Source organism: Cupressus sempervirens, chromosome 7 (genome assembly GCF_028749045.1).
Source record: "Cupressus sempervirens isolate cs-2001-9-10 chromosome 7, ASM2874904v1, whole genome shotgun sequence".
In the NCBI taxonomy this organism is placed as follows: domain Eukaryota; kingdom Viridiplantae; phylum Streptophyta; class Pinopsida; order Cupressales; family Cupressaceae; genus Cupressus; species Cupressus sempervirens.
In genome coordinates, this window is record NC_143124.1 from 610,483,002 (window position 1) to 610,555,090 (window position 72,089).

A 72,089-nucleotide genomic window follows, 5' to 3' on the forward strand; every position below is an offset into this window, starting at 1 on the left:
AGGTGACTATTTTTAGGTGATTAAAATATGTTTGTACCTCTTGATACCTTGAGTTGGATGTAGCAATCCTTAGAAGAGGGAAAATTTGTTGGAGAATCTTCATCTTTTTAAATTCGTTAGTAAGTTAGTTAGATTCTAGTTGGCTTTGTGAATTCATCATATGGGAATGGTAGTGCTTTACAGCATTTTGGGAAGATATTTTTGTTAATATATTCAAGGTCCAAGGTTACTAAGAGAGAGTGTGCATGTGTGGGTAACTTCAAACTTTAATCACCAGTTCACAAAATTGATAAACCAATACCAAATCTAACATATAATCATTCTTTCATTCATTCCATGTTAACTTGTGAAACTAACCATTAAAAAACTTAGAAAAGCATCCAAAAAAGTAACACAATAACACCAAGATTTTTAGCATAGAAATCCTTATTTAGAGGGAAAAATACATCAAGAACCAATATTAAAAAGTATTTTTCACTCTTCTAAAATGTTAAAGGCTTGGCCCTATTAGAAGTTTACAATGATGCCCAATTATGAGAAGAAATAGGGGTCACCCAATTAAGGGATTTTCCTTAGACAAGTTAAGACCTTTACTCTATTAGGAGTAGCCTTGCTAACAAATTTTCTAACTCAAATTAATGAGCCCCTTTTAAAGGAATTAACTTTAAATCTTGCTAAAGATCCCCACACACCCTATTAGAAGTAACCTTGTTAGAGGCTTTTATCTTGACAATATGTTAGGATTAACCACAAGGAGTTATCTAAGAAATAGAACTTCATTATTTCTTGGAGAAACATTTTTCAATTCACCATCTTCATCTCTTCACATACATTCATCTACCATCTTGATCACACAATCCTTGTCAATCACATATCCTCTCACTGATACTTACAAAATAACGATATGCTATAGAAATAGACTTCTCAATATTAGGTCAAATAAAAAACTTAACCAAAGGTGTTACACTTGAAATCAACCATAGCTTGACCAAAATAATTTCACCCTAATTCCTCTTCATCTAGTATGACACAATCAACCACTTGAATCATACATCAATCTAATTGAAAACATCTAACCTTTTCCCTTTTTCTAATGAGCATACACACTTCCAAGAAATTTCATCACAACTACCAATGTATAACCAATTTATAAAAACTTATTGATTCCACATCATTGCCACATCATCAACCAACTCACCATTGCAAAAGATCTATAAAAAAAATGGCCTACATGCTACATATTCAAGATCAAACATAAACATTCAACCTATTCTTAATTTTCCATACTAAATTATCTTTAATCAATCCCAAACATGTCTTCCTATAAATCAAATAAAAAATAACTTTTACCATGATCCAAAAAAATTATAAACATTGTAAATCCTAGATTTTATCACTTGAAACAACACAAATTTGATAAACCTACAATCATATTATTCATTTTTTTCCATAAACTGACCAACCCGATTTAAAATGTCTTTCTTGAATTAACCATAACTAAATATTGATGTGTAGTACATGAAATTATATATACAAAAAATACAAAAATATGAGTCTTGCATACCAATCATGCACTCTATCTCATCATACACATCAATTGCACACTTGATTTGACATTAGAAAAAGTAAGTAACTTAGCTTTTCGGTAAATAACTTATAGCCAACAATCAAATTTACATCAATGGAAATACAATAGTTGATTCAATCACCATAAAACATGTTATTCAAAACATCCACATCAATTATGTCAACAATCTCCCCCTTTGGAATTGATGGTAATGCCAAATAACAATATCAACACCAAGATAATGATAAAACAATATCAAGATCACCAACCATCACCAATACCAAAAGCATTGAACAACCAAAAAATGGTACAACAAATCACTCCCCCTAAGCTAATCCAATCTTTGAATTACACTTCTCACACTTCTCCCCTTGGGAATGTGATTTGATTTTATTTTCCCTTTTAAAAAAAATATAGTACTTCTCTCTAATGATATTTCTTGTTTTCCTCCCACTTTGACAACAATATTTTGAATCTCCAATAAACTTTATGATTAAAAAACTAGCTAACAAATCAACCAATTGCTTACTCCCTCTGAGTAGTCCTCATTACATCAACCCATTTAAACATAAACATTATGTCTAATAGATTGAGTAATTACATCTCAATTTTGGTGTGAGCTTAACTCTCAAATACTCAAAAGTATCCTTAGGTAGCAACTCAATGAATATGTATGCAACTTGTTCCTTTTATGTCACATAGCCCATCCTTACTTCCTTCTCTTGTATTCTTTCCCTTGGAACATTATTCTTAATTTCTACATGCTTTGTCTTGGGACATTGTTATGGATTCTTTGATATGTTAATAGCACTTGTATTATCACAATACATAGTAACAAATATAGTTACCTTCTCATTTATACATTCCAAGACTTGCTTGATCCAAATTGCATATAAATAATTACTTGAGGCAACTACATACTCAGCTTCATCTATTGACTAATATATATATATAATATTTTGTCTTACCAATCCAAGAAATAAGTATTCCTCCTAGAAAGGAAGCTCAACCACTTGTGCTCTTCTTATCTTCAAGAAAAAATCACCATAGTCAGAATACCAAAGACTATACTTAATTATTCCTTTGAGGTATCTGAATATCCTCTTCACTACCACCATATGTGCTTTCGTTGGATTTGACTAAAATCTTGCAACTATCCCAAATTCATGAGCAATATCACATGTACTATCAACAATGAAATTTTCAAATCACGGAACTATAAAAAGTCTCATTGGCTGAACTTGAAGTATCATCCTTAGAAAAATTGAAACTTACTACTAGTTTTAAATCGTCTATGCCAAAAGTCTTCAACACTTCCTTCACATATTTGGAGTGACAAATAAAAATTACATATTTCATTTGCATTACATATAACGTAATAAATAATTTAATTTCACCAGTCATTGACATTTCAAATTCTTTTTTCATCTATTTAGAAAAATCTATATTCATTTTATCATCACCTCCAAAGGTAATACCATTCACAAATACTTTGACAATCAACAATCTATCATCTTCCAATTTCAAATACATTGATATCTTCATTTACCCTTTTGAAAAAAATCTTTACTAAGTATGAGTGTAAATTTTCATACCATGCTTTCAAAGCTTACTTCAAGCCATACAAAGCTTTCTTTAATTTGTAAACCATGTCTTCATTTTCTAATAAAGAAAACTCATCTAGTTGCTCAATGTATACCTCTTCTTCCAACACACCATTAAAAAGGAAGATTTGGCATCCATCTAGATAACTTTAAACTTCTTATAACTAGCATATGCAAGCAACATTCTAACACCTTCAACTCTATCCACTAGTGCAAAAAGTCTCCCCAAAATTCATATCTTCCTCTTGAGCACATCCTTTGCACACCAATCTTTCTTTGTTTCTGACAACTTTACCATCCTCATTGAATTTTTTCCTAAAGACCCACTTTGTACCAATCAATTTTTTTTCTCTAGTTTGGGAACCAACCAAAGTCCAAGTATTAGTCTTGTCAATTTGATCAAGTTCCTCTTCCATTGTATTGACTCAACCATCACTTTTTAAAACTTCATTCATAGTGCTAGGCTCAACATAAAAAATCAAATAGATACTTTCTCTATGATTTGTAGTCCATTAAAATACATATACAACAACTGCAAACATCTATGAGTCTCACATAATGATTGCACACTCTAAATCATCTGACAAATCAACTAGATGCTTGATTTGTCACCAACACAATAAATAGCTTAACTTTCCAATAAATAGTTCATAACCAACAATCAAGTTGACATCAATGACAACACAGTAAATGATTCAATCACCATCAAACATGTGCTTCAAGGCATCTACATTAGTCATACTGACACTTTCTACCATATTTTTGAGATTTGACTAGGAAGTTCTTAGTGATTTGATCTTGCAGAGATCTTAGTGACTACTATTTTACAATTAGACACCTCATGATGAGGTAGAGTGTCTTGTGCTATGCCTCTTTTGGAATTAATTATGGCTAGATGTATTTTTTATAGCATGTACTATGTTCCTTGTTGGAGGACTTGGTGAGAGATTATTAAGTCTCTTGTTGTATGTAGTATTCTTTTAGTAGGAGTGACGTTGGGTACTAAGGAATTAGGTATAATTTGACCTAACTTGTAGCAATGTTGGATCAATAATTTTTTATTTGGATTTATTTTTTATCTCCCATTTGGTGCCCTTCTTTGGTTGGATTTGTGGGCTTCCAAAAGTGAGCCTAGTGTTTGGGGGGATGATGTAGTGCCTCTCTTATTTCTTTATGAATGACATCCTAGTAGACATGCCTTTGAATTTCATGCTTGTATTATGTGATTATATTGGACCCAAGTGAGATTTGTACCTTTGGAGTGACCTAATTTATGTCATTGCATCAACAAGTTGTTTATGCTTTATACCTAACTATGAGAACTATTGTTTTGTGACTAGTGGTATGCTTGGTTTATGATGCCTTGACTCTTGATGTGTATTTATTCCTATGCAATTAGTTGAGCTAATATTGTGATGTGGTGACTATTCTCATGTTATATATTTATTTTAGCATTGTGACATGCACACAACTTAGTTACTCTTGTAATTCACTCCAAGACTAATGATGTGATTGCTCTTGGTTTCTAGCTTGTTTGGACATGTGATTTGATGCTTTCAATGAGGTATGTGTCACTGGTTGCCTAAAACTTGATTGTATCATGATGTTGTTTCATGAGTACCCATGTGATTTGATATGGTGTTTACACTATGATGCATTTGATTACTGCACTTTATTCTAATTCTTGCAATACTTTTGGTTTATATGTTATTTTATGTTGTTATTAGTATTTTGACGAGATTTGCATTATGATGTTGTATGGTGTTATTTGTTTAATTATGTTTGAGACAGTGGTTGTTAAATTAGGATGATTTTATGATGTATTTTGACATATATGTTGGGTATTTTAGTTGCTTACTTTCATGGGTATATGCTCAAAATAGTTGCAAAATAATTTATTTATATGGTTTTGTTTTAAATGGAATATTAATGTAATTTTTGTGTACTTCTTTACCACACCACTACTACAAATTTTTCCCTTGGTGTTGGTACGAAGTGAGCCAAAGTCATAGTCGCTTGCTAGATCCATATGATATCTCATTCCCCTTCAATAAGATTGTCTTTTTTTGTATGAGATTTGACTATTTATATATATTGAGCATCTTCACTTGATGCTTGTATGTTTTAATGAACAAATATAAAGTACATTTATCTGGTTGTAAGAATTGAGTGTGTACTTATGTCCTCGATAGTGGCACTAGAAAATAGCGTGTAACGCCCCACCAAGGGATCCAAAAGAATTAACCTAAAGTTTTACTAAGTTTGCCAAGCATTTTTTTTTTTAAAACAAGAAACTATAACATGCACTTCAAACACATAGTAGCGGAAGCAATAACATACAATCAACTAAGACATACATAACAGGTTACATTCCTTAAGGATCCCAAGATGATGAGTCACATTTAAATTAATCTAATAATAAGTCTAACAATTACCACATCCACATGAAAGAATAATTATAAAGTCTAAAGTCCATAATATACATTTGTTTTGAATGCCTCTTGGCAAATTAGTTCAAAATGCTCAATCATCCACTATACATGTTACAGGGTATGAAAGGCTTAAAAGAATTTACATATGAAGAAATATAAATACAACATCCTCTTCGGATCCATGATACAAAGTGCACTAAAATAAATGAAACCATATACCATACATGATACATCCATCCATCATAAAAGATATAAACATCCAACATGAAATACAACTATCCATCATGAAACATAACTAACTAAGTGTGTGGTTCCTCCCAACCATCAATAGCATCATTAAACCATTGTGGGCCCTAGCCGTCCCCCACACATAACATCCCAAGTCATCGATAAGATCGTTGGTACTATAGTAATAGGGACATCACTACTAAACATACTACAACATAATCATAAGGAAATCTAACATGCTAATCATCAATATAAGTAAATGCATCAGTAAATGACATCATCTAAATATGATAAATAAACATACCAAGAAGCTCTAGCCACAGTGACTACGGACATATCTCAATGGTAAAAGTGAAAAGCACTACCACCCGACTGCGTGGAACCTAAATGGCCCACTTCCACCATACTGAGGAGATAGTCTCAAGTCCCTAACAGGATATTAAACCACATAACACAAGTACTCTCTAAATCTAGGAAATCCTAAAAGTAATCTAACTCAAGGGTTCTAAGACAGATCAACATCTAAATCCTAGAGGTACACAAGACACATAGGAAACCTACTATGTAAGTGGGAAAGTGTAATCGCAAAAGTCACATAGAAGTTACCCTGGCAGTTAGCTTAGGACTCCAGGGTCCCTAGTGATCCCTGGGGCCACTAGTATCCTCTCGTACTAATGAGGTATACTATGAAATGCAAGGTCATAACCAAGCATTCTCTCTACTCCCATCCTAGTCTGTACTAGCACTTGAGGCATGGGTGAGAACATACAATTATCTTATTAGGTTCATTTTACTCTCATTTAGTGTAAATGTTATCACTTATTAAAAAAAACCAACTTATAATGAGTCATCCCCAAAGCCTCTTAGGGCCTTGTTTCCCATTGCAAGCCACTTCTTGACACTACACATAGATAACCTACCCTAGGCTCATGAAATCACAAATCAAAAAATCACCTCATCCCTATACAAGTGGCTAGAAAGCATCAAAAGATTAGCCATAATAATCACATCCATTCTCCATGAGCAATTGAAAAGCATCAAATGATAATCATAATAATCACAACAATTCTCTATCAGCAATTGAAGGCATCAATGATAAATCACAATATCCAATGGTTCTCCAATGAGCAACTGAAAAATATCCCAAAATAAATCACAATACTCATCGAAGACTCCAAAATGGTCAAGTCAAAACATGTCACAACATGACATCATGAAGAACAAATCACTCAAAACACCTCAGTCCTCTCAAAGCGACTGGAAAGAAAATCAAATATAACTGATCGAGACTCATAAATGGTTAAGTCAGGTATCTCATATACATACACCTCAGCTTCACACAAGGAAACTGGAAAGCAGTAACAATAAGTAAATACATCCATCATAGAGCATACTATCACATTACCATGGTTGGGTTAAAAGAATCGAGACCAAAACATCATAACATCACAATCACATAACCCTGAGCCTCTGGTAACAACCTAAGACTGGTCAAGCTAGGACAACCCGGAAACCCCAAAACATAGATATAGAAAACATAATAATCTCACATATTGGTTGTTTTGAAAGCACATAGCTTTGAGTTAAACAATAAGGTTTTAGTTTCCATTTGATGTATAGTTTAAGCAGATGAAATTCATAGTTTACCATTTTGAATTAACCCATTCTTAGTTAGAATTCACCCTTATTGATTTCAAGTCAATTTCCTAACAATAACCCAAGGGTAATCATTTATTTAAGTTATTAAAACAATACCTATTGATTTCCAAATATAATGATCTATAATTTCATTAAAGTTGACTTTATAATAATTAAATAAATTTTTAGAGCTTAATCGATCGCCTTTCATTATTGATTACTCTTAATTAAATCACATTTAATTAAATTAATTAATAATTATATAAAATATTCATATTGCTGCACAATTTACGGTTCTAAATTTATTTTAATAATAATTTAATTAAGTATTCTAATTAAATATTATCAAAATTACAATAATCAGTTTTGCTCCCCCAAAGTATTTTAATAACAAATAATTAAAACTTTAACGTAATTATCAATAACTTCTTTAATAACTTATTCTTAATTTATTTAATAAAATAAGTATTATTTTATTAATAAGAATATCGACATTAATAACCATTTAATTAACCTTCTTTTAGATTTATTTATCCTATATATAAAATATATTTAAACTCATTAATATGTATTAATAAAATTTATTACTTCCTCGATCGTCATATTAATTATTAAACATTAATAATTAATAATGATACTAATAACTTCATTCACAAATTAATTTAATGATTAAAACTGCTTAATTAACATTATTATATACCAATAAAAAATAATATTAAAATATTAAATAAATATAATTTAATAAACTACATATTATAAATTATAATAAATTAATTATAAAATTTACATATTAAAAAAATGTTATAAAAAAAAGAAAGGCGTATTGTTTAAAGGCTTGTCGGCCTTATTAAAATGACAGTTGTCATGGCAACTTAGCTGTCGTAGCAGCCCTGTTGTCGCATATAGCATACTGCTGTTGCGTACAGCAGTGCTGCTACGCGCCGCTGCTATCATGTGTAGCATGGTGGGTAGGGGGGTTGGTGGCCCCGCCCACCAAAACTTATAATATTTTTTCTTTATATAAGTTAAATCGAACTTCTGCCCCCTCGCCTTTTATTATTAATAATATATATTTTTTAATTATATATATATATATAATATCTGCAATATTAGTCTGATAGGATAATTATGTTTAACCATTCAAATTTCGAATTCAAAATTTCCATTTTCAAAATCAAACCCTTCCCAGATTAAAATTCTAATTTCTTTCTACATATGGGCGAGGTTTTCAAATTGATCTATTCTTTTCTTACAATCATATTATACAGATGAAATACACTAAAATATCATAGATTCAAAACGAGAGAGCGATAGGTTCATGCAAGGAAATCTAGAGATCGATTAAAACAATCACGAAGAAGACAAAATTATCTAAATAATCTTAATTTTAACTAGGTGCATAAAATTCAAGAACCTACCTGGTTCTGATGCTAAGATTGCAACCACCCAAAAGATTTGTGAGAGAATTCACTCCTTTCCAAGATCTTCTCTCCAAAAAATTTCCCAAAATTTCCCTTCCAGAATTTTCTCTCCAAATTTTTGTCCATATTCCTCTCTCTCCAAATATGAACCCTCTAATTGTGATAAAGAGTTCTCTCCTTGAATCAGGGCACCAATTGTGCATTCACCTGGGAGAACTCCATGCTCACAAGACTTGAACTCAATATTAACTTTTATTAATCTTACTTTTAGCTTGCATTAATCTTTTTCACTTTTAATTTTATTTTCGAAACTTAATTGATAAAATATTTATTAACTTAAATAATAATAATATTTAGCATTTATTTAAAAATGAACTCTAAATATATTATTATCAAATTGAATAAATATTATCATGTTTTAAAATTATTCTTATAAATTTTATCTTCAAATTTAATTCTTTTTATTTAATTAATTTCTCAATTAATTAAATATTAAAATATCATAATAATTTTCCATTAAATTAAATCATTAATTTAATCTTTTAATTAGACTTAATTAATAGTAAATCCAAAGACTCAGAAAACAACATATGAAAACCCATCATAGAAGAACACATACAAAATCAAACTAAAGGGTTACAATCATGAATTAACATCATTCGACACATTTAGAGGGTACTCGACTCATATACTTGTCCTAATTATCAATTAGGACAAATGGCTTAAGGGGTTTGGATTTGGACTTAAGAATTTATCTCCCCTCTCTTACCATTGAGATAATGTGATAAGGTACGCTCATCCTAGCGATTCAGGGAAGTCAATACCAGGTACCTGCAACCTACATAAAATTCATGCATGTACAAACACAATATTCTAAGCTAAATAGGCAATGGTAGGAAGTGGTGGATTGTGTAGATCCCAACTAGCAGGTGACTACGACTCCCTTCCTTAACCATATTAGAAACACCATCCATAAAAAAAAAAACACACGCACACACACACACACACACCATACACATGTAGTATGGGGTAAGTATCCATAAGAAAACACATGTGAGAATAAACCATCTAACTAATCATCATTAATAACTGAAGACACTGAATAATCATCATATATACATGAAATATAGAGTACCAAGTAATCTCATCATATAATAAATTGAATGTAAAACAATATCTCATAATCTCAAAAAAATACTACTAATCATCAAACATAAAATTGGCCTAAAAGAGTATGACAATAATAACAGAAATGTGAACTAGGGGCAAGCACTACATAGTGACTTTGGTCTTGCATACCAAGCTAATGTCATCCTTGTATGGAAGACCTATCTATGTTATATTATTAATCCTCTGGTTCATGTTGCTAAATTCATACTTCATGATGCATTTGTGATTTGACCCATGAGCGTGTCTATGCATTTAGAGCTCTACAGTTGTCATGGAACATTTTTAATTAAATGTTGATTTTAACATAATTAGGAGATTTTTCATACTTTTTTATTGACTAACTAAATTATTGTAATTGGACTCCAATTAATTGGAACCAATTTGTTTTATTGGAAAAAGATTAAAATAAATTATTTAAAATATTTATAAATTATATTTTGAAAGTCACTTGAAAACTGCTTTACATTTTCTAACATATATGGACTTCTCACTTTTTCTTTGTGAGAATTTGAATTTTGTCCCAAAAACCTCTTGGACAAAATCCAAGATTTTCTTATTGTGTATGATCTACTTGTCGGATTTTAATGTTGGGCACCACAATGGAATTGTGTTGCATTTTCTCCCCTTCACCAAAGATATTTGATTCGATGATGTCCTTGTTATTTTCTTCCCTTTCATGGATTTTACCATTTGTAACGGGTAGGGCAATTTAGATCTCTTAATTTACTTCATCTTTTCAATTGGAGTAAATTGAAATAAGATCATGGGCCGAGAATCAATATTCCCCCATGTTTTGTTTGATTCCTCCACCTGGTTGGGTGGTTGTGAGCATTTTTTGGTTTTGACTAGTAGTTTTTGATGTTTTAGTATAGATATGTTGTGGGACTTCTGTGAAATGCTAAGATCCATAATTTTATTTGAAAAATGTGATGTTGGGTAGATTTACACATATGGGTTTTAATTTCATCAAATCATTTGATATGTGATTATTGGGTTTTTTCTTCATCACACCATTTTATGTGTCACCCAAAACCTATCAATCACTATGTTTGACCTAATTCAAAATTTGAAATCAGTATTCTGTTCTACAAAGAGTAGGATCGTAGAGTCAAAATGGTTAGAGAATATTTTGGGTATTTTTATATCTCAATCCAAAAGTGCCCTTTTATCGCTAAATGTTGATTATTCTATCTTCTTGGATTTTGCCAAAAGTTGATATTTCAATGTTTTTAAGCCCCTCACATAATATTTGGGGACGTGAATTGTATCTTGGAATATAGGGATGTTTGTATTTTGTGTATATATATTGGACCACCTTAGGATTCACGCTCTTGGTGATGAGGTCAATAGAGTGTGCTTGTGCATAACCTTCTTATCTTGGGTTTTTGGGCTCGTATGCTTTCTTTGGGTTTTTCCATGCATTTTTTGATGCGTGTGCTTGAGATCTAATCCTCGATCATAGTTGAGTTGTACCTTCTTCATTGGATCTTGAAATACTAGAACTCTCATCATGTGACCAACTGAGTGCTTATCATATTTTTATGGTAGCTTAACTTTGAGCCTTTGGTGCTATCTTGGTTATTTTATTTTCCCTTGTGTGAGTGCACTCCATGCTTGAGGTAGAGCTTGCATGTGATATGTGGATGGAAGGTGTTTAATATTGCATCCAGACATGTAAATGAGTCATCATCCTTTGCTAAGATCTTCGTGACCTATACTCTCAACCTGAGACTAAGTAAGTCCCATGTTTGTTTTTGGTTTATGGATTTTTCCTCATTAAATTATTGTGTGTTTCTTTATGTGCTTTGTGCCTCATTGTAGAATGAGATGAGCCTAATATTTATGTAGTTTTATGGAGCGGCTCCTTTTATGGATCCCAATCCATAAGTGGTTGGTACAAGCCACTCGAAGGATTAATAAAGAAAAAACTTAAGAAATTAATTTGGGATGTAAAAATGTTATAAAAAGAAAAGAGAATTAATATGGCTACCTTGCTCCCTAAGGGTGTTTCTTAGAGATAAATTCTATCTATTTTTCTAAGGGCTTTGACTTGAGATACATACCAATATCAGTCCATTTATAGACGTTGTCGTGAGACTTAATATTACTTGGGCTATTGTGAGCCAAGTAATGACCCCCAATAGAGTCCTTGCACTATAGCCTTGTTAGTACTAAGTAGTACCTTGATCTATACTATGAAGATGTATTTTTATGGTTATACTTGGATATTGGCTTACATGTCAAGTATTCTCCATGTTCCATGTATTGTGCGACAATTATATCATCCTCGAGTCATGCATTTGATTGGTGTGTGTATTATCCACTCCTTGCTTTTGTGTATGCCTTATGTCTTTGGTTGAGTTCCTATCTCCACAAGAACAAAGGGGTGGGCCTATAGGTACCATGTAGTTGGGAGGCATTCGTAGCTATACCATTTTGACAGAATAGTTTACAGAGACAAACTTCTTCCTTGGATATTGAATTCTCACTCCACCTTGTTGCAATAGTATATGCATTTAGATCTATTAGATATTTTTATGGCCCGTTTTATTAGTCGATAGGCTACTTACCAGGGGATCCTTTGCTGGGAAGTGTCCTGTTCATGTCAGAAAACTGAGTTCGCCGTTCAACTTGGGATCTGACACTGAGGTGCTTGCAAAGGCTTCATTATCCGACACGGCCTCCGCGGCAGCAGAGGAGGTTTGAGCAGTTGAGGTTTTTACTACTGCCTTCGTGGTAACAAAAGGCCAATTGACATGAGCTACTTAACATCCAGAATCAACGGCTAGGAGTAGGCAATGACGTATAATTATCTTCACCACCTCTTGAGTTACCAACATGGGGTAAGTCAGAAATCGACTGCCATCAACTAGTATAAACACCCCAAACGTGGTTGTTGCCACCAAGGATTGCTCTTCAACAAAATTCGAACGGTTACGGTCATGCTCATCAGTGTTACTTAATTTCCACCATGAATTGGCTAGACATCGGAGGAAGGAGACAACGGTGGGCTCGGCTCCTACTTTGCATATCAAGTGATTTCCCGCTTCTTGATAGTGCTTGCCTTTCTTGTCTTATATTTTAGCGTTAAAAAGATTTCACATTTTTCCTTCAAAATCTTTTTTCTGCATCATGCCTATTCCTCTGAGAAGCCCTAGGAACAAAATCCAATTGACAAGGGGCCGAACCAGTCAGTGGCAGTTTCATTATGGCTTTAGAAAGCCCGTCCTTTATACTGCTGTCAAACTGCTTGCATACCATCTCCATATTCTCACATATAGTTTGCAAGTTCGTATTTTTTCCCCATTTCTTTAAGGTGCTCCGTCATTAATTGGCATTGTTTTGTTCATTTCTTTAATTTCATATTGTGTTCGTGTATGTGCTCACTCAGGTCAAAACACCGAATGGAATGCATTTAATAAGAAATATTTAATAAGGAGCTTTTGTTGGCCCATCACCTTGCCTAGAGAATGGTCATGGAATATTGTTTTGACTTTCCCTGAGCCAGGTTTCAGCTCTCTAGAGAATGTAGCTTTGGACCGATTTCTTGGAATATTGTCTTTCTAGCAGAAGGCATGCGTTTGGCGGTCATTGGACTGAGTTAATGAATTTTCGGTGGCTTTTATGAAGTCACTATTTGTCAAAAACTTTGAAGGTCATGTTCTCTGCAGCAAGAGATCCAGAGAATCGCTCATTGTTGGGAAAAGTTGCAAGCAAAATTTGTGTTGTGTAGGCTATTTCTGACCTGGACCTTTCTTGTGCTAAATGGTTGGGAGTTTATGGCCTTTGCGGCATTCATTAGAGTGGCTAGAAAATTATGTGGGTCCAATCTTACATTATCGTCATTTTACCATTTTTTGGCACAATTGTCTTGTCATTTGGAGCTTAAGAGCTGGGCACGCTCCCTCTATATTATACTCAAAAAAATATTCATAAAGTGGGGCACGCTCCCTGTATTCAACAGTTAAAATATAACATCTAGCCTGGTGACTATCGGGATATCCATTAGCCTTCTCGATCAATACAACTACCATATTAATGCCAGGGGCAAGGTTACTACACGTTTTCTAATTGGAACTAATGCATACGGGCTTTGTGGTTTTCCTGAAAGATCGATTCCGCATTTTGTTTGGGCATCTACCATCCTAATTGGAACTAATGTATATGGGCTTTGTGGTTTGCCTAAATTGACCAATTCTGCCTTTTGTTTGTGCATCTACCATCCTATGTTTGTGGGAAGTTTGTTTTTGCTTTGTGGTGCCTGAATGACTGATACCACATTTTGTTTGTGCATTTCGCCTCCTATGTTTGTGGGAAGTTTGTTTCTGCTATTTTGCTATTTTTTCCAATATAATTTGCTGCGTAGGATTTTTCAGCTGCAATTTATGTGGATTATTAGAGACTCAAAGAGACCAATGGTGTGAGACAATATTTGCTACTCTTCATGCTTTCGGCATCTGATGATAGCTAACCACCAAGATCTCTGAGGTCCTTTCAAGTGCAATTATATTATTTTTTTTCCTGTGGATTTATAGAACTCATTTTCCACTAAGCATTGCTCTTTGTAAATACTATTATCTTGTTTATATATTTACAATTTTGTTATTTGTATTTTCACTTATGCATGCACCTGTTCGTTAATGTACAGCATTTGGATCACTTGTTTGAATTTCTGTAGACTTCGGTTCAATGGTATTTTCCTCATTGTTGATGGGTTATGTGTCTCCTACCTCCACTTCTCTCCAACAGAGGGTGGTTAATGTACAGCATTTGGATCACTTGTTTGAATTTGTGTAGATTTCGGTTCAATGGTATTTTCCTCATTGTTGATGGGTTATGTGTCTCCTACCTCCACTTCTCTCCAACAGAGGGTGGTCATATTAGCTTAACTAGCTCTACACTTTAAAGCTTTGTTACCTTGGCAACTTGTTTGGAGAGCTTCATGGGCATTTCAGTTGTAAAGACCAAGGCCATGTGAATTTGAATATGATTCATGGGTGTATGGTCTGAGTTGATCGATTCATGGGCAGACGTATGGTCTGAGTTGACCAGTTGTGGAGAATTTGTACTCTTGAAAAGAGGTCACAAGTTTAAATTCCTTGGATATAAGGTAATTTAATTCTGACTGAAAAATAATAGAAATACATACCCACTACATCCTCTTCAACACAAAGAATGGAAGCCAACTCACCTGTTCAAGTTGGCAAGTAGTCCTGTTGGTTCCCAAAACCACAGATTGGAATCCTACGAGCCTTGCCTGCTCGATGCTGGGATATCCAACTAGTTAAGGCCAACTTGACGGAACTGAACAACAAGGTCTGAGTTCCCTGCACTTCCGGCTCTGCAAAACTGAGGCAGGTGTACCTAATCCTGGACAATAGCCTTATATCAAAGACGCTTAAAGCAGATTAATTAGAACACGAATATAATAAACATTTTCCAAATGGCAAGAAATATAAGAAAACTTTAAACTTGCAATTTATAAACTGAGAACAAAAGCTAATGATTGAAATAATATTTTAAATAAAGTATAAATGTAGATTAATGCAACGGACGAATACTTTTATTCATCAAAGGCAAGAAGTAAGACATTTGCCAACATATGGATTATAAATTAAGAGCAAAAGACCAGTGCTTAATTAGATGGACAATAGAGTCAAAATTATTAGTTGAAACATACAATTTTATAAAGTTCAATATATTAAACTATAAGGGCCCGTTTGGTTGCTGGAATAGCACACGAATTGGCATTGAAAATTAGAATACGATTTATATTCCCTGTTTGGTTGGCAGAATTGGAATGCAGAATAGGATTACGAATTCCCAAAATAGCCCAAAACGAGCTTTTGTCAAATCTCAAAAATACTTGTAATTGGATTTGCCCTTCCCATTCTCAATCTCAATTAATCGTATTTGACAATCTGTCGGGTCCGTGTTCGACGAGTGATATTTTTGGGGTTAGGTTGAACTCCCGCTCATTCTGTTGTTTGTTGTTTGTGAAGAATGTTGTGTTTCTGCTCATTCTGCTATGAGGAAAGCTACGTTTCCACTCATTTTGCTGTGAAGAAAGCTCGTTCTGCTGTTTGCGAAGAAAGCCCATTCTTCTGTTTGTGAAGAAAGCTCCGTTTGTTTACTAAGGAAAGCTTTAGGGTTGAAGGTGCTAAGGTGAGCTCTTCTGCTACTTTTTCCCCCTTTCTGCCCTTTTGTCTCTGTCGTGCTATTTTTTTATCAGAAATTGGTGTTCTACACGTCTGTGGTTTAAGCTGAATGATGAACTTTGAGAGATCAAAGACTAGCCCTTCTTATGCAAAGAAAACAAATTGTTTGATTTCAGGTCCCCACCAAGAAAGATAAGACTTTCTGCTAAAAAAATGTATTTGCTAGTAACTCGACGCTGTTGCATGCTTTATTTGTATTTCGCCCACTACACATATTTCCTAGATCGTATTGGGACTTAATGCTTTAATCTTTCCCACTAAAAGTTTGCCTGAACTTTATTTTCCCTCTAAATGCCCTAGCAATAGTGATTACAGAACCACAGATGAAGAGAGCTCAGTCAACGAACTCTGGAACAAACCTTGGAACTTAAACTGGTAGATCTGCCCTACCATTCGCCAGGGGGAATGATGTGATCCTTAATCTCGCATGTGTGTGATTGCTAGTGGTCCATGGAGAATAGAAGCCCAACCGGCAGGCACGTTCGTAGTGGACCGGTGAAGCGAGAGGCAGGGGCACTAACTACTCATTCCTCTGCATGCGCATGCAGGGCGATATGACTCAGCAAGCAGACCTTGAACGAAGATCTGACTTCTTCCCCAACCCACCCTCTGCGGCTGCCCACAATGGCAATAGGGGACCCATCCTTCCATAGATATATTCCCTCTCCGAATGGTAGTCGGTGAGCCGCCCCTCTATGGTTCTATTCGGGCCGAGCCGGAGGGTTGGAAGCGTAAAGCTGGCATAGCCTGACTGATATTGCTGCCCGGGTGAGTTACGCAAGAGAGAGAATTCCCTACTGTATCTTCTATGTAGATGCCGCCAACTTTCTTTCTATAGTTGGGTTGCCTGCTATGTGGGGATGAACTAACTTGCATGGGTCTGAAAAGAATATTGCACAATATGCTCTATATCAATGTACTATGTGAAAATGGCATTTATAAGAAGAGAAACAATGATGTGGGAAAAGCCCAACAGTCTGTAGTAAAAATTGCAAATTGCCCAACATGTAATAGTACTTCAAAGTATGATATCATGTTAAGACTTAGTGAGTCATTCCAAGAACTTACAACTGAATATGAGTCGGATTCAACAAATCTGTGGCAAAGAATTGCAGATTTGGCTGAGTATGCTAAGAAAAACAGAGTATAGGTAAGATATTATAGTTTTTTAAACTGCCAAGTTTTCACTTTAGTTTTTCACCAAGTCCAAGTCAAAAAGAAGCTTCTTGAGTTTTCACTGGGCCTGAGCCTCAACACTTGGAATGAGATGGTCAACAACAACACAATCTGACATTTAATCACATATTATGGTTTGCAAAATCTAGTAAAACATCTCTGGATTAGATCATTAAGTAAATGAACTACAACAAGCTGAACTAGTTGTGGTTATTGACCACTAATGCCTATTGTTCTATGTTGATAACAAATCAACCCATACCTAAATTGAAGATATCAATCATGCAAATTAATCTTGGCTGTGGGGAAATAATAAGAATGTCACCTATTCACAACAATTTGGCTCATTCAAGTAATGGATAAAAGGGGCTGAAATAATAGCTATACCTGGCCACATAGATTGTATCTGCGTATATTACAGTCACATATTATGCATATATATGTTGCTGTGCAGTCAATTTGGTTACTCAAAAACCATGCAAGTACATATACAAATAGCGTGTATATACATTAGGCCAGCCTTATCCCGAGTTTAGAGATGCTATAGATTTTCTATATCTTGCATGTAATATTTATGTTTACCCATATAGCATGATATATTCGCTTTCTAAAACCGCCCACACAACCCAACCCAACAGGTCACATAGAGAAACTTTCTGTGAGCATACCACTCCAACCTTTGTGTTTGCTTAGCTTTGAATGCCAATTTGCGTTCAGTCAATTATTACTACACCAACCATTTCCACAGCACCATTTATGCTGATTGCATGAAAAGTAAAAATTTATTACGTACAAAATCAATGACAAACTAGAAGAGTAGATCCATACCTACAATCTAGATTATTTTGTCCTTTTTCCTGGTTCCATTCATCATTTCTCTACATATTTTTTGTGATTTATGCTCTACATTTTGTTAAGAAGTGTCCTCTCTTAAATGGGTATTTTGGGATGATAACGTGTAGAACAATAAATATATGATCAAGTTTTGGTGAGCCCATTTTTGTTTGACTTGTTTTTGCTTTTTTGAAACTGACATGTGCTGAATTTTTTATTTCTGCAGTTGTATATCTATGTTTATGTTCAGGAATTTCTACTTTGTCAAGTTAGAGATATATCTGAGATAGTACTAATTAGAAATATTCATATCATGTGAAACATATTTCATCTTAACTTCAGTTTTTAAATCATTCTGAGGGTTGTTTGACATATTGAGGGTATCTATTGTGTTAAATTAATCATTGTTATTTGTTATTTAAGAAATGAACGTTCAATAGTTGTCATGAAAATGCCACATTTACACATCAATTAGAAATATATAATGATGATTTTTAAAGGCTTTCGAGTTGGATATGTTAGAATTTATCTCTACCTAATAAATTCTCTTCTTTGAGTCTCTAATAGTTATTTAAAAAATGGTATGACTTCTTGAAGTTGTAAACAAGTTATATTGATGCTCCCACATGTATAGTACTTTGCATTAATACCATTGATAGGGACATTGATAGTAGAAATGGCTATTAACATTCTTCAACATTGACTTCCGTTTGAAGATTGTCTCTTCCAAGTACTCATAATGATGGGATTGAGATTGACCCATCCTTATTGATGGGTGTCCTTGAGTTTCTTGTTTGCATCATCATCTTAATAGGTTAATAACAATGGAGCTCTAAGTAGTGTTAATTGGACCTAGATGCAAATATTAAACACTCTTATCTGTGCACTGAAATAGTTCCTTGGCTTGAGGTTAATGACTATGCTTTTTGGATTTGCTAAGAATCTACTTGGATTAAATCAAGAGTTTTTTGGGCTCTTAGTTGGGATTTGACACATAATTCATCATCACGTCAGGATGTCTGCATTGTTGTATGTTGTTCATACCTAATGTGTAATCTTCATCCCTTTAGGTTTTGATTAATGCTGTAGTCCTAACTCTAACAAACGTAGCTGTGCTTTTATTTCTTTTGTACAGATCTTAGCCTCTTATGCTATTATTAAATTGTTCCACCCAAGTCTTGCTTATCTCAATTAGACCTCTTTTTGCAATCTTGTGTGTTGTGCATAAATGATACCTCTTTGTTCCAATGTGGATAAATGATACCTGCATACATTTCATATAGAACTACATCAGTCAACTTCTTTGCAAAAATTGAACAAAGAATGGTAAATAGGTAAAAGTTTAATCTAATAGTAATTGCACAAATTTTATGTCCAGCAAAGACCTAAGATAAGAAAGAAAAGGAACAAATCAATTTTAACACATCTACCTCAACATTTTTTGCCCAAAATTAGTTGCCACATGAAGAGCTGAAGCAATTATTTTTTGTAATATTTAATGACAGTAAATATGACTCATTTCCATGTTGCTTCCATATGATTTTCCATGTTATGTCCATGTTGTTAGTAATCACTCGTCAATATCAAATACTATTTGTGGAGATTGCAAAAAAAGAATCTAATAGTAACTCCATTATGTGGTTGTAGGTTATTCGATGGATCTTATTGATGATATTGAGGTTCATGGAGCCATAGTTAGGAAGATCAAGATCATGCGAATACTTGCTGTTTTGCTTGCCACATTAGCAGTATACATAGTAGCATCTTCACAAGAGGCTAGAAGACATAGGCGTAAGCGAAGAAGAGCTACATGTCCTTTTTATAAGCATATCATCCATTCCAATAACACAGATTGCCATGACCAAATACGAATGAGTAGAGTAGCCTTCTTTCGGTTGGCCAATATTCTAAGGCAAAAAGGGAGCATTCAAGATACGAAAAACATAACATTGGAAGAACAATTAGTGATGTTCCTCCACACCCTTGGGCACAATCTAAGGAATCGAAAGATTGGCCATAACTTTTCTCACTCGGGAGAGACAGTGAGTCGACACTTCCACAAGGTCCTAAAGGCTATCTTAGGGCTTCATAGAGATTATGTTTTACCACCTGTTGCAACTACACCTCCAGAAATAGCTGGGAAGGACCGTTTTGATCCGTATTTCAAGGTAAATATCCTAGTGGAATGTATTTCATTGCTAGAGAGTTATGATTATTAATTTATATTAGAAATTAATATTGCTTGCTATAGGATTGTATTGGTGCAATTGACGGAACCCATATGCCAGTTACTGTCGATGTGGACATTCAAGCAAAATATCGTGATAGAAAAGGCAATTTGTCACAAAATGTCTTGGGTGTCTGTTCATTCGACCATAAGTTTCAATACATTCTTGCTGGTTGGGAAGGTTCTGCAGCAGATAGTCGAGTGCTTGCTTCAGCTCTGTCTAGAGCAGATCCACTTGTGGTTCCTCCTGGTATATTAATTCATATTTGATATAATTAGCTTGTCATTATATTAATTCAAAATCTTTATGTTGTATTTTGACTATATCTTTATTTCCATTTGTGTAGGCAAATTCTATTTAGTTGATGCTGGGTATCCAAATGTACCAGGATTTCTTGCCCCTTATCGGTGTACACGCTACCACCTAAAAGAGTTTTGTAGAGCAAACCCGATCAGCACTCCCCAAGAGTTATTTAACCACCGACACTCCTCTCTTAGGAATGTGATAGAGCGGACATTTGGTATATTTAAGCAACGTTTTCCTATATTGAAGCATGCAACATCCTATAGCTTATTTACCCAAACAAAGATTGTTTTGGCATGTGGCATACTACACAACTTCATAACCATAGAGGACGGTCTTCCATCCGAAGTGGATATTGAAGAGGATGACGATCGTGTTGGGATAAATGTGCCAATTCTTGAGACTTATGGAATGAATCAACGAGATAGAGATGATTGGGGGAAATTTCGAGATGAAATAGCCCAAAGGATGTGGGAAGACTACGACTCTCGAGCTTAGTTGTATTGCAAAACATTAACATTTATTTGCACTTTTTAGTATTTTGTTCATGGATCATAACCTATTCATGATTGTTTTGTATCATTCAATGCTATTGGAATCTTGAAACTAGTCTGTTATGACATGTTTACTGGAATCTTGAAACTAGTCTATTATAAACTAGTCTGTTATGACACATTTGTTGGAATCTTGAAACTAGTTTGTTATGACTCCTTTTTCTTCTGATGTATGACTCTAGGTTTATTTTCAGATTTCTCAGCTTTGTAATTTATCTGATACTTAATTCTCACTGCTGAAATATTCATTGCCTTATTTCCACGGTATTTTTTTGATACTTAAATCTTTTCATACTTTATTATATGTATTTATTTGTTATGATCATTTACTACTTAATTTGAAAGGCTGCCTGTGTTTTTTCCTATGTCTGATCTATGACTGTTGCAAAAGTATACTACATGTCTGATCTTTAGATTTAACTTGAATGTATTGTTTATCACCTAAGTTTGTCTACTCAACAACCCTTGTACCATTGGCCCCTTTCTCACGGTTCTTTTCTAAGACTGAATTCCTTATATCTGCATATTCTCGACTTGATAAAGCATCTTCATCAAAAACATGCTTTGAAAAATCCATGTTGCTGGCAAGTCTCCTTACTATTCTTTGTTGCTGGAGTTGCTGCTGTAATTAACTTGTTTACTAATTTTTTTGTGTTTAAGCTAACTTGCAAGTGTAGCACGGTGGCTGTATTATTACTAGATAACCCTTTTATACTACTGACATATCATAGCGTAGTATTGTATAATCATTTTGTTATGTCAACCATTATATTCGATGTGATTGTTGGTAAAAGAGTTATGTTAGATATTGATTGGTTTTTGGAAGTTCTACAGCTACCCATTGATAGTTGTAAAATGTCAATCACCAATCTTTTAACAAGAATGGATGAGGAGGTACATGTGACTGCGATCGCTACTTCAGCTAAAAATGCCAAAGTAGTGTGGGCAAGAGAGATGGAACGAAAATTTCTTGATTTTCTTTTTGAGCAGATTCAATTAGGAAGAAAAGGTGATGGGGGCTTTAAGAAAGAAGCTTGGACAGCAATACAAAAGAAATTCAATGAAGATATGCATATGAATCTTGGAAAGGACAACTTTAAAAACAAGTTAAAGACATGGAAACAAGGTTTCAGAATTATGAAAGAGCTACGGAACATGAGTGGTTTCGCTTGGAACGAGACGACTCAATGTGTCGATGCCGAGGATAGTGTGTGGGACGAGTTGCTGAAGGTAATGTTTTGTAGATAATATTTTAATATCAGTAAATTATCTCTCAATCAATTGTAATGAAAGACATCTAATTCTTTAATTTTTCCATCATGTAGAGGAGTTGCTTCAAAAATGCTAGAGTGTACAAGAGGCAACCGTTCTTCTACTTCAATGAGTTAGCAATCATTTTTGGGAACGACATAGCTGAAGGAAATGCAGCAGCAACAGCTATTGAGACCGAAGAAGAGGGGCAACTATTTGAAGAGGCTGTTGATCTTGATGATGATGGGGGCTTCAATACGCCTATGGATGGGGGCTTTAATACTAATGAGTTTGAAGAAGAGAACCTTCAATCAAACAATTCTACTACATCCGTAAGACCAAATCCTTCTACGCCAACAGCAAGGAGGCAAAAGAGGAAGAAGCCAAGCATGGCTAATTGTTTGGATGTCATATGCGAGAGCATCCAAAATATAGATCGAGGCATGACTAAAGGTCATAGTATAAATGTTGATAAAAGAGAAGAGAAGAATGATATGTCAAGTGCATATGCTGCCCTTAAGGCCATGCCCAAAATTACTCAAGAGACCATGATTGTAGCATATGACTTTTTTACATCTGAACCTACAAAAGCCTGGGCATTCGTAGGGATGACTGAAGAGGAGAGGGAAGCTTACATTAGATATAAGTTCGGAGGAGCTCTATAATATATTACAATCTTTATGAACTTAAAAATATTTTTGAGACTATTCGTGAATTTAATATCTTTTTGAAGCCATATGTGTAATCCTGATAGCTTATATTTTATACATTACTTGCAATAGTTGTTTCTATGTTTACGGATATAATGATATTGTTGAGTGGTTCAAACTTGTGAAGATCTATATTCTCAATCTTTTCTCTGTTTGCTTCAGCTTCAGTAGCACTGTTTTACTAATAAGTAATGCTTGAATTATGTTTTATGGATTACTCGTACAAGTTGTTTGTATTCCCCAAGTTGTGATGTATTGCTGTATGCAGTGCTGTTATGTATAAAATAACTTATATTGTTGTTGTATGCATTGTTTTATTCAGCAATCTGCATTGCTGTTATGCACAAAATAACTCATATTGTTGCTGTATGCACTTCTCTATTCAGCTGTATGCACATTTTCTATTTAGCTGTATGCACTTAAATTTGTATTCATGGTGAATACTTGAAGCTGTACTTCCACATTAAACACTCAAAAATATGAAATTTAGGTCCAAATACTACAAGATGCTGCTACGTACTTGTCCAGCTATTACCTGTGATGTAGTGATGATAAAACACTCTTTAGCCACATGGCAAAGCACTCCCACATGCTTGTCAACCAGCAAAAAAGGCAATAGCAAATAAAGTAGTGCAGAAAGAAACTTCTTCTCTTGTTTATGTTGAGTTTAGGGCGTGTTAGTAAGTTGTGGGTTGTATCCAGATACATCCTAGCATATTAGGATGTATCAAATATGTTTCTATGATGAACTGTTGCCTGTACATGACACTTTGGATATGATACATCGTAACATGAGTATGGGATATGATTGCAATGAAGCCAAAGTTGTAATATTACATAATCCTTTATTACATTTGTCATCAAATTGAGCTCAAATAGGTTGGTACAATACTAAAAACTCTAGAGCTGTTGGAATCTCATTTAGGATATTAAAGGTTCAGTTCTATCTTTTATGAATGTAATCAATTTTATTGTTTTGGGATATAGCCTCTCTTATTATGTTGCTTAATTGTGTATGAGTTGGGAAAAGTTACATATCTACTCATTTCAATTGTATAACTTTATATTGATTATTGATAGTCATAGGCAGATTGTGAGTTGTGATTACAAATGTAAATGTGCATGTCTTCACTGTCTATAGATTAGGATTATAAATCTGAGTTCATAGGTTCTTTATACATTCATAAAACTACAAATTTGCTCCTTTTTATTTTAGAACATTGTAAGTTTAAATGAGCATGCCATGGATATTATTTTAGAAAACGAATAATCATGTGTCAAAAGTTGTAAGTCACAAGGTATTTGCAACGCTAGCAAGATTGGACTGAGAAGTCACAACATAATCCATTGAATACAAATTTCAAAATATATTTTACACTTTTGTAGTAATTTCTCATTATGTTTGTTCATTATTTATATAGGTCGATGGATTTGACAGCTTCTTCAATGTGTCGATGTAGTGTTGGACCTGTAGCAATGAAAATGTCACATACAGAGAAAAATCCCGGGCGTAAGTTTTTGTGTTGTCCAAATAAAAGAAATGGCTGCAATTTCTTTGAGTGGGTCAAAGATGACTCATCTACATCAACCACATCAAAATCTACACAAGAAGAAAGGAAAGATTGCAAGTTGTGCATTGTGCGGGAGACATCTGCTAGGGAGATTGGTTCCATGGCGAAAGCCGAAATCACATTTCAACGTAGACTTAATTCTATTCTAATATTTATAAACACACTATTGGTGATGGTGATTGTAATTTTACTAATGAAATGACCATTTTGTTGTAAAGAACTTATGATCATGGAGACTAAATCTTTTACAAACTTATGAAATGAGCAAATATTACTAATTTGACGAGTATATTATTGTGTATAACATTTTTTGTGTTTATATCTATTCATTTAAAAAATGTTAAAAAAAAATAATTTTACCGAACTTATGAAATGAGTAAATTTTACTAATTTGACAAGTATATTATTGTGTATTCATTTAATAAATGTTAACAAAAATAAATTTATCGAACTTAAGAAATGAGCAAATTTTACTAATTTGACAAGTATATTATTGTGTATAACATTTTTATGTTTATATCTATTCATTTAAAAAATGTTAAAAAAATAATTTTACCGAACTTATTAAATGAGTAAATTTTACTAATTTGACAAGTATATTATTGTATATTCATTTAATAAATGTTAACAAAAATAAATTTACCAAACTTAAGAAATGAGCAAATTTTACTAATTTGACGAGTATATTATTATGTATAACATTTTAATGTTTATATCTATTCAATTTAAAAAATATTAAAAATAATGATTTCTTATTAATTTCATTAAATAAAATAGATTTATAAAAAAAATTCTCTTTACAATAAATTGAAATAATTAACCCAATATAATAATATATTAAAACAAATAAAATATATTAAAATAAATAAAATATATTAAAATATAAACTTAAATGTATTCCAATTCCAATATTGTACAAACAAACAAGGGAGTAACATATTCCCAATCAAATACTATGCGAACCAAACAAGAATGGGATTGGTCTTTTCCATTCCCATTCTCCATTTCTATTCCTATTCCAAATTTCCATTCTAATTCTCTATTCTTACGCTTGCAACCAAACGGGCCCTAAACAATTTTAATAATCAGATGTGATGAATCAATTATTAAATGCAATTTTAAATAAGTCTAAAATGCACTTTAACTCCTACTGAGACAAATTAGACATAAATACGGAAACAATAAATTATTTCACAATATTTATGTTTATCAAATTTAAAATGCAATAATGATCCAATCCACTTATCTGAATATTAAAATATTTATAAAAAATAAATGAAAGATATTTATAAAAGACACAACTCAATAATAAGTTAAACTCTAATGCAAATAGAAATGAATGCGCTTACAGATTATGCCCGAAAAAATTATAAGTAGAGACATTCCTTAACAGGATAAGTAGCAAACTTATCCGAACCAAATGAAATTGACTCAAAAATCTACCATCCACATGCTTAGTTCAACAAGTCACCCTTTTGCCGATGAAAAAATATAGTATATCATAAGATAAGCTAAGAAAAAGGCTCAAATCTGAAAATTGAATGTTGTTCGTCTCATTTGATATTACATCTTATATTTATAAGTTTTGAAAGGTGTTTATAAAACATAACACCCGTTCATACCAAATAACCACCAAAAAATTAAATTTCTGACTAAAATAATCGGTAGTTAAATAATTTTTAGGCTTGTATTTTATTGGGTGTATATTTTCTCTCAAACTTCATTGAAGACTATAGTCGGAGAAAATCAAAATTTCCTTGCATCTCTCCGTTAATTACCGGCCTTTAATCCTTCTATGATTCGATTTGGTTTGCTTGGTTCGAACTCTGTTCCTCCACGATGATTCTTCATCCTTCAATCTGAAACGACTCCTTCCAACGTGTATCTCCAAAGGCTTAAAACTTTTGCATATCTGATTTTTGTTTTAAATCTGTCTGAATTTTCTCTGTCAGGCCTATACGACCCGAGCCTTTATCTTCATGGAGTTGGGTGCAATCCTTTCAATTCCGGCGTGCATTTGAAGACCTGCAACAAAAATATAATAAAGTTAGATATATATTTGTTATATACGACACAAAGCTCCCACACTTTGGCATATCTCGTGGTGAACGCTAGGGCACGGCTCAGGATCATTTGCTTTAGGATTCCTCTTAACCCCCAGGTTACACTTGCTGCACTACTAACGCAGGCGCCTGCGGTGAATAGATACGTGAGCAATTCTGCTGATACAGAAAAAATTGTGAATCGTCCAGCCCTAATCTACGCCTTCAGTATTCCTTGCTGGCATTATTGTTGTATCTTACCATTTCAAATATTAAATAAGTATATAATCGCAGCATTACAACAGTAATTCTTCTTCAAAGAGTCTACGAGCATATTTTAGATAATCATCTAGAGCATATTCCTCCATTTCTACCATTCCAGTAGCAGTCTCACATAACTTCTCTTTTTCACTGTATAACTGAACAGCCTTTAAAGCACAGAGAAAACCCAGATTCTGAAGACAATATTCAACATTTGCTCTGATGCTTTTTGCTTTGCTTTCCTCAAAAAGATGATGCACAGAAACCAATTTGTTTTGTAGGGCTTGATGTTCAATTGACAAGGAATAAAATTTAGTTATTTGCTTTGGAGGGTCTGGAGTCGACTCAAGTTCACGCTTATCTTCCACTGTAATGGTTTGAGCATCCAAGATTTCTTCAATTTGTGTTATTTGTTTCTCACAATCACTGCTGGAAGAAAACCTCTTTTTTGTGACCAACGATGCGCTCATTCCAAATATTTTTGGTTTTTGTTGAGACGTTTTCCTCATAATTTTAGCATATGGATGATGTTTGCTTGCATGATGGCACTCATCGAAGATCATGAGGTTGACTTTCTCTAGGGTTATTGAATTATTATCCAAGCCATCAAGTAAAATCCGAGGAGTCATCACAAGCACCTCATTCAATGTTGCTTCTTTCCAGTCTTTTACTGCTTTCCCTCCAATATAACATGCCGCTTGCAAGTTTGTATGTCTTGTTATATATTCAAATTGCTATTTGACTAATGCAACTGCAGGTGCTAAGAATATTACCAGGCATTCCTTGTGCTCCTTTTGCAGGTTTTGAGCAATATATTTCATAAGGAGAACTGCAATATGTGTTTTTCCGCACCCTGTTTCTAGTAGAACAATTGTGTTCCTCTCAATAGCTGTGGCAAGAATCTTCAATTGATAGATTCTGCTGCCGAGTTCTTCCATGTATCGTTAGTGCTGCTGCGCTTGATTTACTAATATCTGAAATTCGTGAATGGATCAGGTTCCTCCTTTCAAGATAGCCTGTCTGCACCTTAACTGTGAGAGGTTTCTCCATGGTTGCAGCAGCAGCTTTTATGACCTTCTCAACAAATCTTCACTAGAATGATGTCTTAATAATGCCCATTCTGAAGCTTGTCCCTGCAAAAGGTTGGAACACATTGCCATTTCGTGCCACAAGTGATGTCTGCTCCTAAAAGCTTGCATAATCTCCTGAGAGGAAGATTTCTAACAATTGTAAGAAGTGCAAGATACAACTTTCCTCTAAAATCTGTGAGCTTCTTCTCCCATATATTCAATTTGGCATCTTTACCAGTTTCAAATGTATCAAAATCAATCTTTTTTTTAGCATTTTCAGATTGGGATTTGCCTCCACCTTCCATACAATCTGTTTTCTGCTGACTATCATTTCCATCATTTATTTGACCAGCTCCGATATCTCCTAAAGCAATATCATCTTCAGATGCATTGCAGAAATGGTTTTTAATCATGGAGGCTGGTACTCATAAAATATGCTCAAATGGACGCCTAAAATTTTGAATTTTTGGGCTCCATCAAGTCCTACACTACCCTTAAGTTCTCTCAATAGACCCTTCTTCCAATCATACTTTAAATGATGTTAAGTTTTTTAATGTTCAGTTCAGGAAGAAATGGAGCTATTGCAAAAGACAGTCAAAATTAAAGACAGTTTTACATTTATGATTCATATATTGGTATATCGAATTGTTTAGGAAGGCATGAACAAGGTGTCTCTAGATTCCACATCAAAATCGTAAACAACTGGATTAGTGAAGTGTATATACTAACCTCCAATTTATGTCACAACCACCATTGTTATTGTCTTTCCTCTCAATCCATCACAATGCCATAGTTGGAGCTTTCTAGCAGATGATAAAGTGTAACCAGCCAGAGGCATGTAAACATCTCTCCCAACCATTCAGGTTTTCTGTGGTCAGCTAAAAGTGTAAGGTCCCGTCCAAGTAAGGACTAGAAGGATCGTTAATTTGTCTACAATATAATTTGATTAGAAGTAAATATTAATTTTGTCATTAGAGAACATTATATGGCTTATGCAATAACATGATTAGGGAGGATCCTTATGTGACTTGCTATGATTAGTATTATTTAAATAAGATTGACTTATCATTTGTAACCATCTGAATATTAGGTGCAAATATGCATGTGATACTTTGTATAGTAGAATCTTGCTTATTTAATTATTGTGCAAAGTTAGACTCAACTTATGACAAACTGTAGATTTTGTTCATACAATTGACACTGATTACAAATAGAAATGGTTGGACCTCTTTACATATGACACGATAGTTTATGAGACTGGTAGCATTAGACCAAATTCACACTATGATGGAATATCTAATTTATGTTAACACCTTGATTAACTAACATGAGTTACCTTATGGGTAAACACCTTATATTGTTCATCTTACCTCGTCATGATAATTAGATAGTTTTTGCTATTGAAATTATGGCCAATTGAATTAAATAGATATTTTGTTGTGATGAATACATTTTACATAAGGTGATTGTGAAAATGGAAATCAAGTTTGGGTTATGTGATTATTGTTTTGAAGTGAATTATGCATCATTTATTTTAAAATAAAGAAGTACAAAAATGATTAGAATGTAGATACACAGTGAATATTAGTGATACTCGTTATGTTATTCTAAGAGATGTTATGAGTTGATTCCTATAATTAGTGAGAGTAAGTACCTATGCTTGATGAATTTTTAAGAAATTTCCAATCAATTTAAATGAAAAGATCGTTGATGTGAATAATAATCTAAATATGGGAGTGATGACATAAAACATTGGTGACTTATAGGAGAAAGTCAATGGACAAAGGGGTAGTATGTAATACCCCATCTCATTATAGATTTAGACTCAATGGTAAGAACTTGACTAATGTATGTGTAAGGTGCTATGATACATACGTTATGAATTATTAATGTGGCTACTATTCTTGAAAATGTTGTAATTAGAGAAGCATTTATAGTAGAATGAATGATACACATTTGTAAATAATTTTTCATAGACATGATTCTTAAGAAAATGATGTTAGAATATGATGTTGGTCTAATGTGTTGATCTATGGTTCAATCAAGGATATGTATTAATGTTTACAATTATATGTTTATAGATTTGGGTTACTGATGTTTAATTTGAATTGTGCAGAGGATGATTACAAAGACCTTTGAAGAATCTATGCCAACTCCTATACAATAATCAAAGTCTATCTCCATGCAAAATTCTTGTAAAATCGGATGTAAACTAAAGTTGGACTTTAGAGGTGTTAAAATGGACCCTAGAGTGCATTTTGGGTTAAAATGACCTAACCCACTTATACTACCTAGGGTTGGGGGTTAATTGAGGGTCAAATCATGGTTAAAACTTACATTATGACACCTCAAAAGGGCCCCACTTCAAATGTGACGACAATGAATAGTGGGAGACAATGGGTTATGACACATTGATAAGAGAGTCATGTGCCTTCATTAAGAGGGAGGAAGAGTTTGGAGGATGGACCATTCACCATTGTTGGAGATGAAAAGGGGAAGTTATATGTAGAATAGGAGAATGGAGAAGGGGAGAGATGATGGTAGAACCAGTATGAGGAGAAGAAGATCAAAAGGGAACTTGAGAGAGAGACGAGTCTTTCTATCCCTTTTCTTTTGTAGTATTTCTCCTTGAGTTGGATTCATGTAAGTCTGAAATGTGTAACAAGTGTAGTTTAAAATATTGTTCTTGTATCAGGAACTCACTCATATGATAACATTTATGATCCTTAGATGCAGTGAGTTCTTGCTTGGGGGTATGGCTAGGGCACGAGAGGCCTCATGATGCCATTAATTGGTAGGGTGGAAAGCAAGCATTGTTTGAGTATTTGTAGTTTTCTTTGTTGCATCTTGCAAAGAAATGTAAATGAAACTTATAAAAGCTAAGACTTGTTATTTGATTCAAGATTGTGTATATGACTCTATGCAAAAGAGAAGTTGTGATCTTACATTTGTGATGTATGAAAGGTTTCCTATTTGAATACAAGAAAACAAAGGAATAAAAAAAGGTAGTTTTGTGTCTTATTAAGATTTATATTTGAAAGACTTTAAAATGGAAATCTAAATCTAATGCTCTTTCGAGTTGAATAAAATTAGTTAATCAAAGTTTCATTTTCTTATAGTGCATATCTGAAATTTGTAGTGGAAAATAGTTATCTAAATCATGCCTTCTTTAAAAGAATCTATGTTTTATTTTGGGTAAGAAAATATGGGCATGACAGAAAGTTATATAACCCCACCTTCAAACCCCAAACTATATATCTGTTGATTTTACAAATGAGACATTCAGGAAAACACAAAATCTGATTCTACAATGTCGAAAACATCAAATAAAAACAGCTATAGTTTGAGTTCCTCTTCACGCTTCAAAGTGTCCCCAACAGATTCCCCTCCCACACATTATGAAAAGCAACAGAGATGAAGCAACACCTAAACTTCCACAATCCTATCTCTGTACTCCTAATATAATCTTCATTTCCACCTCCAGATAAAAAGACCCCCTCCAAAACAATTTTAAAAAACTTTGTGAGCACGGGCACATTTAGAAGGCAAATGAGTACTCCTAGGAATAGCTCACTAGATTTAAAAGAAACTTACCACATTTTTTACTAGAAATCTAATTGTGCTGATAGCCATAGATCATGACTCATGAAAAACTCAAACCGCTCTATTTCACAAAGGATTTGGAGTTCGGCCAACAGTACCAGGTGCCATCAATTGGAGTTTGGCCAACAGCAATTGGAGTTTGGTCACTGACAATATCATAGGCATGATAAAACCCTGATATCAAAACAAAAGAATCATTGGTTTCAATTTTATACATGGGTTTCAATTGTGGGCAAAAATAGACTCAAGTATAATCACTTGCAGCAAAATATATGAATCGATCATTCAAAAACACCCTTATATTTGTGTCCTATTGCAGTTAGTGCTTTCCAAGCGATTTTTCAATGCATTACACATTGACAGCTAACAGAAGTCCAAAACTTGAAATTTTTAAAAAAAGTATCAGTTTTCCACAGTCCGTAAATTAGTAGTTGCTCAAGCTTCTGAAAGAAACAAAAATTAAACAATTTTTTTAAAAATTTATCATAGATCAAAATTTTAATTTCTATGACAGTTAGAGAATGACCACAGGCCTGCCTACACCCCACAGAATAGATTTTATAACTTTTGATATAGTTTATTGAATTTATTTTTAGTCTATAGTGTGTATTGAATTTTAATATTGTTCTAAACATAGAGGAAATTAGTAATATGCTCCATAAATTCAGTAATAAACATGTTTTTGAGAATGTTTGATAAATTTGCCAAGCTTTTCCCCTTGTTTTTGCAGAGCCCTGAGATTTTGAAGCGTTTAGGTCAGCCAAATAATTGCAAGGTCCAAGTTTTTCAACTTTTCCTTGAACCATCTCTCCCCAAAATACCAGTCCATCTGAATGGTGTCTTGCTCATTACAAACTCCTCCTAAACAGTCTTCTCCCACATGTATCTTCCCCTCCATTTCTGTTCATGCACCTCCATTAGCATTGAACTGTGGGCTTTCAAATCGAGAGGGAGAGGGGGTGGTCACCACTACTACCATAGCCATCCGAAAATGGGGTGGTTTATACCACACTGCGTCCCATAAATCCTGCAATAGATTCTAGAATTTTCAAACAATTTCAATCAAAATATTTAGATGCCGACAAACAAGTCCTATCAGATGTCATATTCTCATAATGCCTTTCTCTGGGTTGGTCATCCCTCCCCTTTTGTCCTCTCAAGGGCAGTGCTTAATTAAATGTTCTAACAAGTTCAAAACTTTTGTGTTCATTTCCTGATCTCCCTTCGTGTAAGATAAACATTTTGCATTATCACTACATTACCACTTCAATCAGACAAAAAAATAATCTAGATCTGGTTAATTTCTGGTCAAGGTTTGTGGTTTGGTCCATAATGGATTCACTCTGGGCATGTGATTTTGGATTCATATTCAAACATTTAAATCCATGGCCCAAAATTGCATGCCCTATATGTCCAATGGTGAATCCTGGCCCAAACAGTAGAACCCCAATTTTGTTTTTGACCATATAATTTTTGTTTTTATACTCATGTTTCATGAAAGAATGAAATCAACCCCAGAAGCAAATTTTTTTCCTAAGTAGCTGATCCTGATTCTGGTTCAGGTTTGGATTCAGATTTGAGGGTTTGGCAAAAAAAAATTGGGCCAGATCCCAATTCTGCAGGTATGTATATTGACATTTACGAATATATATATATATATATTCATAGATTCCATACATGTAACATGTCATTGCTCATTCATCATTAGTTCAAAACTTCAAACATATAATGAGAGTAATAAGAAATTAGAAGTGTGATTCTCATCAAATGATAAATACATAATTATCAATATATGATTATATCATATTCATACTTTGCAAAGGTTTCAAAATGTCATTACATGCTGAAATTTAAATCACACACCATATTTCAATGTTTCATATTTAAAAATTAAAACAGTCGACTTAATATCCAATTCCATATTCTTCTTCATCATCTCCATTGGAATAAAGGAGAATGTTTGGCTCCTCTTCGACTTCATTTGAACCAACAGCTGTGGCACCTGCCATGTCACGTGAAACAGTTGCCTCTTGATCATTTATAGAGACATGGACAAGTTGTGCAACTGTGGCCTCTAAATCAAAACACTGAGGGACTGGATCTCAATTCTTTGTCGCCCCCTCATTGTAGCGTATGAAGACCAAATCCTCTTCTTGAGAGATGAATGCATGACCATCAAATGACTTTAGGCAACCTTTCTTGGTCAAATTAGGGTTTAAATGGGTCATTTTAGGGTTGAGTTTCACTTTAATTTTAAAGATATTAAGTATATATAACAAAGTCAACGTGGGCCTCTTTTTCCTTGCCCAGACGTCTGGATTCCGGAGGATCCTTCCAGAGCCCAACAGGATTGCGGAATGGAATCCAGATTCTCTATGGATTACGTAGTGAGGGATCCACAGAGAATCTGGACCCCATTCTGAAATCCTGCCGGGATCCAAGAGATTTTCGAGAGGGATCTGGACGCAGAGAGCATTGGATTTAGAATTGGAAACTTTTCAGAGGGATATAGTATCTCAAATTTTTTCCCATTAATGAACAATGACTTATACAATGTCGTGACAGTTAGGAAGTCAAGAATAATGTGATTGGTGTCATCATTCCATGGCTTCTCCTCCTACTAACCTCTCCAACCAATGATGGTCAATGAGCATGTGCATGAAAAATATGGCTTGTATGCTGCTCTATCACATGTATGGCTTATCGGTTTTCCCTCCTTGACCCCCTAGGCCCCAGTTCAGTTCAACTGGGTATGGCTTTGGGACGAGTTCAGCGCAGGAACAATTAGGGTTCGACATTGTATCTTTGGGGTTAATCCCTGACAATCACAAGAACCAGTGTGAATTTGGAATATACCATATGTTTTGATTAAGTTACAATTTCAGATTTTTTGTATTTCTATATCATGCTCACTAGGGGACAGGTGTACTTGGAGATGCCATAGACTGGTACCAATACCAGTGTGGCTAATTTTCAAAGATAAGAGACAGGTGCTTGGAGACAGTATTTTTTAAATATAATTAAAAATTTCCAGAAAACATCATGACATGGACAATTGAAAACAAGAATAGTGAACAATAAACACAAAATAGAAAAGGCAATATCTCTTTAGGCTATTACAATGATATAAAATCAGTCATACAACTATTTATGACCCTCTGAATAAGTCTACACTGTTAGTAGATCCAATCACTATAACTTTGCATGGATTTTTTCCATTCAAAATATCAACATAAAACATTCTGGAGGCTTCCTTTATTTGTTTAAATTTACCTTCCTTTTGTCTTCTAACGTACTCTCTCCTACATTCTCTGGCTAGAGATGTCAGTATCTGGTTGGGAGACTTTGGAGATGGCAGCCAAAAGAACCCAATGCATCGAGGAATCTTTGGAGATGTCCCTGGTACTGGAGATACATCCTCATCTCCAAGAAGCATTCCAGGTCATGGGAGATGGGTCTCCCAGTGACCATGTTTAAAATATTTTTAATTCACAAATTTATGATATGTAATTTGAGGGTAATGATTTACAAATTTATTTTGATGCTGAACTATAAATATCCATCATGATATTTGAATTCCACAAATTGATGATGAAATGACATACTGTATTTCGTGTGTGAAAAAATTATGGTAGTCTTGTTTCACATATGTATGATATGTGGCATTATAAACTTAGTTCCTGTTTTTAGGCTGCAAAGATGTATATATTAATGATTTTTATATGTTTTTTGTACTGCCATTCCTAAAACATATCCATCCCCCCAAAAGTTTGACATACCAGCATACCAATCCCAGCCTGGTGAATATCACACCCAACCTCAAAAAACTTTGTTGTACCAGCAAATCATACCCATATCCAATTCCAATTCAACAGCTTAGAGCACACCCCCACACAAAAAACATGAATAAATCCATGCACACATTATGCATACACAAGCACACAAACAAAAAGGTTACAAATTTACGTACATGGAAACTAAAAGAGATTTACAAGTTTACCCACAAATTACACACTGTTAGCACTTCTATTAAAACTAAAGTTCAGACATACAAGTTTTAAATGTATCAAATCATTATTTAAAGAAACATATTCATTGATTCAATTTGAGCAGTAGCAAGCAACTAGAGATTTCTGATTTCACTGCTAATGTTTTGATCACAACCAAGGTTTGAAGGTGACAGAATCATAACTCAATTTGTAATGACAACAATGAACATAAATTTCTTACTATGCTTCTCATATGACATGCAATTGATTTCACCTGTTTAAACTGTAAACAATCACAATTTGGCTCATGCCTAACCTTTATGATTTCATTTTATAATTGTCTTCTGTCCTACAGGTGTTGCAGACATAGAATTGTGTGTTGATGGAAAAGGGTAGAAAATGTACGTTTTTGTTCAGCAGGAGTGCATATCATCACATAGTTGTTTGCAGTTATAGAATTGCCCATAAATGAAATGGGTAAAAAGTTAAAAACTATATGTTGCTACTTCGCAGGAGTAAACCTTTATTCCATAGTTGTCTGCAGTCATTCAACAACTTTACAATCTTTCCTAATTGCATGCAGTCACACAATTTTTCATTAAGAGTAGGAAATGTATGTCTTTGCCCTTTCATTCTACTGTTTTACACGGTAACAACAATTGTACAGTTTCATTCTATAGTTGTATGCAGTCATTCAAAAGTTGTACAACTCTGTCCATAATTGTATGTAATCATACACTTGGCTTGATACAATAGCAATTTATTTTTTGCAGACCACGGAGGGGCATCTGGCCATCCGAGAGATGTCCCTGGCTCTAAGTCCCCCTTGGATGTTATGTCATGAATCTCAGATACAACCCTGGTTTTCCCTTGTGACAATAAGCATTCCCTGCCACTCAGCTGTACCTGGGGCAGTGGGGTACAGGGAGAAATGCCCACATAACTCTGAAATAAGGTTTTGTTCATTGTTCAAAGTGAAAAAAAATTTGTTATGGCTACAGTGATCAGAGGACTCTTTCGTGATTTCAATTGAAAGATCGAATTGTAACATATGAATTAAAACATGAAACTGCAATAATCATAACGAACTTGACAAGTACACCCATTAGAGATCTTTATGTTCCTCAACCAAGTGCAAAACACATAATGTTGTTTTTATTATCTTTTAATGTAATCCCCGAAACTTAATCCATCTGGATTCCAAAACAGAATTTCTTGACTGCTATTTTTGGCTTTTAGTGCCCCTCACTCACCAATAAGATGCAAAGAAACTGTCAGTAGCGCCTTTATTTTGCAACAGTATCATTAGATCGTGGGAATTACAATAACCCTGAACAACTTATATAATTCTGCAAAACCCATTTGCGGTTGGCTAAGCAGGCGCCAGAAAGTCGTTTACACCATCAAATGGGCTCCTTTGATAAATCATGATTATTGATACGGCTGCTGTATCCCATTCACCAAGAATCTCAGCCTGATTACTGAGACTTGGCAGAACAGTTTAAATAAAAGAGATGCAAAAATAGGGTATTGGAAAAAAGCCAACGTTTTTGAACAATTGGCAATTACAGCAATAACAGATTTTCTCTAATAAACAATTTGTTTATTCATTGATCGATGCCGAAGTAAGAAACCGGAATATCTCTGATTGTATGCCAATTTGGTGAACCAGAAAAGCCGTCTAAGAGCTAAAAAACTATTGAATTGAAAAGGGCATCAAGATTGCAGTTGCTCTGGAGAAGACGAATGGGCGGCTTCAATGGCAGCACGGTTGTTCTCAATGGCAGCAGCGACCTCTTTGGGCATGTATTTCTCGTCGTGCTTTGTAAAGACTTCGATGGCAGTGAAGTAAAGCCCCAATGCCCTAGCTTTTTCCGTGACGGGCCGTGCAGAGGAAGAGGAAGAGCATGGGCGTATGAAGCCCTCGACGACTACAGAGTGGCCCTCTCTGAAGAGATCGGGCAGGGCGCCCTTGTGGCGCACCAGCATGTCCGTGACCAAATCAGTCACCACAAATTCTGTCTCCGTGGATGATGCGGGCTGCATCACGCTGCCCTCCAGCACCAACCCTCCCAACCGCTACTTGTTCTTCGTTGGATCCCTGCTGAACTTTTCCAGGGCGTCCGTTGGGGTCACATAGAACACCAACTGGTCCTGAAAGCTGCCCAAAACAACGATGATGAAGCCCGCTACAGCACTCATAGAGAGTGCATACATCCACAGCCTCCGCTTCTGATTGCTCCTCGCTCTCGCACCAATGTCCACCTTGGGGATCCCTCTGCCCCTTCCGACAACCAATGTCGCCATGCCTCTCAGGCAATCTCCTCCTCCTCTCATGATCTGCCTCCCAATTACGTTCTCTTCTTCTCTCGTTGCAGCCGCGCCTACGCTCTTCTTCAGCTGCTCTGCTAAATTTTGAGAACACGAGGAGAAAGAAATGTGTTGGCGGGGCTCAAGGAAACAGAGGGAGATAGATCTGTGGAGTTGTTCGCAAGCAGAAGAGCGACCAAGGATATTCATTTTTGGGGATTGTCAGCTGCCCAATCAAACAAATTTCGTTTCACAAAGGAGAGCAGCTTCTTCAGCTGCTCTGCTAAAGTTTGAGAACACGAGGAGAAAGAAATGTGTTGGCGGGGCTCAAGGAAACAGAGGGAGATAGATCTGTGGAAGAAATGTGTTGGCGGGGCTCAAGGAAACAGAGGGAGATAGATCTGTGGAGTTGTTTGCAAGCAGAAGAGCGACGAAGGATATTCATTTTTGGGGATTGTCAGCTGTCCAATCAAACAAATTTCGTTTTGCTCTGCTAAATTTTGAGAACACGAGGAGAAAGAAATGTGTTGGCAGGGCTCAAGGAAACAGTGGGAGATAGATCTGTGGAGTTGTTTCCAAGAAGAAGGGTGACGAAGGATATTCATCTTTGGGGATTCTCAGCTGCTCAATCAAACAAATTTCATTTCACAAAGTGAAGGGAAGGGGTTGTTTTCTAGTGCACTACAACACTATGTCATAGTTTTTGGATTTAGGCGTCCCTACCTCCCAATGAGATTTGAACTTGTGACCTCTCTTTCAAGAGTACAAGTTCTCCACCACTAAGCCAACTAAAACTGTGATGACATGTTAAGCTGCCCTCTCGAAAAGGGCAAACATCTGAAGAGCAAAGTGAAACACGTATATTACAAATGGTTTTGTCTTCCAAACTCTTCTACGGGTGTCACGAGGGGCACCCAAATTGACTTCAGAATCATGGAAGATGCAAAACATGTTGTGTCATGGGCGCGTTATGCTATAATTAGTTACATTCAGGTCAATGTAATAAGCCAATCAAATCCACAAAGCCTTCGAATCCCTGCATGCAAAAACCTGTCACAGAAGAAAAAGACGAGAAGAGGCAAGGGTTTTGCTAAAAAAATGAAGATAGAAGAAAAGTTGCTCTCAAATAAAAAATGTATAAGAGATAATGAAGAAAGTACAATGCTCATCCTTATAAAGGTGAGATAGAAACCCTAAACTAAAAAGCTAGGTTGCACAATATAATTAATAAAATATTAAGTATATGCACCTACAAGATAGCTTAAGAAAACTAGAATAATAGGCAAATTAATTAATTAAATCAAAGTGATTTAATTAATAAGTGCAAACAAATAATTACTCTAACATATATAGCTATGGATTTTTATTACTTATTTTTATTGATGAACATCTCCATATTAAATTTTATAGTGATGAAAAACAAATAGTATAGTATATTTTCAATAACAAATTAATAGATTGTGCATTTATAAGGTTAACGCTGGGCTCCTATGGAAGGGGGCTTCCTACAAAATAGAGTAGAAGTCACTTGCTACTTTTTAGGGAATATTTTAAAGCTAGCGATCCCATGGTTTATGATACTCAATATTTTGGCTCCGAAATTTCAGGAAGATGTGTATTAAAAATAAGCTGAAATTTAAATTCCCTCTAAAACTATATTTTAATTAAAAAACTAAAATTTAGATTATTGACAAGTGGAAAAAAATATTCCTAAGCTGGTGGGGCTATTTCCAGCCCCACCCCTTTTTCACCTACTTCCTAAAAATGAGGGGCTTCTACTTTTTAGGAGAAGATTCTGAATAATCCCATAGCACAACTATATTTTGCTCATGAGACCACCTGCTTCTTAAAAAAGGGAGCTTAAGCCCCCCTCATGGGACCAAACCCTAAGTTTATAGAAATGTAATTTAGGGTTTAGGTGTTTAGTTTATTTTGAATAGTATCTATTGTTCAATTTTTCAAGGAGCAATTTGAAAGTCATTCATTTCATGACTATTTAATTTTAGTACTTATTTTATTTTTAATTGTGTTTTTTTAGTAAAATTAGTATTTTTTTTCATGTATAATTTGGAGGAAAGAAAGGCAAAATAAAAATAATAAAACGAGGAGAGAGAAATAAACGAGCTATCAAGAATTTTTTCAATAAGTTGTTTTTTCTTTCAAAACTTAATTTCATTTCCTAGATTTTGGCTACTTCATTAAAATAGAGGAAGATCTTGAGTTGTCATTTTTTCATAATTGAATATTTGCATGGGAGCAATCTAACTGCTCAAATGTGAGAAGGAAATGCACTAAAGAAATCACATGGGGACATGGCTATGTTAGATGGAGGATCCTAATTACCAAGATTCTATTAGTCATTGGTGGGGGCGGTGCCTTATTTTGGCCTTTTATTTGGTGAGGGTGGCATCATCTTCTTCATTATCCTTTGGAGATAGCTAAATATAAACCAAAGAGATGGCCCAATGTACAACCAATTAGTCTCACCTTGAAGATAGTGACCAAAAAGGTTTTCATCTTCCACGAGTAATGAGGTCCCTAGGATTTTAAAGCATGAGACTATGGAAATGACAATCATGATCTCCACAATTTTTTTGATACCACTGCAATGAGTATTTGTTAATGCTGCCCTAGTGACATGATAAGATTTTTATAGAAACACTAAATTTACTTTATATGTTTATGGTTATGGTAGGAGGTTAGAAGATACCATAATTGTGATACTCCCATGTTGAGTTTTGAGTTATACTTCTATGATGTAGTATACTTTCATATATGGATTATAAACTTTGAAGATTTATAATCCTGCTAACTCATATTACGCTTGTATTGCCACTTGATATAATTTGTAGAGATTCATGTTATGTTGGTCAGTGATGCAAGTGTGTGCAGGAACAAGTACTAAAAGCCTCCATATTATCTATTGGTTCGGAGATGGAAGCATGGTCCATATTGGCACCTTAAAACTAGAAGTCTTGTTAGGGGAGTCGGCTACCCACTTGGGAGCTTGGGGATTTTTATTCTCATTTGGTTTAATGGTGTCTTAGTTACATATTTATTGTGATTTTAGTTTAATGTTTGGTAATCTTAATATATATGTTTACCCGAGTATATATGGGTGCACACATATATACCTGATTGTGTGTGTGTGTGTGTGTGTGTGGTGTGTGGATTTATGTATATGTGTGCATGCTAATGGTTCGGTGTGTCTTCTTGTACAATTATATTGCAATATCTTATAACTAAAAGTGCAAGAGAAAATAAATAAAATGGATAGGAGAAATTAAAATGTTTAAGAGATTTAAACTCTGGACTTCCACCCTTCAATTTTACCCACAACCAACTCACCAATGTAACTCTTCATGAAACATAGAATGGAAAAATGGTTTTAACCCATGACATAGTAAGACCAAGAGATTGTAAAATGTCACAAGATTTGAACCCTTGATCTATTAGGAGATGGTGAGACTTAACCAATATGCTACAATGCATATTTGGACTTGAACTCTCCTAACAATTTAGATTTACCACCAACTAGTAAGATATATTAAATGAATTTGAAAAACATAAACTAATAGGTTGAATTATTAAATAAAACTTTAGTTGTTGGCTACAATGAATGCAACCATTCCAACAGCAATGGCTTCCTATAAACTAGGAACATTCCCGACAAAAGAATAATGAAAAAGATAAGAGGAAAAAGCTACAGTAAAACAAATATTATTGGTGAAAATTTCTATGAGTAAAAAAAGGAGAACCTCTGGAAGAAAGGAGGGAGCCTGAACATTTTGAAAACTTAGGAGAGTAACCAGAAGATGATAGGAAGCTTGGCCATCCTCAAACTCCAAGGAAGAACAAGTAGGCCAAAGCTTTATATTATTTCTCTCTTTGTCTTTTACGATCTTTGTCATAATAAATTTAATTACAAAAAATGTTTTCTCAGACTAAGGAAATATTATGTTCATCATGTGGTTGATTGTCTCCTTTCCCTATGTGTGTGTAATAAGTTCATGATATATCTCTGAATGTTGATTTTCTTCTTATTGGGACTATGTAATGGTTTTCTTGAATTGAAATTTTAATTTGAGTTTGGTAGAGAATTCAGCTTGGGATCTTAGCCCATAAATGTGCTCTGAGCACTCCTCTATCCAAACTAGGTCTGGCAGTTCCATTCAAGCATTCCTTATTTTTTTTCAACCTTTTGTGAATAATGCATAGGAATATTGTGCATATGTGCAATTATACTGAGAATATGTGCATCCTTGCAAATGCCTGGATGCTTGTCAACTTGTCAGTTCAAATGCGTTGTTTTGCCTGGCACATGTGCCATAATATCAAATGTGTGATTATGCTTAATAGATGCATTGTTAGATACTTCATAGAAGCATAGGTCTAGTGAATTCCACATAGATGCACCTTACTACTAGATGAAATTGTAGATTTAACAATAACACAATAGTAAGAAATAGATGCATAGTTATAAGAAACAAATGCATAGGTTTATGGTTTTTTGTCATGATTACTTATTATTTGATACATTGTGGTCTATTTTCTGAGTTGGTATGGTCCTATTGTCATTTACTATTTAAATAACTTCTCTAAGATGCATTAACTTGTGTTATTTCTATATGACATGTTTTATTTGGTTTTGGAGTAGGGTAGGAAACCCTATGGGAGTGACCCGTCATAGATGTTGGGGCCTAGAAGTGGCTAGCAAGAGATCCTATGCATAGAGACATGTGCCTTGCACAGGATGACTCTATAAGTGAGTTGGATAACAAGTGATAACATAATAAATGCATGGGTTGGGTATGGATTTCACATATTGATCGAGATTAAGGAGTAGTGTTGGAGTACTCGGAGATAGGACATTCTGTGCAGACCATAGTCCTTAACTTGGGGGAAAGATCCCAACATTACTAGCCCCTGCATATCCTATTGGAGTACTCGGGGAAAAGATATTATGTGTGGCATAATGGTCTTTAACTTAAGGGAATTATCCCAACACTGTAGGAATGTATGATGACACTCACCTAGATTTGGTTGATTCCCTCACTCTTATTTTTGTACATGGTTTTTTGGGGTTTTGTTTTTACTCTTTCACTTTACTTGGGGTTGAGCCTTAGTACCATCCTTTAGACCTATTAGGATCGTGGTTTTGTCTCCTAGCTCAGGGGAGTGGTTCCACATGGTTGGATGGAAAACTTGAGGCTTGTATGTGGCTTAATGTTTGGGTCTTTTTATGAGGATGCTTATGATATACTCAAAGATGATCCATATTATTTTACCTGATGTATTAAAAGGATATAAAATGTATTTTCTAGAAAAGGCTTTTTGCTATAATAAAAAAGCTATATAAAAGGGTAGAGGGTATCTTTAGGAGAAATAAACGAAAATAAGAGCATATTCTATTATTTCAAAGGATGAATGAAGTCATGATGATGCTATGACATTGTATATTTCTTTGTATTTATATGAATGCATGATGAATAAAAGAACTATGTACTCTTCATAATGTCATCAAATGAAAAATCTATGATTTGGTTTACATGTGCAGTTGATGGTATAAATCTATTTCATGTGTCTTTATTGGATGTCAAGTAGACATAGTTGATTATAAGGATTAGGGTATTAGTTCCTTATTTGTAAATGTATTTTGGGATGAATAATGTATCATCATAAGTAGGCATAACACTAATGTATGGATTAAATTAAGTAGTAAGGATTAATGTTAGAAATAAATTAAGTAATATTGAGTAAGGGAACCCTATAAGGACTTTTATATCTATGCTTAACTGAACTTATCAACAAAAATTTATTCAAAGAAAAATTTACTCATCAAACTTAACAACTTTTGGCTAACCCTTTTGGGTTACCTAGAGGGGCATTACAATTTGCATCCATACTGATGCCCTCATGGGAAGGTGGATTTGAGAGGAACCCAAGTAATATTGCATGGGGCATTTCCATAGTGGTCCAACAACTCTCAAAGATGAATGACTTCAAGTGCATCCTTTTTGGCTTGCACCAAGATCTACATAAGGATGTTAGAGAAAATGATCACTTATATACAAAGAAAATGTTTATCAACACCACCATGAGAAGGAAAAAAAGAGCATCGTTCTTATCTTTCCAAAAATTAAAGAAAGCATATTTATTACATCTTAGATTATGACCCTTATTTAACCCAATTAAACTATTCTCTAACAAATGGAAACACTAGTGGTGGAGAAGAGGAACACAAAAGTTTTTCGTAGAAGCTTATGATTTTCAGGTAATGGAAATTTGTAGGCAAGATGGTTGTACAATAGTCAAAATGTGGTAAGTTTTTAGAACATTTCTTAGAGATCGCTATCTCAAGCATGGAAGGCTTTGACAAATATGAGGAATTGTGGTTTTGACCCTACATCAGATAAATGGTAAGGACCAACAACATGAGAAATAAAAGATTATGCCAAGATGCAGATAGGTGGCTCAGTTGATTATAAGAAAATCAAATCAAAGTTTTGGCACCTAACAAACTAAGGAACCACTATGGAAATGATAAAGGTAAGTAATAGTTGTGATCAATCAAGAGTGATTTTTATACTAGTGGATAAGACAAATGAGTTGAGTCAGTCTATTTATATAGAGAGATTGATTTCATTAGAAAATTCAACTAAGAAAAAATATTTAAAGTAGTCAATGTAGACACCCAAATATGATCACATAAATTTGTAATCAAATTTAGTCATCTTCTAAAGTGTATTTTAATTAAATATTAAATATTAAATTATTTTAGTATTATCCCCTAATTAATTAATTATAGCCTAGTTAATAAATTAAATGACAATCAATAGTCTAATTTATTAATTGAATCCCCCTTCCTCTATTGAATTAAATAAATACACATCCCATTTAATTTAATCACACATACCCTCTCCATTTAATTAATTTAATTAATTAAATCCCTCCAACCACAAACTTGTCCTCTAAACCAATTGTTAGCGAAACTCAACCCATGCACCAATAATTACCCTTTTAATTAAATTATTTATTTATTTAAGTAAATTCACCCACCAACCTTTTCTTTAACAAATTCATCCATCTCCCACATTATTTAGTTAACTGTTCCACCTCACCCACCTTAATTGAGACACATCACCTCCTCTTCCATGTCTAAAATCCCTCTCTAGATCACTTGCACAAGTCAAGGCACAATTTACTCGTCCTAACTCAAGCCCAAGTCTTCTCTTTATGCCACATCTTTGTCTTCCACCTCTAAACACATAAGTCTATCTCCTCCACCTATAATAGTCAACTAAAGCCTATCTCACACCTCACTTAGTTAACTATCCATCAAGAATTCTTATCTCTTCCTCACCCAATTTCCTATAGATCGAACCCTTTTCTCCTCACGAATTATCCACCTTTTGAGTAATTTTACTAGCGAAATTTGGGAGAGAAATAATACCAAAGCATTATTATTGTTATTTAGATATTCATGCATCCATCTACCAACTCCATCCATTGTTGAAGCTTGATGGTGCAAGAGTACCAAGGGTTTTGGTCAAACCCTAACACTAATTTTGGCTTGTATGTGGCCTTGGCCAAGACACAAGTGAATAAGGACTAAAAGAGAGTCCTAAGGATGTGTTTAGGTCTTTAGATGATCAAGCTAGACATGTGCACAAGGTTTGCTTATAAATTGTCAAAGTTGTCATGTAGTTGCAAAAGTTGCTCATGTAGGTCAAAGTGGGTCAAATGGTAAAATTGAATCCAAAATTTGTGGAAAGGTGTTAGGAGTAGTTAAATATGCTAATGGGATCATTCTAGACCCATTGAAGATGACATGGAGGGATAAAAGTGTTAGAATGCAAAAATTACAAAAGTTATCAATGACAACATTGATAACATTTGCACAACCCAACCAAGAATCAACTGTGGAACAACTCAAATAGTTTGAAAATGAGCACCTAAGATATATAAGATCATTCCAAGTCATAGGTGAAGGTTGGAGTCTCATTGTACAGATTGTGATGAATGAAAATAAAAAGTTAGACACAATTCTTGTCATAGTCATGTTGAAACTCGATCATCTATACCTTAATGGATTGATCTGAGTGTGTTCTTTGCATGTATAGTTAGGACCTCTTATCTATTTTCATGTCCTACAATTTTAATTCTGGTTTAGGTTTTTTGATTAGCTAAATAAAAATCTTCTCTCTATGACTGGTTTATTGGTCCATCCAGAGCAGTAGGCATAAAAATGACCTTAGCATGAATTTATGAGGTTGGAATTGTATGACCTTCTAGAATATGCTAGGGCACTCTGTAAATACTATGAATATGCAATTTAGGGCCAAGGTGTATTGTTTTACTATTTTTTGGCATCAAGACCTACGCGATTTTAGTGCTACCCAACTAGAGTAGAAAAGGAAGGGTTAAGTGATTGGTCTATGCAAATAATGACCATGGAAGTATGGAGTGATGTCTAAGGGAGTTTTGATTAGGATTTGGATGGAAATTAAATCCTCTTACTTTTTGTTTGGAGTCCTTGAAGTTCATCCAACACAGACAAGCCTAAAACCCTTATAAATAGGCTTATTTCTAGGATCAAGGTGTATAGATTGATTGGACACACAAGACCTTGAAAATATTTTAGCTCTTTGAAAATGGTATCTGGAACTCCACTTAGGTTGGGCCTTGTTAGGGAAGTTTTGGAGATATTGGTTGAAAACCCTATTAGGATGCCTAATTAGGGATCAAAAGGCTACTAGCCCTATTTGAAGAAATCAATATAAAAACCATGAAACTTGTGACTAAGGAGACCCCAAAACTAGTTGGAATGACTTTTTTAGAAGCTCTTCCTTCTCATTTGGATTTGGTCATGACTATGGACTGTTAGAGGATGACTTATTGCATTGACTCCTATTGACAAAGTGAAGAGAGACATACATTGGTAGGGAGGTCCTTGAGGGGAGGGGAGTAGTAGGAGAGATTCCCGTAGTGTAGGGTCTTGAAGTGAACCCTAGAAAGGCCAAAAGAAGATCGAGCCTTGAAGGTCCTTTTTGAGATTAGGACAAGGGTGAAAGACTTTCCCTATCAAATTGGTATAACAAACTAACAATATTTGGTTAAGTACATGTCAGAATTTGGTGGTGAATCAGTGGGTGAGACAACCATGGTAATTAATACAGAGTTATCCAAGGAAATGGCAGAGAAAAAGAAGGACAATAGACTCCTAAAGGAATCCATAGAGGCTATGAGAACTAAGTTGGATGAACTACTGAAAAAGTCAAGGAAAAAATAAAAAATAGTGCATATAAGGGTAAGGTAGTGGATGAAGAGGATGTGATCTTTGAACTTGACCCACCATTATAAGAGGAACCCTTCCTCAAGGTCATCAAGGTATTGGGTGGAAAAGATTTGGAAGGGATACCATTGTTTAGTGGGAAGATGGATCTTGAGTTAGTAATAGAATGGAGAGGACGCATGGAAAATCATTTAGAATGTGAAGGGGTTATAGAAGCCCAAAAATTGAAGGTAGCCAAGTCAAAATTGAGAGGACCAGACCTGACTTGGTGGAAATTTCTTCAAGAAGAAAGAGAAAAGGAAGGAAAGAATCCAATAGCTAGTTGGGAAGCTATGGTAGACAAGGTAAGGGAGAATTACCTACCAAAGGATTATGAAATCCAACTTCACAAGAAAAGGCAAAAGCTCAAACAGAGAGACTTAGGTGTTGCTGCATATACAAAAGAATTTCAAAAGTTATGCCTTAAATCCAAAGTTCAAGATGAAGAAACCATCAAGGTAGAAATATATTTGAGTGGTCTTATGTGGAGCATACAAGAAGAAATCAATCTTCTATCCCCTACTACTATCCATAGGTGTTATCAATTAGCACTCAAAGTAGAGGAGAAAATTAAAAAGAAGGAAAACTCTAGTTCAAGAGGTAGAGGAAGAGGAAGAGGAAGAGACTCCAAAGGAGGCCATAGAGGTGGATTTGGTGGAAGAAGTAATGAAAACAAGAATCAAGGCAAGGAAAAGTTGACTAAATAGAGAAATGAATTAGGGGTTAGAGGTAGCTTTGGCAGAGGTAGAGGCTTTAGCAAAAGTGGAAGAGACAAATTTGAAAGTTTTGGAAGAGGTTCACATTTTTCTAGTATGAAATGTTACAATTGTGGTCAACTAGGCCACCCTGCCTATAGATTCCTCGACAAAGCATCATCTTCAAAAGGTGAAAAGAAGGATGCACAAGAGGAAGCTAGTAGTGCAAAATGCCTTGAAGTAAATCTTGATTTAGAGAGTGGTGAAAATCTCATGTTCAAAAGGGTGTTGATCAAAGAACCTAGCAAGGGGGAACCTAAGAAAAGAAAGACATTATTTAGAGTCAAACGCAAGATCCTTGGAAAAGTGTGTAGAGTCATCATAAACTAAGGATCAATTGATAATATAATATCAAAGGAGGTAGTTCAAAAGTTGAAGCTCATCAAGACACCTCAAACCCACCTTACAAGTTGAAAAAAGGACTGAATGTTCTTGTCAGTGAATAATCTTAGGTTGAGTTTTCTATAGGAGGTTACCAAGACACAATTCTTTGGGATGTTTTACCCATGGATGCTTTCCATCTACTATTAGGTAGGCAGGTAGGTAGGAGAGATGGGTTGAGATTATTAGGCCCTCAAGAAGGATGTGGTTACTTATAAATTAGAGTCTCTTGTTGAAGAAGGAGTAGATACACCAATGGATCCAAATGTGTTTCTAATGATTGGGAAGGAGTTTTTACATGACCTTAAAGAAGAAGATGGGGTTGGATTTTCTATAGTTGTGAAGCCTAAGGATGAAGAAAACTCAAAACAAGCACCACTACATGTAGAGGTAAAATAATTGTTGGATCAATTTAAAGACATTATCAGTGATGGGGCACCATTAACACTACCTCCACAAAGAGATATAAGCCATCAAATTGATTTTGTACCAGGGGAATCATTACCTAAAAATGTTACATACAAGATGACACTCATCAAAATAAGGATATTGAAAGACAAATCCAAGAACTACTTGATCAAGGCCCAATCAGAAAGAGTATCAGTCTATATGTTGTTCCAGTTGTTTTGGCACCAAAGAAAGGAGGTAAGTGGAGAATGTGTACTAATTCTAGGGCCATAAATATGATAAAAATTAGGTATAGGTTTCCTATTCCTAGAATAGATGATTTAATGGATTTTCTTAGGGATTCTAAATACTTTTCTAAAATAGACCTTACAAGTGGGTATCATCAAATTGTGATGAAAGAGGGGGATGAGTAGAAAACAACTTTAGTTATGCCATTTAGCCTTACAAATACACCTAATACATTCATGAGGTTAATGAATGAAGGATTGTATAGGTAGATTTGTGGTGGTCTATCTTGATGATATCCTCATTTTTAGCAAGACAAAGGAAGAACACATGAAGCACCTAGAAATTGTACTAAGGAGGTTACGTGAGGAAAAGTTAGCTATCAATCTAGAGAAGAGTGAATTCTTGAAACAAGAGCTTGTGTACCTAGATTTTGTAGTCTCACAAGGTGTCTTGAAAATGGACCCAAGAAAGGTAGAAGTTATCCTCGATTGGCCCACTCTAAAAATAGGGACTAAAGTGAGGAGCTTTCATGGATTGGCTTAGTTTTATAGGAAGTTTGTTAGGAGATTCAATGAAATATGTGCACCTATACTAGACATCATCAAGGGAGGAGTCAAAACAAAATTCAAGTGAAGAAAAGAGGCTAATGAAGTGTTTGAGAAGTTGAAACAAAAAGTGGCTACACAACCGATTCTAGTGTTTCCTAGCTTTGACAAATTATTCATTGCAGAATGTGATGCAAGCAACATAGTTATGGGAGCAGTCCTAAGTCAGGAGGGAAGACTAGTAGCATTTTTCTGTGAGAGATTAAATGATGCTAAGTCTAGGTATTCATCTTATGACATAGAGCTCTATGCATTAGTCCAAGCCCTTAGGAAGTGGAGACACTATCTTTTTCCCAAGGAGTTCTTTGTTTACATAGATAATCAAGCTTTAAGCTTTATAAACACTCAAGAGAAATTGAGACTCAGACATATTGGGTGGATGGAGTTTCTTCAAGCCTATACATTCACCATTAAAAATAAGAAAGGGAAAAATTTTAAGGTAGTAGGAGGCTACTCACTATCTAAGAGATCCAACTACAAAGCATAGGAATTGAAGAATTTAAGGATCTATATGGAGGAGATGAAGACTTCTTAGAAGCCTATAAGGTATGCCTCAAGTTTAAGAATCGATTTCATAGAAAATTTTACTAACTATACTTTGCAGAATGGCTTGTTGTTTAAAGGTAATTAAATATGTGTACTAATGAGTCCTAGTAGTGCTCTATTTTCATTAGTCTTTTCCCTCATATACCCTCCACCTCTTTGTCATAAAAATCCATTTTGCTAAATTATTGGTAGAAAAATAGAATGTTTAGTACCTCTTTAAAAGTTGGAAGAATAGCTCCTAAACATAAAGAATTTGTTTTATTAATAATGTATTTTGCATTCCAAATTGCTATAGGAACTATATGATGAACGAGAGGTCTCATGGCGAAAGGAGGTTGGATGTTGAAAAAATATGTTGTTGTTTTGCTTTGTAAAAACTGATGTTGCCATTTTGAGGCTATAACTCAAAAATCATTAATTAGATTTAGTTTTATTTGATTTGTAGTTTTAAACTGATTGCCAGTGGCCAAAACAAACTTATGTAATTTTGGGGTTATGGCCTGTGGTCATACTCATTTGATCCAAACTCTATTTTTGTACTTTTTGAAGCTATATAAACTCATGCATGATCATAAGAAAATAAGCTTGATATCAATATAATAGAAACTTTTTTTTCAATCACTCTGTATGTTTTTGTTCATTGATTTGGAATTAGAGTTATTGTAGTAAGCATGTGCTAGCCTTTCCCCTCACCATGAGAACCATAGGAAGGCCCCCCTCTTGGAAATCCTACTAAGGTCATTTCAATTTGTATTATGAGTTTGTGTATTGTTGATTATGCCATCCATTTTTATTATGAATTAGTTGTAGAGGAAAGATCAATTGTGTATGTGCAAATGTCTTTGGTGAAAAGGAAATGAAACTCGTATGATTTATGTTATGAATTTAGTCACATTTTGATTGTTTAAAAGAATTTGGACTGTTGAGTTGCATCCATTTCTATCCTACCACTTTTCTGATCATCATTCACCCATTTAATCCCCTGTTTCAAAAATTGCCAGATCACTCAACTCACATCACACTTTCTATCATTTCCCTTATCATCCCCAAATTTCCTGTCACATATCATTACCACAAACTTATGATTGTTATCAAAAAACTCTTGTCATAATTGAACTTCCTATGGCAAATAAATTTCAACTTAAGCTTCATTTCCTTAGAACATTTAAAGATTAATTTTTTAGTCTTTAATCAGACATATTCATGAATGATAATGCTTAATATTTAATTGCATGGTGTGGCTTTCATGTATAGTGATTGTTATTATTAGTAATAAATTAGTGTAAAGATATATTTTAGTAATTGTTTGGTTGGAAATTATTGGAATATATATGTGTGTGTGTGTGTGTGTGTGTGTGTTCCTCTTTAGTTTCATTTGTTGAACTGTGAATGACAATCAAATTAATTAAAAAACATCTTAGTTTGATTTCCTATCATTGCATTCATAACTACTTGATTTATTATCTTTATCCCTTGAGAAAAATATGTGTTATATCTCTCTCAAGTTTACGAACCCTAGATTGACACTCTTAGGGTATTTCAATTCAATTACGTCTAGAAATAATCCATTAAGTTAGACTCCAACATTACCCAACATGTACCCAAGGGATTAATGAGGGAAAACCTCATTTAGGAGAAGTATAATGGGAGCCTTAGTGGCCTTTTTTGTTTGAAAAAAATATTGGACCTAGTTCAGAGCTATTATCTATGGTCAAAAATGCAAAAAAATGTTAGGAGGTATGTTGAAAAACGTGTGATTTTCCAAAAGGAAGAACAAGCATCATCCAATGCAGGATTATACCACCAACCTTTTCTAACTCCTAATAGACGATGGGAGTATCTTAGTATGAACTTTATAGTGGGTTTACCAAGGACAAACACTGGTTATAATAGTGCATTGCGGTAGTAGAAAGATTTAGCAAAATGAGTCACTCCATACCTTGTAAAGCAACTCATGATGCTAGCTACATTTCTCATCTCTTTTTCAAGGAAGTGGTGAGGGTTCACGGTTCACCAATAAGCATAGTTTCTGATAGAGATGTCAAATTTATGGGGTAATATTGGAAGACATTATGGAAAATATTGGGCACAAATTTGGTATTTGGATCAGCATACCATCCTCAAATAGATGGTCAAACAAAGGTGATCAATAGGGTACTTGGAAGCCTACTAAAATGCTTTAAAAAGGTGTATGCTCACATGTGGGATCAAGTACTTCCCCAAGCTGATTTTTCTTATAATGATAGTACAAATAGATCAATAGGTAAGAGTCCATTTGAGGTAGTGTATGGCCTTCATCCAAGAGGAGTTTGTAAACTTACAAATTTGAGGGATCAAAATGAAATCAATGTGTATGCAGATGACTTTTCTCAGTCTATGAAGGAAGTTCATGAATAGGTAAAGAAAACCTTGATAGAGGAAAACCAAAAGTTGTAGACTATGGTGGATGAGAAAAGGAAGGATTTGTAGTTTGAAGTGGGAGATTGGAAATGGTGCATCTCAACAAAGCCAGGGTACAAAAAGGCATCCCAAACAAGTTATTGTACACTCGAAAGTGTCCCACTCTAAACCATTCTATCCAAACGATTCCATGAGTTGGAATGCTCGGATGCCGGCTTAGAGCTCCCTATCCACGGAGTGCAAGAGAGTGTATTTCAAGTTCAAGGGCTCTCATATGAGCCTTAGAGATACTCTTCTTGCTAGTAAACCATGCAATGGGAGGTTCCAAAGACAAGATGCAAGAATGCAAATGTCCCAAGGAGTTCCTCAAGAATGCAATGCAACTAAAGATTAAACTAGAATAAATATGAAAGTGTAGCTATGCTAAGCATGTATGAGAGTATTGCAATCCAACTATTAAACTATATGATTTAAGCTACATGTAAAAATGAAATCTAAGCTAAGCTAGAATGCCATGATGCCATGGATGAGAGAATGTAGACAAGAAATAGAAGTTCTCCACAAAGCTCCAAAGAAACCTGTTAGAAAACCTGCAGCATAACAATGTTCAAAAGATGGATTGATCTGAGGGGGAAATCTCTCTCCCTTTTAAAGATGTACGGACGGTGGAGATCAAGATGAAGATGGTGGATGATCAACGGTGGAATTTGAAAAGAGGAGTGATCCATGTGCACACACAAATCAACCAATAGAATATAAGTTGACTTGTCATATAAGACAAAAGTCACAAAGCCTTTTATTTTAATTGCAAAATAGAAAAAGGACTTTATGTGTGCACTTTAAGTGGGTTAGAAGAATGGGGTCTTTTATTTAATTAAAAGGGTAAGACAAAAGTCACAAAGCCTTTTCTTTTAATTTCAAAATAGAAAAAGGACTTTATGTGTGCACTTTAAGTGGGTTAGAAGAATGGGGTCTTTTATTTAATTAAAAGGGGACATGTTCTCTTAATCAAATAATGAACTTAGGATAGCATAGTCAAACTATAGGTTATAATCAAATAAATTGATTATTAGCAATTTGGTCTAGGTAAATGATTCAATTAATTTAGCCAAAATGCTGAGAAGGGGGCTAATAGTCTAGATGACCATTTTTAGGTGATTACATTTGCCCCTCTTTGACTAATGCGTGATCGATCTGGGAACGCATTATGTCAAAGAAAATTGAAGCCAAGTAGGCGATGATAGATATAGATGTCTAATTTCGAAGAGTGAAATGCAGAAATAGATAGCAAGTCCTGAATGCACAGCCTGATAGCAGTAGTACTGAACACTAGGAAGAGATGATGTCAAAATTCAAGAAGAATACTAACACTTAGAAAAGCAGATAGAGTGAGAGCAAGTGAGAAGATCAAACAAATGCTCCTAAGCAGTGATAGAGTATTTCTGCCCCCTTGGGATCGAAATTGAAATGAGGTAAGGGGATGCAAAAATTGGCTAGAAATGAGAAAATTAGATTAGAACAATGTCCAAGATGACTGACAGATGATTAGAACCCAAGAATGACTATAAGAAACTGATCAAATGCCCTAGTTTGACTAGAGTGGACCTTAAAGGATATAGCATAAAAATTAGGTCAAAATGAGCAGAAAGATGATTTTAGACATGAAAAGGTTGAATTTGAGTAGATATAAACCATAGAAATGATGAGTACATGAAGAAATGAAGATGCCCCAGTGATGATTCAGAGATTAGACCTCAAAAGGTCAACTAACTGCTTAGAAGAAAGTAGAATTTTAAAAGATAATTTTGACCATCAAGATGAACTTGAATTTGGATTTCGATCCCAAAAATGAATCTAGGACGTCAAAATTATTTAAGAGGTCAAAACTTTATATAATGTGATGACAAGATAGAAAAGAGATGAAGCGAAAGATTAAGAAGGTGAAAATACATGAACAAGAAGAAAGTAAAGAAATATATGAAAGGAGTTAGCTGATATGTCCACAAAAAGATGAAGAAACAGAGCTCTCCCCATATGCAAGAATGCAAGACTAAGCTAGAAAATGAACCTAAAAGGCAAGCTAATATGCAAAGTGGTTTACCAGCAAGAAGCACATAACATTTAGACTCTTAATTTCATCATTGAGCATTTATTAGGGACATCATGAGATCATACAACCATCACTAGTATAACTATGAGGATATGAATATGATCGATATTAGATAGGTATGTGGAAATCCAATCTAAGCAACAGAGACATGTAAGTCAAGATAACTACACGATTAGATTTCCTAAGTTTAATTTAGCAAGATTACACCTATATCAAGGCATAAGCGCCAGGATAAACCCTAAGTGCGATCTTGCAAAACAGTCAAGGATGATACATTTGTAAGTCAACGTGTTGAATAGGACCAGCATAAATGCTTACAACACTATAGACAAACAAAGTATACCCACAAGCCGAAATCAAGAAGACATGCCCCATGCCCCCAGTCTTCTAGTCAATGACATCCTCAAAAGACTACTAGGGAGGGAACACATGGAAAAGAAATCATCATAGACAACACACAAAGTAGATAAATATCAGCATAGCTCAGTCGTTTAAATGTTAAAGTGCGTGTCTGCAAGTCACTTGGCCATTTCTTCAAGACTTATTTCTAATAGTGAGAAATATTGCGACATCGAAGACTGTAGGTAAACTATCTAAAAAGTGTTGAGAAACACTTGATGTCAAAGTGGGTGGGGGTAGTGTTGAGAAACACTGTTTTGTGAGTTTTCAAAGAAACCCTAATGCACAAGAATACCTCAAAAGGCCAAGTAGCTATGCCCCCGAGATGAGGACAAGAAACAATTCCAAGCTAGGAAATGTGTAGCAAAGTAGGTGATTGAGACTGATAGACATAGGTGAAAGGGTTTCAAGTAGCACCTGTTTCTAGGTTTTCACCACTTGATAGATTTTTTAGGACTTTTTTCAATTTTTTGTATTTTTGTATTTTTGATTTTTTTGGTGATACATCAAAGTGCCTATTGCTAGGTTTTCACTAAGAAGATCTTTTTTTCAGGACATTTTTTGATTTTTAGGATTTTTTTTCAGGATCATATATGATTTTTTTTTTGGAATTTTTTAGAAGGTTTTAGATATCACTAGTTCTCAAGCAAGATCACATCATTTTCTCCCAATGTCTAGCAAGGTATAGGATATGATGGAGCAATGAGCCAGTGGATAAGCAAAGATGGATGAAAAAAGAGTATGAAGCAAGTGAAAGTGATCCTCAAGGACTGACTCCTCAAGAGTACCCAAGCTAGGGAAAGAGGTGAAATAGTCACATGAAGCATATTTTGGATAAGCAATGGAAGTAATGAGAAAGATAGCATGAAGTGTGTAGTCCAAAAGAGTAGCCATGTCAAGAGACCTATGAGAACCATGTTTCATTTATTATGATCAAGACCAAGGGGTCAACTAGATAGGATAGTGATGGGATAGAGCAATAAAAATAAAGCTCAAGCTGTAGGCTATGAGTGAATGGGAGAGCACAATAGAAAATCCTGTGGATAAGATAGCCAATATGCAAAGATAGCTCAACATTGTGAAGATCAAAGACAGAAGAGGGGATAGATGGATGATAGAAAAATTACGCATGATGCCTATTTACTAAGTTTTCATCATGGTACTTATCCAAGGTGCCACAAGAAGTAGTTTTAACCATAGGATGTATTTATTTCTCTTTACTTTTGCTACCTAGGTGCCACAAGATGTGGTTTTCACTAAGGCACATTTTCATTTTTTTCATTTTTTCATTTTTTGAATTTTTATAAAGAGCTCAAGCTTTTTGAATTTAGATAGTGCTCTTATAGGAAAGATAAGCCATGATAAGCCAAAACCATAGAAAGGTATGCTCAAAGATGTTGATAGGGTGATGAAAGGGAAATGGTAGTAGGAAGAATATATGGAGGATAAGAGTTCATGTATAGAAAGGAGGTGTAAGCTTTAGAGGATTTCATGTGGGTAGCTAAAATGTTGGACAAGATCAACATTGACACACACCTTGAAGGGTATTGGAACAATGGAGGAATCATGGATGAAATAGCTTGAGATTTAGATGTATGAGGTGGTAGAAGAGATTTGGAAAAAAATGAAGTGGAAGGCTTTGGAAGATTTTTAGGAAGATTTTTGGAAGAAGATGGAATAGAAGCCTTTGGAAGCTTGAATGTCAACTTTGAAGTATTTTCAATATTCAAGTCTTTTAAAAGAGACTTGGGAACCCACATAGCTTTAGATTTTCCTCGTTCTTTGGTTGCTTGAGAGTGCATTTCTTCAATTATGGATTTAGGAACCCATATTTTCTTTGGTTTAGCTCTTTGAGTAGTGGACCTTTGTGGTCTCTTTTGTGCATTCTCCTTCTTAGCCTTCACATGTCGATTAGATGGGACATAGTGATCTTTCTTTTTCAATGGATTCTTATGTTTATTCTCACTTCCAAAGGACTTGGGATTTGTGGATGAATAAGGATGATATGACAAGTTTAGATGTATAGATGGGTGAAAAGTCATCAAGGATGAGTGTCTTTGTTGATCTTGAGGTATGATAGGAGAGCTAGGGAATGAGCTAGGAGTGAATGTAGGAGATGGAGGAACATAAGGCACCAATATGGATGGAAGGTTTGAATGCTTTAGCTTAGATGGATAAGGACCAAGGATAGATTTAGAAGATGCAAAGGGATAGTGGGAAGGGATATCAACATCTTTAGAATGAGCAACATGGTCAAAGCCATCAATAGACTCATAAGTACCTTTGATAGGAACAATATTTTTAATAGAAGCACTTGAAACTTGAGTAAAATTTTGAAGTGGATATGGAGAAGTAGAACACGAGGGGATGCTTTGATCTTGACAAGTAGCTTTGGATAGCATAGGAAGAGAACTTTTCTCATAATTTTCAGTAAGCTCAAGGGAGATAATGGAAGTGGTATCTTCATCATACTTAGGAGGTGGACAAGATATAGGATATGGAGGGGAAAAATCTTGAAAGAGATGAAAGGGTACTTGATCTTGATCTTTCTTGACATTTATAGCTTTTTCTTTTTGAGAGTCCTCTTGACATGGAGCCACTTCCAAGGATAAGGGAGAATGAAGAGTGAATGGAGTAGTTCTTGGATTAGGCATAGCAGTGCATGAAGGTTGAGGATGTTTAGGATTAGTAGCATGGAAAAGGTTTGCAGCCAAGTGAAGGTTAGTTTGAGTTTCTTTTAGAGGTAGCCCTTGAGGGTACGCATATTGAATATGGAAAGCACTAGGTTTTTTGTTTGATGGAGGCATGTCAGAAAGCTTTGAAATGTTGGAAGATGCACGAGTGTTGGAAGAAGTGGAAGATGTAATGGAGCCACTACTAGACATAGGTTCATCAATGTAATCTTGCTCAAGAGAAGTATCCTCAGCACATGAGTCACTAGAGGTTCCAATAATTCCATTATCAATAAGATCTTGGATTTTATGTTTTAGCTCAATGCAATCTGAAGTACTATGCTCATTATGTTGATGATAAGCACAATAGATATCCAAGAATGGGTTTCCATATGAGCTAGACTTAGGTAACATGATGATCTTATTGCCAAGAAGTTTTCTCAAAATGTCATCATAAGAATTCCCCAAGGGAGTAAAATTTCTCTCAAAAGTATGTCTAGAGTCCTTTGGTTGTTTCTCAAGTGAATGGTATGCATCCATATCTTCATCATTATCTTGGTCAAAGATAGGTCCATCATGAAATTTTGGCATAGGCTCAAAGTAGGTATCACTTGCTTGTCCTCTAAAGAGGTCTTTAGATCTAGAAGATGAAGACATTTGATGTCTTGAAGTAGAGCATGTAGACCTAGAAGAAGAGGATGAACTCAAAGAAGGTGACTCACATGCATATAAAGACCTTAAGGAAGATTCATGTAACAATGTAATCTTCTCCTCCAACCTTTTCTCAAGTTTAGTCTTCATTTCTGTCATGCGCTTAGAGAGATGAAGGTAAGAAAGATCATTTGTCTCGTCTAGTTCTTTGTATTGTGCATATAGATCTTGAAACTCTTTAGTGACATGGAGGATATCATGATCATCTATATTTGATTGAAGTTTGGTAGCACAAGGTTTAGATCCCATAGTTTTAGATGCAAAGCCAAGCATAAAAGAGCCTAGAAGATAACTTGATGTTGAAACTATAGGAGGTAGAGTGTTCACTTGCCAAGATAGTAGAGAGAGATTAAAGTGACTTGTCAAACAATATTTCCAAGAAACTTACAACATGAATGACTCAAGTCAATAGCTAGGTAAGATGCCCAAATAGCCAAATAGATAGAGCAAGCAGGGTGACAAGTGAACAACTTTCCCAACCCAAGAGTGTAATCAAGAAATCAAGGTAACCATTTTAGCAAAAGGATAACTAGCAAGCATGCATAGACCATGAAGACAAAAAGACCAAGAGCACTAAGACCAAAGAGTCACTTTAAGCATGTTCAAGAACTAGAGACATATGAAAGAAAAGTCAAATGATGAGACTCCTCTTAGCAAGCAACACAAGAAAATGTTTGCATTTGATGTTTTGACTTGGTTGACAAAGTTTGACAATAGTTGATAGCATAGAAAGTTTGATGTTCAAAAGCAATTTCTTTCCAAGCAAGATAGTGACACATGGAGTATTATTCAAATATTCAAGCAAGGGACAAAGAAACCTTGCATGATACAAGCATATGTGATGTCTCAAAAGAATTCTCTAGAATTATCGTCATGTTTATGTTCAAAAGATTTTCACTGGTATACCACATTCAAGAACACATCAAGCAATATCTACTTAGAAGTCATGGTTCATTACTCAACAACTTGGCCCACACTTGATGCTCCTTCACCTCACACCAAGTGGTTTCCCACAAGAGATATTGGCTTTGTCATGGAAATGCCATAAGCATAACCAAGGGAACACAAATGGTGAGTGTAAAATCTTGGGGTGATCCGGGTAGTCCACTAGGATCGATCCTTGCACCAAGAAGTTGAGCGGCTAAAAAAGGTAGTTACTAACTTAGGGTGTTTAGATAGGGCTTCCGTTCATAGTGTTCCTCTTGCTCCCAATTACGGGACACCTCACCTTGCAATGAATAACCGATCTCGCGATCACAAGAGTACCTTAAGCATTCTTGCCTAATGATCTCCCTATGGTTGAAATCCCATAAGCGATCACACTAGGCAAAGACAAACACTACGTCTACCAAGGTTTTGTGTCCTTGATAGCCTTGAGTTTATAGTGAGTTGGAAGAGCCAGGTAATCAACTTGTCCCCACTTGGGTCGTTCCTCTCAGGTTGTCCGAGAGCAGGCCCTCTAAAGGATTCTAAACTACACAAAGAGTGGATCAACTTTTGGAAGTCAAAATTTTTGATTCACCACAAGGGTGAAGAGCATACTCTCCTATTCTAATTTTTTTCTCCAAAACACACCAAGAAGATTTAGTTGCCTCTTACTCTTGAAAGCAAATGGTAAGTCAAGATTTCTGATTCACCACAAGGGTGAAGAGCATACTCTCCTATCACCAAAAGATTCCAATTGTAAGTTTTAATGTGCCTAAAAATAAACAAATAGTATATGCCGCACATGTAAAAGTAACGAATAAAAAAAATTGAGTTTTTATGCATTAGGCAGCCCTGCAAACAATCATTAGTAACCCTTGTGCATTTGAAGCTTTGACATGCGTTCTTTTTATGCAATGTTTCAATTTTTTCACAAGGATGGCAACCTGCAATCACAACTTGTTAGCACCACAAGTTAGTGTGAAATAAAATTAAAATATTGCAATAAAAAATGGTTAGTTGTCTCAAATATCCAAGTTATCTTCCAATCAAGTGTATGCAAAGAAAGTGCAAACTAATCACAAATGCTCTCATTTTTACTCTTTGATTTTGACCTAGTCAACAAGATTGGACTTGTTTGCTATGATTTAGGATCCAAAAATAGAAATTAAAAGAAGAGAACCCTACTAAAAATTAGAGGGATTTCCAAAAATGTAAGAAATTCAAAAAAATCTCTTCATTTGCTCCCTAGAGATCAATTTTGTCAAAATAGGCCAAATTTATCAAATCGAGTTTTTGATCCTTAATAAAACCTCAAAATTAAAAACACAAAGAAAGAACCCCCATTAGAATTGAAAAAGATTTCTGAAAATGTAAGTTTTTATGAAAAATACGCTGATTTGCGATCCAAAAAAGCTTTTTATGAAAAATAAAGAAAAAATTATAACTCTCGTAAATGACATCAAAATTCTTTGAAAATTGGACTAAGACATTTTGAATACATAAAAAACCTACAAAAAAAATTTCAAAACCAAAATCCAAGTGGTTTAAAAGATATGATCAAATCTTTAAACCAACTAGATTTTTGGCCTTCAAACCAATCTACTTATGGGTTGACCTTAAAACCAAAGTGATAATTCTACAAAAGCACTTGATTAGATCCAATATGCTACTGTAAAAAAATAGAGATAATAAATGAAAGCAAATGGAGTTAGAAACTTGATTCAAGCCCCACGGTGGGCGCCAAAAATGTACACTCGAAAGTGTCCCACTCTAAACCATTCTATCCAAACGATTCCATGAGTTGGAATGCTCGGATGCCAGCTTAGAGCTCCCTATCCATGGAGTGAAAGAGAGTGTATTTCAAGTTCAAGGGATCCCAGATGAGCCTTAGAGATACTCTTCTTGCTATTAAACCATGCAATGGGAGATTCCAAAGACAAGATGCAAGAATGCAAATGTCCCAAGGAGTTCCTGAATGCAATGCAACTAAAGATTAAACTAGAATAAATATGAAAGTGTAGCTATGCTAAGCATGTATGAGAGTGTTGAAATCCAACTATTAAACTATATGATTTAAGTTACATGTAAAAATGAAATCTAAGCTAAGCTAGAATGCCATGATGCCATGGATGAGAGAATGTAGACAAGAAATAGAAGTTCTCCACAAAGCTCCAAAGAAACCTGTTAGAAAACCTGCAGCATAACAATGTTCAAAAGATGGATTGATCTGAGGGGGAAAGCTCTCTCCCTTTTAAAGATGTACGGAGGGTGGAGATCAAGATGAAGATGGTGGATGATCAATGGTGGAATTTGAAAAGAGGAGTGATCCATGTGCACACACAAATCAACCAATAGAATATAAGTTGACTTGTCATATAAGACAAAAGTCACAAAGCCTTTTCTTTTAATTTCAAAATAGAAAAAGGACTTTATGTGTGCACTTTAAGTGGGTTAGAAGAATGGGGTCTTTTATTTAATTAAAAGGGGACATGTTCTTTTAATCAAATAATGAACTTAGGATAGCATAGTCAAACTATAGGTTATAATCAAATAAATTGATTATTAGCAATTTGGTCTAGGTAAATGATTAAATTAATTTAGCCAAAATGCTGAGAAGGGGGCTAATAGTTTAGATGACCATTTTTAGGTGATTACAGTTATAGATGAGAAGAATGGGACCATGCAAAGTTTTAGCCAAGTTTGGACAAATTGCTTACATGATAGACCTTCCAAAGCAACTATCTATCTCACCTATCTTTAATGTGCAAGATTTGATTAAATATAGAGTTCTTGATGTAGAAAAGGAGAAGTAGAGTATAGAGGTGGATAATGATGTGAAAGAGATCAAAGTACTTGTTCAAGTCAAAACATAAGCTGAGAAAGTCCTTGATTCAAGAGTTAAAAAGAAGACAAGGCACACTGTCTTCATGGAGCATCTCATAAAATGGAGGCTCCAACCCGCATCAAAGGCTACTTGGGTAGCTGAGGGTGATTTAAAGAAACTTGGCATCAACATAGAACTCATATCTTCAGAAGTAACTTGACATCTTTGCTACAAGGGAGAATGGTACAAGAGCACCTAGGGTTTTGGTAAAACCTTAATAGTAATTTTGGTTTGTAAGTGGCCTTGGCTAAACCATGAGTGAATAAGGACTAAAAGAGATTCACAAGGGTGTGTTTAGGTCTTTAGATGATCAAGCTAGACATGGGCACAAAGTTTGCCTAGAAATTGTAATAGTTGTCATGTAGTTGCAAAAGCTACTTGTGTAGGTCAAAGTGGGTCAAATGGTGAAATTGAATCCAAAATATGTGGAAAGGTGTTAGGAGTAGTTAAATATGCTAATGGGACATTCTATACCCATTGTATGTGACATGGTGGGTTAAAAGTGTTAGAATGAAAAAATTACAAAAGTTGTCAATGACAACATTTGTACAACCCAACCAAGAATTGGTTGTGTATCAGTTCAAATAGTTGGAACATGATTAATTGAGATGCATAATCTCATTACAATTCATAGGTTAAGTTTGGAGTTCCATTGTATGGATTATGATGAATGAAAATAAAAATTTAGATTGTAATTCCTATTATAGTTGTGTTGCAACTTGATCATCTATACCTTAATGGATTGATCTAAGTGTGTTCTTTGAATGTATAGTTAGGAATTATCTATTTTCATATTTCATAATTTTAATTTTGGTTTGGGTTTTTTGATTAGCTAAATAAAAATCCACTATGTCTAGTTTACTAGTCCATGTAGAGTAGTAGGCATAAAAATTTCCCTAGCATGAATTCCCATAATTGGAATTGTAGGACCTTCTAGAATATGCTAGGGCACTCTATAAATATTGTGAATATGGAATTTGGGGCCTAGTTATGTTGTTTTACTATTTTTGGCATCAAGTCCTAGCAAGTACAATGTTACTCGACTAGGTATCTTGATTATTGCAAAGCAGAAAAGGAAAGGTAAGTGATTGGTTTGTGGAAATAAAGACCATAGAAGTGTGGAGTAATGTCTAAGGGACTTTTGATTAGGATTTGGATGGATATTGATTCATTTTACTTTCCATTTGAGGTCCTTGAAGTTTAGCTAATACAAACAAGCCTGAAACCCTTATAAATAGGCTTATTTCTAGGATCAAGGTGTATAGATTGATTGGACACCTAAAACCTTGAAAATATTTTAGTTATTTGAAAAGGGTATTTGGAATGCCACTTAGGTTGGGCCTTGTTAAGGAAGTATTGGAGATATTGGCTAAAAACCCTATCAGGAGGCCTAATTAGGGCTCAAAATGCTACTAGCCCTATTCGAAGAAATCAGTATAAAAATCATGAAACTTGTAAGGAAACCCCAAAACTAGTTGAAATGACTTGTTGAGAAGCACTTCCATCTCATATGGAGTTTTTCATGACCATGGTGAACTAGATGAGTACTTAGTACATTGAGGCCTGTTGACAAAGAGAAGAGAGTGTGAAGACATGCAACGGTAGAGAGGTCCTTGAGGGGAAGGGAGTAGTAGGAGAGATTCCCCTAGTGTAGGGTCTTCAAGTGAACTCTAGAAAGGACAAAAGAAGAGCCTTGCAGGTCCTTTTTGATATTAGGACAAGGGTGAAGACCTCTCCCTATTACTTGAGCTCCAAATTTGAGAACACATCCATGATCACAACGATATTCACACATTAAGAAAGCTACAAAGACTCACATATTTGTATTATTTGTTTGGGATTCTTTCTAGTCAATCTTATTTGTTGCTTTAGTATATATTTATTTATAGATAAAAGGTCCTAAGGCCTAGTTTAATTTCTATTAAAATAGAAAATATTTTGTAAACTATTGAGTTGACATTGCATATTTAAATTAGGGCTTCTTCTGATTCAAGGTTTTGATTACTTTTAATAGCTTGATATTTGAATTTTCCATAAAGCCTGCAATTTATCTTGGACTATGATCAAGTTGTTAGAATAGAGACATATAAAAGAAAAGTAGTACTTAAATTGATTACTTAGTTTTTGTACATAATATCCCAATATTCTATGTAAAACATTATAAATCATATGAACTTTAAAAAGAAGATTTAATTTATTTAGCTTTTTTGGAGAAATCAACAAGGCTAATTTTTTTACTAAGATTACTTGAAAATTATCTTTTGTATTGATATTTGAGGATGCAACAATCTTGTTAAGTCTTATTTAGAAATGCCAAGAAGTTAAAGAACTCTTAATGCAAAGAAGATTCAGACTCAGATATATCATCAAAGGGATGTGTTGGCTTGATATGTTCAAGGTTGATATTGTTAGTGTCTTCCCACAAGCCTACCTAGTCCTCTTGCATAAAATTAGCTACCCGGTCAACTTCAGGAGGAAATCTAACATGTAGAAAATACATTAGAAAAATTACATTTCTTTTGATAATTGATTTTCATTTATCGAACCTTCTTCAATATTTTGTGAATACTATGGAGAAGAGTGAGACATTATCTCTTCTCAATATGTTTGTATCATAATTACAAGGTCTAGGTATCAAATGATCTTCATTTATGTTAATCAAAACTTTTTCCAGATCCCCTAAATACATACTCTTAAAGCATCTTCTACAAAGAAGACCGATGCCAAACTTTTTTGCTTCAATAGTGTGCACCATGGCTACAAACATAGAGGTTATATTAGAAGGAACTCTATATTTGTCAGAGTTAAAGATAAATTAAGTACCCAAAATTTGATAGATTGCCCTTGTTACTAAAAAATGTGTAGATAGTAACATGTCCTTGACAATCAATGATGCCCATTATTGGTCTGTCAAAAGTTGTTTGACTCAATGAACCTCGTAACTAGATTAGAGTTTCCATTGTTAATCTGTATATCTATGAGCATGTTTGAAGCTTAAAACACACATCCTTTTGAGAGGTTGTAGCAATAATAGAAGGAAAAAGGAAACAAAATGATTAACGTTAGCATTTGAAGCTAAAGGGACATAGCCTCAAATTGAGAATATGAATTAGAACAAACACAAAAGAACATATTTAGCTTTACCTTTTACAAAGAAATTTATTAAAAATAGCATCCCTTAAGTAGAAATATATCTTTAAAAAAATAAGAAATGAAGAAAACTAACAAAATAGAAAATTACAACAAAGGAAGGGTTAGAATTCAGCAGGAACATGAAAGATTAATAGAAAGGGAAGAGGATACCAGTTCACGAAGAAGAGAAAAAATAATAGGGAATGCAAAAAAGAACATTACTGGTGACATAGTTATGTTTGGGATCACTTTCTTGAACTTGCATGTCCCCTGATATAATTTATCTCAAACATGCTACATCCCTTCAAATAATTTGCTTAGGAAAAATAGGAGCCCAAGAGAACTAGAAAGATAAAATAAAAACAACAACAAAACCTAGAAATGCTAGAAGAGAACAAATAAGGAAAAAAAATAGAGGAAAAGAGGAGGTAAGACCTTAGATTGTCAGGGGCAATTGGTAAATAAAATCAACTATTTGATGATAAACATAAAGACTATAAAGAAGGATAGTTATTAAAAAAGAAATTCTAGGCTTAGAAACAAGGATAAATCGTAAGCAAGGGATCAATTAGCTAAACACTCATTAAACCAAGAGATAAAGCAAAAGAGAAATGAAAGAAGGCTAACCTAAAAATGATAAGGCCATTCAAAGATTCTTTGTCTATTGACAAAGAACTGAAAAAATAAGAGGAAGGGAATCTAACTAGAGAATACTAAAATCCAGAATACCCAATAAGAGAACAAGGGAATTTGTTGCTTTAGTATTAGTTTGTGAATGTTTCACTTTTTCTTTATATTTGTTGCATACTAATTTTATCACACTCGGTTAGACCTCACAATTGGGTCATTTCACTATCCAAGATTCATTTTTCTTTGTTAAATGACTAATGTATTATCTAATGTTTTTGTGTTTTTGTGATTTTCTAGCATAATTTATTGTGTTTTGTAGGTCAAGGTGGATATGAAGAGCCTACAAATAAATACAAATTCATATTTCTTAGATCAATTTTTGAAAATTTATTAAAAAATTTATGATTTTTCAAAAAACAAAGGGAGAAAATGAAAGGATTGGATGCTGATTTTTTTCGCAAGTTGAATTTTTTTTTAAAATTGATAAGAGGCTGAAGGAAAGATTCATTATTATTATGTGTTATGATTAATTTTTAGTATTTATTAAGCTCGAGTAGACTTGAACCCAAGACCTCCCAAATAAGAGGCTCAAAATTTACCATTGTGTTGTAGGTTCTTGCCTTTTTTGCAAGTTGATGTTAATGTCTGCACCCTATAGAAAGGAAAAAAAAATAAAAATTGGATCAATTTTAGGAATTTTAAATTTTTTTCATGAATTTTCATAAAATAGTTATTTTGGGAGAAAATAAAGGAATTAGAAGTTGATTTTTTTTACAGGTTGATGTTGATGTTCGGAGCCTACAGAAAAAATCAAAATTTCTAGATCAATTTTCGGAAAATTTTAAATTTTCCATGATTTTTCATAAAATAATTATTTTTGGAGAAAATAAAGGAATTGGAAGCTAATTTTTTTTGCAAGTTGATGTTGATGTTCATAGCCTACAGAAACAAATTCAGATTTTTTGGATCAATTTTCAAAAAATTATTTTGGGAGAAAATTAAACTATTGGAAGCTATTTTTTTGTAGGTTGACGTTAATTTTTGTAGCCTACAAACATAAATTCAGAATTTTTAGATCAATGTAAAAAAAATTATAATGTTTTATGATTTTTCATAAAAAACATTTTAGGAGAAAATAAAAGAATTGGAAGCTAATTTTTTTTTTGTATGTTGTTGATGTGTGCAATAATTTTTAAAAATATTTTTTGGATTAATTCTTGAAAATTTATATCTTTTGGAAGCAACTAGAGGAATTTTTTGATTTTTTAGTTTGCAGGTTGGCAATGTTGTTAGGTCAATGCCATAAAACAAAGATTTGAGAAAAGATTCAAGAGTTAGCATTTTTAAACTTAAAAGTTGAATTGCATTTCATTTTGGGTACTAAAAAGAACATTATTTTCTCTCACATCACACAATCTTGAATGGTAAAGGAATGAATAAAACAATGAACGTTTCAATTTGGGCTTAAAAAGAATTCACACAATCTTGAATGCACAAGGATTTATGAAAATTGCAAATCAAACAGTTCCTTTTTGGGGCTAAAATGAATACACAATTCTTGAATGGTTAAAGAAAAAATGTTCTTAGTCCATTCTCTTTCAAGTTTTTCACAATTCAATTTATTAAGTTGACCACCGAATGATTTATTAATTTGACGATCAATTTCTTAAGTTGACCATGCATATTTTTCAATTAGAAAAATGAACATTGCATCTTAACCACATGTGCCTTCTATCATAGATAGAAAAACATAAAACTTCATTTTGGAAAGAACAAAGTGTTTGGTGTGTTTGTATGAGTGTCTCTACTATTGTCCTAGTTTTTCACCTTTTAAAATATGTTTGCATATTTCAGTGAAAATCTAGTTGCTTATTCAAAATTAGGGTTATGTGCTTCAATTTTTGTTTTCCCTAAATGTAAACCTTTAATTTCATGTTGCCCTAATATGGTTTGTGGCCTATGTTTTCAAAAAATATGGTTTTATCCTTTTAAATTTAAGACTATGTAGGAAACCTTAGTGAAATCCTGAAGTACTTTGAAAAATGTGTTATTTATAAGTTTTTGGGTGCCCTTTAATTTTAATTCCATTAAATGCCTTTTTATTTAGACACGTAGGTCTTTTTCTTAATTGTTGTTGGCTTGGGTTTATTTTCTTATGTCTTATTCTTGATGCCCTAACCAAGAGTCCATTTCATGATGATTGTTGGATCTTGAAAGATCAACAATCATCACTTTCTCACAAAAGGAAGATGCACACCTTTTAAACAAAGCAAGAAAGTGACATACTAACATTTGTCCCAAGGGGTCCACTTTATGTCTTACAAACTGCAAAAGGAAGCATGTTTTTCGAGCTGTCGATCAGATTGAAATCAAAGGCTGTCAGAATCTCACTTTATGCATTAGTACAAACTTTAAACAAAGAGAAAATGTGAGCTTTTGACACGTGAAGCATGGTGGGACCTAATTTAGCTTTGGGCTGCAAACTGAAAAGTGACAAGGTGAGTCAGTGTACTGGAAAGTCTTGATTGGTTGAAATTGCTAAGTTGGATAGTAAGTAGTGACAAAATGAGACACTGTTGATCATGTGTAGATCTATAGTTGTCACTTTCTCGCCAAAAGGAAGTTGCATACCTTTTAAACAAAGTGAGAAAGTGACAGACTAACACATGTCCAAGTGGGTCCAGCCTATGAAGGAAATGTGACCATTGCACAATTTTTCTCAATCATTGATCAAACATCACATCAATGACTATCACTTTCTTGCATAATAAAGTTGCATACTCTTTAAGTAAAGAAAGCAACTGAATGACACATAGCATATTTTTTGAAAGAAAGGCACAAACATTAAAGTTTGAAATAGAACCATCTGATCATGGAAAATCTACAGTTAGTTTTCAAAATAACAACATGTCTAAAAGTATGATTGTTGAAAGGTTTAATGCTTATCAATGTTGTTTTGTGTGGAGGGAATGTTGCATAAAACATGAATTTCAATCAATTATTGAATACTTAACAATAAAATTCTTAGAGCCAAGCAAGAATCTAGTAGAAGTTCCCTTCTTCGAGCAGTGAGGTGTTGAGTTCTAGAATTATAGGCATTTTGCAGGTGAGTATATATATATCCTTTGATCACCTAGGGTTTTTGTTTTCTAAGGCTACTTTGATAGACATTAAGGATGCTTCCGTGGTAAGATTTTTGTGGGAAGAAAAATTATCAATAGAGAAATGAAGTTGGATATTAAGAGGGATGGACAAAGGTAACCAGTCCAATTGTGGAGCGTTGATATGACATGGGAAGTCACATATACCAACTTTTTCAGATTTGACAAATATTTTTCCTCCAAGATGAGGATATTATTGGTTGGAAATAGTCCTAGGATACCTCAACCATTAGTAGAACTGATTAGACCAAAAGATTATGCAAAGGGTTGAAGGTAAGTCAGAATTGGGGTGACATTATCCTATATGTAGCCTCAAATATTTTCAAAGTATATGGTTTCCAGGGAAAACCCCATGTTCTACCTTACTAGGTACCTTTGAAAGTTGAAATTGTAGAAATCCTATGGGAGATAGGAGAACTCAAAGAGGTAGAGCTTGTAGGTCGATCAAGAGGTACAATCTTCCCTAGTTTCACTGTTATTCATAGCTTTATAATCACTAAAGGGGCATGGAATCACTTTACAATTTTTTTGGATAAATATCAAATGACACAATCTCATTCCTTCTTTATAGACCCTGAGGGTTTTTATGATATGTACAAAGAAATGACTAAGGCCAAATCCCATGAACATTTTGTATACTTTCCAGAAGATATAGTCAAGAATGAATTTGTTTTGCAAGAACAAGAAGTTAGAAAAGAAAAATAGAAAGTGTATAGTAGGGTTCTTGAGTTTATCAATGCTTTTGAGCCAAAGTACAATCCCCTTACTGATAAGAAATATTGGGGCACTAAAATAATTTTGCTTATGAGAAACGTTGTTGGTTTTATGCAAACCTTAAATGAGAAGAAGCCAATCTTATCACAAACTTATCTAGACAAGGCAATTGAAGTAGAAAATAGATGGGCCAATAGAGTAATCATATGACCAAGCCAATACACACTAAAAAGAAGGCCTAAATATATGGTAGCCAAGAGTGTACACTCCATACATCTTTATAAGAGGCAACTTTCTAAAAGTCCACCTGTTGCTCCTATTGCCAAGAAATATAAACTAGAGCAAGGACCCTCTTCTAGGGTTAGAGAGTATTCCCCCTCTCAAACTCCCCTTCACATAGAAGATGAAGTCTCCTTAAGGGAACAATTTATGTAAATGGGAGGAGAGAATGACATTGTGATCACCATAATAGATATAAAGATATAGAGGAAGGAGTCCCGAAATAGCCCCAATACCTTTATTAGCCCTCACTATGGGAGATTTTAGAAGAAAAGAAATTGATCCTATAGTAGAAGAAGCATCTAAGAAATTCTTAGATTATGAAATTTTTGTTAAATCAAGGGTATTTTCTTAATTTTTGTGGAGAATAAATATTGACAATTTTGAGGCAAAATGCAAAATGATTAAAATAGAGCAACCTAGCAAACATGACACTAAAATTGAGGAAGAGGTTAAAGCTAGTCTCATGGAGGAGTTTGAAAATATAACCCCTAAAGGGGGGAGACAGTTGTTAAAGGATTCAAGAGTTTTGATATTACTTGAATGGGATATTGCAAATACTATGATTTCTGACATTGTGAGGAAAGCAAAAGACACCTAATTCAAAACTAAGGAAGAAGTCTTACAAACCTATGAGGGGTTGAAATACAGTGATGACCATCAAGCCCTGGTAATATGGTCTATTAAAAAAAGAGACAAGAACATGAAACAAGAGGTCTCAAATGTTGAACATACAAGAAGCCTCATGGTTTATAGGGAAAATGAGGTGGACAGTGATAAAGTTGCTAGGATGACCAAAGAAATGATAGATTTTGGAGTGGTAGTTACTGCCAAGGACAAAAATAAGTTCCTAGAGTTAAATGCCAGATTTGAAAGGGTGCTAGAAGCCTATGAAGAAAGAGGGAACATAATACACCAGCTTGAGAAACAATTGGGGAAAAAGAAAGTAGGAGAGGGATCTACTTAGCCAAGGATTACATATCCTCCTCGTCATCCAACTGCACCTTTTAAAGCTACTCCCCTTATATAAATACCAACTATCCACGGGGATTCCAAGCATACATAGGTGAAGAGCTTGAAGAAGAAAGGACTAAAATCTAGTCATTACATGTGGAGTTGGGTGTCTAGTATGAAAATAAATTAAGAAACTCCATTATGTATCTGGTAGACAACATAGAATGGCCTGTATATTATGATAAGTTGTCAAAACTAATGGATATATGGAATGAGTTAAAAAGTAATGAGGGAACCTTGAAGCCATTTGTGCAAAATTGGAATAATAGGGATAGTGATGTCAAAATTTTATGTTATTTAGTCATTATTCTTTCTTGTGTGCAAATAGAGAAAACTTTTGAGATGACTAATGACCTCTCTAATTTTGATAACAAGAGAGTTGCATTGCAAAGGAGAATTATTAATTATTTTTCAAAATATCGTAGTGAAATTTTTGAGCTTTTCCCTAATGCACTCAAGGCCATAGATAAATTGAAAAATAAAGAAGAATGGACCAAGGAGTTGGATGAATTAATGTGCATCAAATTGAATAATGTCATCAATGAAAAGGGCCACATATGTTTTGCCAAATAACTGAAGAAGTTGTTCAAGTTCAGATATTCTTTGATTATTTCAAAAA

At 34.4% G+C, this 72,089-nt stretch overlaps 4 protein-coding genes, 1 long non-coding RNA gene and 1 other non-coding gene across 6 annotated transcripts; 4 read left to right on the forward strand and 2 right to left on the reverse strand.

Moving 5' to 3' along the window:
• Nucleotides 1-14,470: 14,470 nt before the first annotated feature.
• LOC149548200 (small nucleolar RNA SNORD24) lies at nucleotides 14,471-14,551 on the forward strand. Its single transcript, XR_016354600.1, has one exon. It is a non-coding gene; the product is annotated as a small nucleolar RNA SNORD24 (small nucleolar RNA).
• Nucleotides 14,552-19,941: 5,390 nt separating this feature from the next.
• LOC149548201 (uncharacterized) lies at nucleotides 19,942-21,447 on the forward strand. The gene is made up of 3 exons (XM_089794838.1): nucleotides 19,942-20,456; nucleotides 20,540-20,765; nucleotides 20,863-21,447. Exons 1-3 carry the CDS (start codon nucleotides 19,944-19,946, stop codon nucleotides 21,315-21,317), a joined length of 1,194 nt encoding a protein of 397 aa, XP_089650964.1. The 5' UTR covers nucleotides 19,942-19,943; the 3' UTR covers nucleotides 21,318-21,447.
• Nucleotides 21,448-22,255: 808 nt separating this feature from the next.
• Nucleotides 22,256-23,289, forward strand: LOC149548202 (uncharacterized). The gene is made up of 2 exons (XM_089794236.1): nucleotides 22,256-22,603; nucleotides 22,699-23,289. Exons 1-2 carry the CDS (start codon nucleotides 22,256-22,258, stop codon nucleotides 23,287-23,289), a joined length of 939 nt encoding a protein of 312 aa, XP_089650362.1.
• Nucleotides 23,290-26,646: 3,357 nt separating this feature from the next.
• LOC149548203 (uncharacterized) lies at nucleotides 26,647-31,180 on the forward strand. The gene is made up of 2 exons (XR_016354001.1): nucleotides 26,647-28,473; nucleotides 30,395-31,180. It is a non-coding gene; the product is annotated as an uncharacterized LOC149548203 (long non-coding RNA).
• A 5,255-nt stretch (nucleotides 31,181-36,435) lies between these two features.
• LOC149548204 (cytochrome c-type biogenesis protein CcmE homolog, mitochondrial-like) lies at nucleotides 36,436-37,916 on the reverse strand. The gene has a single exon (XM_089792250.1). The coding sequence runs from the start codon at nucleotides 37,914-37,916 to the stop codon at nucleotides 37,587-37,589; it is 330 nt and encodes a 109-aa protein (XP_089648376.1). The 3' UTR covers nucleotides 36,436-37,586.
• LOC149548205 (uncharacterized) lies at nucleotides 37,004-38,390 on the reverse strand. The gene has a single exon (XM_089792249.1). It carries the CDS (start codon nucleotides 38,388-38,390, stop codon nucleotides 37,950-37,952), a length of 441 nt encoding a protein of 146 aa, XP_089648375.1. The 3' UTR covers nucleotides 37,004-37,949.
• Between the last annotated feature and the right edge of the window lie 33,699 nt (nucleotides 38,391-72,089).

What these genes read in the sequence shown, in the direction of transcription:
- LOC149548201 (XM_089794838.1), top strand. Translation starts at nt 19,944, where the DNA reads ATGGATCTTATTGATGATATTGAGGTTCATGGAGCCATAGTTAGGAAG. An exon ending in GTTTTGATCCGTATTTCAAG is followed by an intron (nt 20,457 to 20,539) that starts GTAAATATCCTA and finishes TGCTTGCTATAG; the next exon opens with GATTGTATTGGTGCAATTGA. An exon ending in TCCACTTGTGGTTCCTCCTG is followed by an intron (nt 20,766 to 20,862) that starts GTATATTAATTC and finishes CCATTTGTGTAG; the next exon opens with GCAAATTCTATTTAGTTGAT.
- LOC149548202 (XM_089794236.1), top strand. Translation starts at nt 22,256, where the DNA reads ATGGATGAGGAGGTACATGTGACTGCGATCGCTACTTCAGCTAAAAAT. An exon ending in TGTGGGACGAGTTGCTGAAG is followed by an intron (nt 22,604 to 22,698) that starts GTAATGTTTTGT and finishes TCCATCATGTAG; the next exon opens with AGGAGTTGCTTCAAAAATGC.
- LOC149548204 (XM_089792250.1), bottom strand. Translation starts at nt 37,916, where the DNA reads ATGCAGCCCGCATCATCCACGGAGACAGAATTTGTGGTGACTGATTTG.
- LOC149548205 (XM_089792249.1), bottom strand. Translation starts at nt 38,390, where the DNA reads ATGAATATCCTTGGTCGCTCTTCTGCTTGCGAACAACTCCACAGATCT.